The 72,089-nt window shown below is 42.4% G+C and overlaps 2 protein-coding genes across 4 annotated transcripts; both read right to left on the bottom strand.

Moving 5' to 3' along the window:
• Positions 1–11,903: 11,903 nt before the first annotated feature.
• polr2m (RNA polymerase II subunit M) lies at positions 11,904–23,446 on the bottom strand. Of its 2 annotated transcripts, none has more exons than XM_083759525.1 (5): positions 23,139–23,446; positions 20,610–20,841; positions 19,514–19,881; positions 16,656–16,899; positions 11,904–12,963 (listed from the first exon to the last, which is right to left on the bottom strand). In XM_083759525.1, the coding sequence occupies exons 1-5, from the start codon at positions 23,246–23,248 to the stop codon at positions 12,805–12,807; spliced, it is 1,113 nt and encodes a 370-aa protein (XP_083615651.1). In that variant the 5' UTR covers positions 23,249–23,446; the 3' UTR covers positions 11,904–12,804. The 2 variants fall into 2 exon arrangements, with proteins under 2 accessions (XP_083615651.1, XP_083615652.1); XM_083759526.1 differs by having other exon boundaries at positions 19,514–19,886; positions 20,621–20,841.
• Positions 23,447–34,137: 10,691 nt separating this feature from the next.
• Positions 34,138–71,717, bottom strand: myzap (myocardial zonula adherens protein). 2 transcript variants are annotated; one of them, XM_083759521.1, is made up of 14 exons: positions 71,603–71,717; positions 68,965–69,054; positions 53,702–53,794; positions 49,883–50,077; positions 49,013–49,105; positions 48,402–48,515; positions 46,830–46,982; positions 45,747–45,872; positions 44,498–44,626; positions 41,486–41,580; positions 40,568–40,673; positions 39,957–40,040; positions 36,931–37,034; positions 34,138–34,720 (listed from the first exon to the last, which is right to left on the bottom strand). In XM_083759521.1, the coding sequence occupies exons 1-14, from the start codon at positions 71,672–71,674 to the stop codon at positions 34,243–34,245; spliced, it is 1,932 nt and encodes a 643-aa protein (XP_083615647.1). In that variant the 5' UTR covers positions 71,675–71,717; the 3' UTR covers positions 34,138–34,242. The 2 variants fall into 2 exon arrangements, with proteins under 2 accessions (XP_083615647.1, XP_083615648.1); XM_083759522.1 differs by having other exon boundaries at positions 36,931–36,989.
• Between the last annotated feature and the right edge of the window lie 372 nt (positions 71,718–72,089).

The following is a 72,089-nucleotide window of genomic DNA, read 5'->3' as shown; positions in this document are numbered from 1 at the left end:
TTGACTCGAGTGGGAGGGGAATCCCGATCATAGACTGTAACGGTAGCCACGCCTCTCAGAACATACGCGATGGTTTTTTTTCTTTATGGTCATTTTTTTAATTAATGGGACCATAATTTTCCAAAAAGAATATTATGACATTAGAAATGAGACTTTAAACTAGTGACTGGAAGAAGAAAGTATTCATGACCATGTTTATTAAGGTAATACAGTCTAGGTGAAGTTGGGCCAAAATACATGGGCCTCTATGGAGCTATGGGGCTTTTTGGGTCCGGTCCAGCGCCACAACAGGCCATTATATGAACTACCGATTTCAAATGAGGCTTCACGAAATATCTGGCTGACTGCCCCCCTGGAGGGTACCTACCCTAGGGGACACGGGGAGAACATGCAAACTAGAAAGGCCCTTTCGCCAACCCCACCTTGGGTATGGGCACTGATGACGCGGAGGAGAGAACACGCCCCCAGCGCCCACAGCGTCCCCAGCGGGAATCGAACCCAGGATCTTCTAGCTGTGAGGCGACAGCACTACCGACTGTGTCACCGTGCCCCCCATGAATCCTTTTCTTGATCAGTTCTCTCCCGTGGGCCGGCACCACTACAAGGACTTTGGTGTGCGTTAGCATCTTTGTACAATAGTGACAATAGGACTATAGGGGCCCGCTGGCCTAGCGGTCTAGGCGCATACCACATAGGCACATGCCTGACAGCGTGTCACGGGTTCGAGTCCCGAGCCTGACGACCTTTGCTGTGTGTCATTCCCAGTCTCTCTCCACTGTGTCAATAAAGGCAGAAATGCCCCAAAAATATAAACAAATATAGCTATAGCTCATCTACAAGCTCACCTTGCGAAGTTATTTTTGCCAAATGCTTGCTCCATTTCTCCCTAAATATGACATTCGAGAACAGGGACGCTAGTAAGGGTATGGTTCATGTGGTTATGGGAGGGTTAAGTGATATGATTTTAGTTAGAATAAGTGTTAAATAGTGCTATATTAGCCTACTCGTTGCTATAGATTATTTGTTCAGAAACCAATCTCCATGTCTCTCCATCATTTTAAACACATTTTCAGGGTGGGGTACCAATTTTATACAAAGAGAGAGCACTCACACAGGACAGGATAGAGATTGCGATGATCTTCAATTTTCTGCCCTCAGTAGCTTTTTATCCTCAATAGACTTCAATGAAATCATCTCAATTCCATGCTCAGTCAATCGAATCATCGCTATGATTCACACAAACACACAAAGCTGCATGCATGGCGTTTTGTTTTAACAAAATCATTTTACTTACCCTACCATTAAGCAGTCACACCTGGACTGAATTAAAATAAACAGAGCTGGAAGCTGGGTGGGAGCTGGGTGACCGACCAGACACTAGTCTGTCAATTGCCACGATCTTGAGCTTGCAGATCCTATTGTCGCTGAATGGCGAACATGTTCGCTTATTTTCACCAATATGCTAGTCTAGTCGCCAATGTTTGTGAATTGTTGCCATACTATGACAATAATGACAGACATGGTCAGGATAGGGAACGTAGAGTTCCATTTGCTTAAGCAGAAACCTGGGCTGAGTTAAACTAATTACTCTGCCTGGGTGTGACTACTGAATACACACCTGTTGTGCATCAGGCTATCAGCTCTCTCCCTCTCTCAAAAAAGAGCCTCATAGTCAGGCAGACAGCAGGTTTTTTTGTTCAAAGCGGTACATTCAGTATAGGTTTTTTACTTTTTTTATTGGCCCAAAATATTGTCTATCTCTAGTCTACACACATTCATGAATCCACCTGCTGACCGGCTGTCATCTTTCAGCAATATCTTTTATTTCATGATTCTGAATCCATTCCAAACATTAGTTTTGCATGAAAAACACTCCTTGCCTTGGGCTAAATCCGGCCATAGCCACTTTCCCAAATGTGCCCAAATGTGATGACCTCATGGCTATGGCCGTTTTTAGCCCAAAAGTGCATTTGACACACCACATGCGACTTAAAGCACAATGAAATTTAGATATTTGTTTTGCCTCACATACAGTTACACACAGTATCATTGAGTTTTAGTAAACTAACTAATTGATCATATATACTACAAAAGTCACTCAAAAGTAGCAAATCCACAAGCTCAAAGCTTTGGCGCCTTTTGGCTTTGGAATATGAGGTTTCCACCCCACAGAGACAATATTTGTTATGTAGGCACTAGGCAGTCTATGGCAACCCAGTACAATTGCATATGACCACCGCGCTCTGACTTTAGGTGCGTTACCCGTTCAAAACATATCAAATAAATAACGGTAGTGGGTCGCACATACAAAGACTTCAGTTCAAAAATGTATTCTTGCATTTTGAACAGGAGACAATACAAACGTTTCGGCTCCAGCCTTCATCAGTGTGGAGAGTGACTGAAGGAGTGGTGACATAGTGCAGGTGCACAAAATCACTGCTAATCACCTCACACCACACCCGGTGGGTGATCACAGATTGGAACTGTGCAATAAGGTGCACATTTTGTGCACCTGCACTATGTCACCACCACTCCTTTAAAAGGAACTTACATTCAGTCACTCTCCACACTGATGGAAGGCTGGATAGCCGAAATGTTTGTCTCCTGTTCAAAATGCAAGAATAATGTTTTGAACTACAGTCTTGGTGTCTGCGACCCACTGCCATTATTACCCAGTATAATTGAACATAATGCCACACATACCATGCCAAGAAAAATACACAGTTATGTACTGTACTTAAGTAATGTAAAGAAAAATGTAAAAAGAGAAAAACAATTCCAATAACGTTGGCAGTAATACGATATTATGCAATAAAAATAACCCATAATAGGTCTACCATGTTGTGTAGCTTTAATGCCTACTAATCCTGAGTGCTAAATTAACACAGGATATTGCTGGGACATAAAAAGAGAGATATAGACCATAGTATAGGCTACTATCTATGTTGTCAAAGTAAATAGGCCATACTATATGCCATATTGTTATCTCATAATAGAGCCTTACAATATATAGGCCTACTACCTACATGCCCGTCAAATGCCTTTTGACGGGCAATTTACTGAAGGAAAACCTAACCACGTCCCCATTGTTTATACAAATTTACACAAAAGCTACTGTGTATGCATATCACACCCTTCACTCTTGACAGTATAAAATAAATGAGTTTATTTCTCCTCGCTAGCGTTTTCTTGGGAATAGTTATTTGGCAGAAATATAGTAATATCAGTAGCTGACAGGAAATAATTATACCCAAGCAGTCCAGGACCCTAGCAACACAATTCTACTGAAAAGGTCAATGTCATTATTTAAAGAAATATATATATATTTACCGGTACTGTCCTAAAGATAACATGCTGTATTACATCACCAATGAAGTGACTATACTATAGTCCTAGAACAATGGCATGTGTAAAAACAACGCCATACTACTGTCGTAAAAAAATAAAAATAAAAAATACAATTGTAGTACATTGTCAAAACATTACATTATATAGCCTATACAATGTCATGATAAAAAAAGTTATATTGTCCAAAAAGCATAGTGATATAGCATTCAACATACAGCATACAATATTATACAGGGAACAGAAAATGCCCAAAGTATATTTGTAAAAAGACCCACCATGCTATGTTATAGAAAGCAATGCCATGCTCATGCGATCAGACAAACAAATCACTGGCACTGCTGAAAAACTGCTTCATCTACGCTAATATCAAATTCCAGTCAGTTTAACGTAAATCTTAATAATCATGTGGAATCGTTTTATTTTTGTTTGTTTGTCTTTACCCGTCTAATACTTTTCGTCCTGTCCATTCCAAAGACTCGCTCGCAAGAATCAAAGATGAGCTTTAGGTTCACACACACACACACACACACACACACACAACCGCGGACGCATGCGCGCTCTCACACACACAAACACACACACACACACACACACACACACAATGATCGCCATTTGACTTTAGTCTGAAAATATGTTACTGATAAACAGAGGGGCGGGGGTGGAAAAAAAAAGTCATTGAAGACATTTTGGCGAGTCTTTTCGTTCTGTTCATTATGCGCTTTAAGAGAGGTTGGGAACCTGTTGTTTTGTTTGGTAACTTTCAGGGTATTAATTGTGGGTATGGAGTGCCAGAGATGTGGGGCCTCAACGTTGGCCCTTTGCCCAGGGGCCTCCCAATCATTCAGTCCCACCGCTGAGCAAATAGGATGCTTCTAAACATGACACCCAGTTCACCTGACTGCAGTCAAAAGAAACCAACCCATCCACCCACTCAAACTGAGCATCTATCAGATGAAATATTTATATGTATATCAACATTTTTTTAGAAGGCTTGTTTTCAGTAGTAGTAGTTCATTTACAATGAATCTTTAGGGTATTTTTAGTGGTGTAAAGCAACTAATGTACTCAGTGTGGTAAGTGAGGTATTTCTCTTTTACTCCACTGTAATTAATCATATGAAATTGAAAACATTAGTTACTAGTTACTTCTACATTACATTATTTTGAAATTATTGTTGTTTTTAGTACTAGTATTTTGAACTTGTGGAATGGAGCATTCTGCACAACAAGTACCGTACTTCTACTATTGGTGCGCTACGAACTTGTAGAACTGCTTTTTTTTATCGTGAAAATGTGGCGCAAATCTTTGAATATATATTCTTTCAGAGCAAACGTTTTTAACTAAAATCCTTGGTTCTGGGGGGTCCCTGGAACAACATATTTTCAGATGGGGGTCGGCTGCCAATTACATATATTTTTGGAGTCCTTGACATGAAAATGTTTGAGAACAACTGACATATAAACATGGGGTTTTTCAGAAAACGGTCAGGATTTAGAAGACATTTGTAGAATCCTCCTCAGGTCTAAATGAGTTTTTTCAAAAAAAAAGAAAGAAAGAAAAAAAAAAAAGGGCCTTTGTTGTATGTAACTTGGAATGCTCATACTGTATGTCATAAATATGTTATATACATTTTTTTAAATCAGACTTGACCAGCTAAATCCGCCCCCACATTTCCCATACTATATTCAAGGCTGTGACATCAGATGTGGAAAAAGTCCAAACCTGGCAAACTCATACACGCTCCCTATAAACAAGCACAAGGATATACTTTTATATCATCGATATACATGTATGTAATGTCATATTTGACGACATAGGAAAGCCTACAAACACAAGCATGGGTTTGAACGCAAGACATTTACAATGTACATTTATACAGTAGACCAACATAGACCAACATTATACTTGGTCTACTTATATGGATAATAAGTACATAAAATACATAATATGTGCATAATAGATATACAAGTGGTAATTTAACTTTCTCTGTTTGTGACGTCAAGATTCTTCAATTCAATTCCGGCTGCCTGTTTTGAAACCTCTCTCATTTTATTTTAAGTAAATTCTAAAAAAGCTATTGATGTTGTCATCTCATAAGGCGTAGTATGTAAATGTCAAGAGGTCCGTCATTTTGCCCTATACCTAAATGAAGACCTGAGGACGATTCTACAAATGTCTTCTAAATCCTGACAGTTTTCTGAAAAACCCATGTTTCTATGTGTCAGTCGTTCTCAATCATTTTCATGTCAAGGACCCCCCAAAAAAGTATGTAATTCGCACCCGACCACCCTCTGAAAATATGCTGTTTCAGGGAGCTCCCAGAAGCATAGATTTGAGTTTAAAAAAACGTTCGCTCTGAAAGAATATATATTAAAAGATTTGTGCCACATTTGTGCTATTTTTCAATAGATAAAGTATGCCATAATGCTTAAAACACCAAAATGGGGTTCCCGTCCAGAATGGGTTTTTAACAGAGTGCAGCTTGTGTATACATAACTCAAATATCAGAGAGCCATATGGGAACGATTGATTGGAAACAACCAAAGGGTCATTCTGTCTGTGGGACCTTAATTGTGCTGTCCAGGACACAAATTTTACCAAAGAAATGCAATTTGGGCATTGTTGATTGTATTTATACTCATGTGAGATGTACGTTTTTCTAAATTAATAAAGTGTGTAGGCTGCATACTGCAGACTACATGTTCACACACAGCTGCAGCCACGCGACGTCATTGCTTCCTCGGCTGTAACATAAACAGAGCTACGTTACCTTTTTATTAGTCTCAAGCTCTCGACGACAAGTTTCTCACAGTCAGAAATGTCCGAAAAATATGAGTTTTTTTACTGTCAACTGCAGTATTCTATAGGGAGCTGCGGAGTCACACAAGCCGTTTGTTTCACATTCAGACAATAATAATGGCATTTGCATATGAAACATTGGCAACCTCAACTTGTCATGCTTGAGATCATTTTAATAGTTTCAAATGTGTGTGTGCTCGCTCCCGCCATGGCTTGAACATATAGGATATGTATTAACATATGAAAGCTCGGCAGTACACAGTGACTCTTGTTAAAACCTATTCCAAATCATCCACGCCTCAAGATTTGTTACCAAAACAGAACCCCCTGGTGAGTGAGTGCCCATAGTTGACGGCTCTGCTTTGTGAAATGAAAAAAATATATATATTTGATGTGTACAATTTATAAAGAGGGCACATTTCAAAATACACCCCCCCCCCCACACACACACACACACACACACCCACAAAAAGGAGGGGGGACGGGACAAAAAAACCTGGAACTCATAATTCAATTCCAGGCCTAGTATGAAGAGAGCTGGTTCTAATTGGGACGAGAGGAGATAAACGGTAACCTTATCTTCAGAAAGCTGCTGACTATACGGCATTATTTCATATCCTTGTGTGCCTTGAAAAAAAATAAGACCCAAAACATCAGATGGAAGAGAGGCTGGGAAAAAATATGACCTCAGCCTTTGCAACCTGGCAGACATAACGCACTCACTCTGCCCGAGAGACTAAATTGTTGCTTAATGCCAGTCTATACATCATATATTTAATGTAAGGCTGCACTGACTTGTCTTTGAAGAAGGCAGTTTAAAAAAAAAAACAGCATACCATTTTCTCCTCCCATAGACCAAATTACTGTTGCCGCTCCCCTGAGATGTGTGATTTCGGACTTTTCGAGTTGGCGCAAATCGCTTGCAGACTATAGCTTCATGAGGACGCTTGTTAATCAGTGATGAGTGAGAGGGGTGTGGGATCCACCAAGTTCAAGTATAAACAACCTCCTCCTCCTCTCAGTGAACAACACACAAAGCGCAGTGTGGGCCTGCAGAATGCATGGCTTGGGTTCTACGTCAGCCATATCAACGACAGATAGCGTGGGTCAGAAAAATCTACAGGGGGAGAAGAAAAAAAAAAGTGCCCCTTAATTGGTAACAGTCTTTGAATTTATGTTGGGAAGGTATAAGACCCTAATTATTCCCATGCAGTACAAGGAAGATCCTCTACTAGAGCAGAGCTCATATATTTATTATTGGAAGTCAAAGCTCGGGCCTTTCTGGAGTCCATCAGCCTCGATGTCTAAACACACAGCAGCCAGATGGGGTTTCTTTGTTTCTCTCCTCATGGCGAGTAGTATCTCCTAGCAATGCCATCATGGCAGCAATTATCAAAGGTTATCAAGGAGCATCTATACCAGCAAGTCTTTATTTAATTATCAAAGGTTATCAAGGAGCATCTGTACCAGCGAGTCAATTATAAAAGGTTATCAAGGAGCAGATCTATACCAGCGAGTCAATTATCAAAGGTTATCAAGGAGCATCTGTACCAGCGAGTCAATTATAAAAGGTTATCAAGGAGCAGATCTATACCAGCGAGTCAATTATCAAAGGTTATCAAGGAGCATCTGTACCAGCGAGTCGGTGGAACCTCATTCAATCACGTCCTTGCATTCTCATTAAAATTCCTCAATCATGAGCTGAGCACTCTGCGGGGAAAGTCGTATCTGAGAAGAGTGGAATAGAAAGCGATGTGAATGGTTGTTACTTGTTAAAATAGAAAGCGATGCGAATGGTTGTTACTTGTTAAAATAGAAAGCGATGCGAATGGTTGTTACTTGTTAAAATAGAAAGCGATGCGAATGGTTGTTATTTGTTAAAATAGAAAGCGATGCCAATGGTTGTTACTTGTTAAAATAGAAAGCGATGCCAATGGTTGTTACTTGTTAAAATAGAAAGCGATGCGAATGGTTGTTATTTGTTAAAATAGAAAGCGATGCCAATGGTTGTTACTTGTTAAAATAGAAAGCGATGCGAATGGTTGTTACTTGTTAAAAAAAAGCTAAACAAAGACCAGTGTCCCTATTCTGGGGGATGTCAATATAGAATATAGACAATATAAACATTCTGTGATTTATTTTTGTACCTACAGGTCCACTTGGTTCCATGTTGTACTCCTTTCTGATTGAAATGATTGCAATGAGCATTTTACTGTGCGCAGTGTGGGGAATGTGATTCAAATAGGTGAAGTAAACAAATCAAATTTGTCGACTTTTGTCAATAGGCAAACATTTGGCAAAAAATATGCAAACATTCTGTGATTTATTTTTGAGGGGCGCTAGCCTCTCCCTATATTCAGCTATTAAGTGTAGATATTTTCTCTTACACAAATTTGGACAAGCACATCGGTATTGTTTGTCTTACAAAAACATTAGATTCCCATTGACAATGAATGTCGTGATGTACGATGATAAGAGCGCGCCTCACTTGACACAGGTGTGATTTTTACTTTTAGATTTGATATGTTATATATAGCTCTTTATTCATTGCTATAGAGTTTGGGCTGTTATTGAACAAACACTCTATGGCAATTAACATATAAGAATATAAAGCATTAACCGTTAAACAATTATCATAAGAATATAGCTTTAACTTTTTAAACAAAATAAAACTATTACTTTACATCACCTCTAATGTAATGCAGCCCGACATCTCTCTTATCTACTGTAGATTAGCAGCACACGCTGGAGAAATGGTGTTTTTACAATGTCACATATACGCCTCATGCCAGCCCATCTCCTGCCATTACCCAGCAACAATAACACCATCCCAAATGCGATCCAGATGGAAGCAGCTAGCAGCCATCACGCTCCCATATTTCACTGCTGCCTCTATTAATCTTATCAAGTCTGCCACAGATTTCCCCATTGATAACATCACACAGACATCTTACAGACAGCAGTTATTATTATTGCCCTGGTATCGACCACAGCACCGCAGCACCGGGTGTTAGCAAAACATTCTAAAGGATATGTCTGCTTTGATGCCTGGATATGGAATATGGAGTCCTATTATAATAATATGTCTTCTTACACCTCAACAAATATGCAGTTATATTACAAATATAACTTTTATGCCATAGTTATTTTGTGTTCATCAATACAAATCAGCGGTTATACAACAGAAAGGATCTGGCAACATATCAGGAATATATAGTATCAGAAATCAAATCAATTTATTCAAGTTCACACACAACAGCAGCATCATCACATCTCTTTTTTTGGGGGAAATGGTTGTAGACGGTCACTAGCTGTGTTCTTTGGGGGAAATGGTTGTAGACGGTCACTAGCTGTGTCAAATGTTTGTAGACGGTCACTAGCTGTGTCAAATGGTTGTAGACGGTCACTAGCTGTGTCAAATGGTTGTAGACGGTCACTAGCTGTGTCAAATGGTTGTAGACGGTCACTAGCTGTGTCAAATGGTTGTAGACGGTCACTAGCTGTGTCAAATGGTTGTAGACGGTCACTAGCTGTGTTCTTTGGGGGAAATGGTTGTAGACGGTCACTAGCTGTGTGTTCTTTGGGGGAAATGGTTGTAGACGGTCACTAGCTGTGTTTTTGGGGGGAAATGGTTGTAGACGGTCACTAGCTGTGTCAAATGGTTGTAGACGGTCACTAGCTGTGTCAAATGGTTGTAGACGGTCACTAGCTGTGTCAAATGGTTGTAGACGGTCACTAGCTGTGTCAAATGGTTGTAGACGGTCACTAGCTGTGTTTTTTGGGGGAAATGGTTGTAGACGGTCACTAGCTGTGTCAAATGGTTGTAGACGGTCACTAGCTGTGTCAAATGGTTGTAGACGGTCACTAGCTGTGTTTTTGGGGGGAAATGGTTGTAGACGGTCACTAGCTGTGTTTTTTGGGGGAAATGGTTGTAGACGGTCACTAGCTGTGTTTTTTGGGGGAAATGGTTGTAGACGGTCACTAGCTGTGTTTTTTGGGGGGAAATGGTTGTAGACGGTCACTAGCTGTGTTTTTTGGGGGAAATGGTTGTAGACGGTCACTAGCTGTGTCAAAAATACTCAGCTTTACCACTGGCTGTTCTCTGGCTTTGGTTAGAGCTGTGTCAAATGGTTGTAGACGGTCACTAGCTGTGTTTTTTGGGGGAAATGGTTGTAGACGGTCACTAGCTGTGTTTTTTGGGGGAAATGGTTGTAGACGGTCACTAGCTGTGTCAAATGGTTGTAGACGGTCACTAGCTGTGTGTTTTTGGGGGGAAATGGTTGTAGACGGTCACTAGCTGTGTTTTTTGGGGGGAAATGGTTGTAGACGGTCACTAGCTGTGTTTTTTGGGGGAAATGGTTGTAGACGGTCACTAGCTGTGTCAAAAATACTCAGCTTTACCACTGGCTGTTCTCTGGCTTTGGTTAGAGCGTCACAGTCCCGCCCCCTCGAGAGACCCGGAAAATAATTCCCCGTTCTTTTTCCTCATAGACTTTTCAAAAGATATTTATTTAAAGACGTTTACGCCGCGGACAAAGCCAACTCGAGCTGATCAACACTTTTTTTGTTGTTTTTCTTCTTTGTAATTATTTGTTTGTTGTCATGATTTGTCACAACTTGAGTTGGCTTTGTACAAGGCTTAAAAGGTCTTTAAATAAATACTTTTTGAAATGTCTATGAGGAAAAATGCATTGGGAATTATTTCCTGGGCCAGTCATCGTCATGAAAGGCATTGGAATGCGACGCTCTATACATCTAAACACCCCATCTTGTAATCTACCATATTCTTTCCAACCGTTTGCGGTTTTTCTGTAATTGAACGTCCTAGTTGATCATACACAGTCACACAAAAGCATCAAAAGTAGCAGATCTGCAGGCTCGTTTTGAGCTTGTAGATCTGCTATTTTATTTAATTAACATGTTTTGGACATGAGGTTCTTGAACGCTAACCTGACTCCGCCAGATGGTGGCGGTAGTGAGTTCCTCCTCCTGCCTCCATCTGGACTCTCCCGGGCAGAGACGATGTACCCCCGAACGAACCAGCGGATTTCGGACCAATCAGCGGCAGCTAGAGGCGGGATCAAGGCGAGACTGATGACCAGTGTTGTTTTTGGCAGCAAATTTAGATTTTAGTTTTAGTCAGTCTCTTGAATAGTTTGTCACCTGGAATGTTTTAGTGTTAGTCTAGTTTTAATCGACTAAATATCACAAGATGTTAATCGACAAAATCTACAGGTGATCGACTGAATTGTGTTTTGGCGGGCCTTGATGCCATCGCAATGATTGTTTTTACACTTGCTGAAAATAGCTGATCTACAAGCCCACAACGGTTCACGCGAGCTTGTAGATCAGCTATTTTCAGCATGCAATTAATTGTAAAATGACTTAAGTGGATCTCTTGTCCACTAGTCCCTTCTTAACATTTTTATTTGTTGACGAAATTGTCAATATATTTAGTCTTAGTTTTAGTCGTCATAGCTTAGTTTTTATTTAGTTTCCATTTAGTTTTTGTCAGTGGAAAAAGGTAGTCGACGGACATTTTTTGTCTTAGTTATAGTCGACGAAATCAACACTGCAGATGACGTATTGAAGCTGTGCCACAGCACACATGTAAACACAACCTAACAAGACTACAACTCCAAATTATTATGGCGTTATCAGATTTTTTGAGAGAGACCAGATTGAGGTAGGAGGAGGGAACATGTGAACTCAATACTGCTGCAATCTGTCAGGTTAAGTCAGGTTAACTGAAAATAATGCACCATTGTATACTGCACTGTGCAGTGCATACAAACATGATTAGTATGCTATATTCAAGCCATAATAGTGCAGCCAAATGTTTGAATGAACAAAACAAATTGTTTGATATTTTATAGCTGGTGAATATTTACCATGAAACATTAGGATGATAAACACACAAGTGCGTTCTGTGTAGAAAACCGAGAGCGAAATTATTCTATTAAAAGCAATTCCACATTCAACGTCACAATAAACCCATGAACACAAACAGCAGGTACAGTAGCTATACATTCATCCCAGAGTATCCATGGCAGACATTTTGGACACAACGTAAGAGAAAGGGTACTTTACTATTCCTGCAGGACTGTCAACGACTTAACCACTCGAGCCGCATAGCATCCGTATCGGGGGGGCCTGTCATAAATGGGCAAACATTCAACCAAAACAGGCTCGTCGTGGCACACTGTGAGCTTGCCTTGAACATCGGCTATTTTCCGCGAAGATATATGATGTGGAGAGGGAGGGAGGGAGGGCGGAGACAAGAAGGAGGGGGCCGTTTATAGACCCCTGGGGGGGAGGGGGGGGGGGACCCCAGGCAGTCAACAACGTATATAGGGCTGGTTAATGCAAACGTTTGCCTGGATGACATCTCAATACGCTCAGTTCAACCACCCACCATTCAACCTCCCCGAGTTGAGTGGGAGTCTGGGCGATATAGACACCGGCCTACGGCTTTACAATGCCCCCCAATGCACAGGGCCCATGCCATATGGATATACCCCTTTATATATAAAAACACTTCGCTCCATAGGGCTCCCCCCATGGCAGGGCCCAAAGCCTGTTGTCCCCCCGGGGCCGTAAAGGTTATGCTCAGCACCCCCCCCACCCACCCACCACCACCACCTCTCGGGGGGGGGATTAGTCCTCCTCTGAGGAGCGTTGGGCTCCATCATCGTCGTGGTCGTGAACCTCTTCTCTGTAGGCGGACGTGGGGCCACCATCGGGGTGGAAGCTCCCCATAGTGCTGCTCCTCAGCCCCTCAGACAGTTTCTGGGCTGCCTGTTTGGCCTGCAACTCCTGAGATTAACACAACACAGCGGAGGAGGGAGGGAAGGGAAGGGAAGGAGGAGGAGGAAAAAAAAGCTGACATGAAAAGGTTTGTAAACACTGGAGGCTGAGGCGGCGTATTATAAAAAACGCCCGTCACGCCACTTTAACCCATTTAAGACCCGAGAAGAACTGATCCTACACAAAAATGTCTTCTAAAATCATGACAGTTTTCAGGAGAAAAAAAAAACTATTTTTCTAATATCAGTGGTTCTTAAACTATATCATGTCAAGGACCCCCCAGGAATTATATGTAATTGCCCCGCCCGGACCCCAATCTCAAAATATGTTGCTCCAGGGACCCCCCCTAGAAGCAAAGATTTTAGTTAAAAAGTGTTCACTGGGAAAGAATATATATATTCAAAGATTTGCACACATTTTAACGATTTTTCTAAAAGAATAGCAATTCTACAAGCTCGTAGCGCGGCACTCCAGCTAAAATTTTAAAAGAATGGTTTAAAAGGTGGCTTAATAAGCTAAGGCGACACAGACACGTTCCCGTCCAATGTGGGTTAAAGGCATCAACGAAAGTGGAATGGCTAATAAGCCATACAGTGAGCTCCATAAAAGTGTTTGGACAAGGACGTAGTGTTTTGCGCTTATGGTCCCTTCCAATGTAAGGGATAAAAGCGTCTTTGTCAAGGTTAGGTTACATGAAATAAAAATTTACAATTTCATTATTGAAATTGATTAAAAAGAAAAGCTCCCTTTCTTCCCATTTACTCATTTTCCATTGTGAATTTAGTTTGTAGTTTGTGGTTTTTAAATATGATTCAGGTGTTCTGGGTTTAACTTTAAAATAGATTTGTTTTTAATTCTACAATTAATTTACTTCACATTTTTAACCACAACGCCAGTATAAGCCACTCTGTCGGTCGGTCGGACGTTGTCTAAAACATTCAAGTTCAAAACAAGAGCTGGCCACGGTTTATCATGAATTACATGCTTGTTTAGCATCCCATTGTTGCGTATTTAAAATCTTAACTACGAATGAAACAATCACAAAATGACAATTTATTTGTCCTAGATCAAAGATTTGAGAACAAAAATGTGTAATAACAAACAAATGCTTCCCCCCCCCATTATATGAAATCATCACTTTAGTATACCGTTACTGTACCGGACTATTGATTTTGTACGGTTTGTGCGCGAGTGTGTTTTTGCACGTTGTAATCCCCCAAACCTCCAAGAAATGTACAAAACAATACAGTACTGTGTACAGTAGCATTCTTTTGTAGAGAAATCCATTCAATCTCACTACCACCCTCTGTGCCTCCGTTGATGTTCTCATGTGGACGTTTTTCATCCACATGAAACCTTTAGAAAGTCTATTCTGGGGGATGCGAAAATGCACAACAACGCAATGGCTCTTTTTGGCAAAGAGAGTTGGTTTAGAGGGTGAAAAAAAGAGGGGATCCCGGTCAAAGGCATATATATATACTGTGTATATATATATATATATATATATATATATATATATATATATATATATATATATATATAGGATTTAATTGGTTTTCATGGATTAAAAAAAAAAAAAAATAGGCCAAGTCCGACTCCTAATGTTTGATGTGTGAATCATGCCCTTATGTTTCATAAGGGCATGATTCACACATCAAACATTAGGATTATGTTTCATAAACAATTATCACAATATGTAAAATTATGATGTTTTGGTAGCCATACTACATCAGCCAACCAGTTGAAGAAATTGCAGTGACAAAAAGTCATTTTGTATTTTAAAACAAAATGTCGGATGCCAGAATTAAATTATCTGAGATCAGGATTGATCTGGAAGATTTGTTTGTCCACTTCAAATAACACAAAATAGGCCATCTACAAGTTAAAAGATGTCGCAACGTGGCCTGTTATTAACCATTATTCTATGCTTTAGCTATTGAAAAATATCAGATCTACAAGCTCATAGCGTGCTATGAGCTTGTAGATCTTCTCTTTTTTTATCGTTAAAATGTGGAGCAAATCTTTGAATATGTATGTATTCAGAGCGAACATTTTTATTCAAATCTTTGCTTGGAAAAACATATTTTCAGATGGGGGTCGGCGGCCAATTACAAAAACAATTTGGGGTCCTTGACATGAAATAGTTTGAGCACCACTGACAGAAAACTGTTAGGATTTAGAATACTTTCTTTTCCTTTCTTTTAATCGTCCTCAGGTCTAAATGGGTTCATCTAAAATAACAAATAACCTGAAAGTAGGCCATCTTAACAAGCTAAAAGACGTCGCAGCATATGTATGGAATCCAAATGAGTGAAATCAGTGGTGGTGACTGAATACTAGTTCCCAAAGTTACTTTAGCCCGTAATCCAAAAGAGAAATCCCAAAGTCTTCCCCGGGACCCAAACTAGTGAAAATAGCAGATCTACAAGCTTGAAGATCCGGCTATTTTCACTACTTCTTAAACATTTTGTTGTATGTATGGAAATTGTTAGATTTTTCTTTGATGACTGGAGGAGGGGGAATCATGGAATTGTTTTTAATTCATGAGAAGCGAAGCAAAACTTTAACAAAAAAGTACGGCAATGGCGATTAATGCCATTTCGCAAACGTTTCTGCAGTCTCCTAAAGCTGTTGTATGCATCTTTGAAACATTTCACCGACACTCAAGTGACCGAGCAGTAGGGCTGGGTGCAATAACCGCAATACCGCCGGTATGTAACGCATACCGCGGTATCGGGTTCATTACCGCGGTTTAAAAAAGAATATATATATATATATGAAATGATTTTTATTTATTTTTATGAAATGAAAAGTCTATCATAATAAACAGTGACGCTCAGTCAGTCTAATCATGCCAGCAACACAACAACACCAGAGGGAGTTCAAAAAACCATGTGCAACCCAGAGTCGGCACAAACAAGGATTGATTGATTGATTGATTGATTGATTGATTGATTGATTGATTAAAATATTTATTAACAGTTTGCAGAATTACACTACATTTCAAGCACAACTCAATACAAAGACTGTTAACTGTGAGTGGACACTTGTTTACAAGAGGGTCCAGCCAAATTAATTTCACTCCTATGCCACAAAAATGTGGAACGCCCTACCAACTGTCATTAAGATGTAAATCCCTTGACTCCACCCACCCCTTTCCCCCCTCACTGTATACGTTTTCCCCCTTTTTACCTTAGTGCATATTGTACAAAATGATATGATGAATTGAAAATGGTGGACCCTCTTGTAAACAAGTGTAATGCTTTATGGCAGGGGTATTCAATTAGATTAGGCCTCCTATGTGACACAGACCGAGTAGAAAAAAACGTGCCATTTTATCATGATTATTAGTGAGGACCTATTATATGAAGATAGGTTCAAAAGTGGTCCTTTAATGATTACCGTCATTATGTTAATCTCACAATTAATATCGCACACACCATACCTGTAACTTTTATTAGCCCTCTTATTATTATTGGGGGGGGGGTAATAACCGCGGTAATAAAAATCCCATACCGCCCCAGCCCTACCGAGCAGGTCTCCGTGAACAGACAGTGGGTAAATCTGCGTCCTATGGAGGGTGGAAAAACCTACGAGGGACCCTAGGGTCCCGCTGTCCAAAATTCAGTAAAGTTAACCAAGGGTCCCGAAAGCGGTTAAGGTAAACAGTGCGTTTAAATCCATAGGTTCCACAAACAAACCTGCTGTTTCCTGGTCTGGGCCCTGAGGAGCTCCGCAGACTCCTCCATGGACAGGAGCCGAGCGGGCTGGTAGTGGAGGAGAGGAAGCCTGGCCGCCGTGATGTCATCCAAGTGCTTCCTGTCGCGCTCCTTCCTGGCCTGTGCCGAGAGGACCGGCGACGGCGACAGCAGACCGCCGTCTCCAGGTGACGATCGGCCAGGTGACAAGGACCCTCCCGAGGGAGAGCCTCCTCTGGGGCCCAACCTGGAAATGACAAGATGGCGGATGATAAAGTTTTCAACTGGTTGAGATGAAGTCGTTTCCCCCCACATCAATTATATCGTTATTAACCACTTGAGCCTCATATCGTTGCTGTCGGGGCAGGAAATCCCTTATCTCCATATTCTAACTTTTTGCAGGGTTTTTTGGTAAATGAATACCCTACTTGAACTTGATCATACGACAGTGTCACGCGAAAGCATCGAAAGCAGCACTAAACGTGGCGCCGCAAAGCAACGCGTTTTTGAACTTGTAGATCTGCTGCTTTTGAATTTGAATCCTTTAAAAGTCAACAGTTTTGGACAGTTTCCACCCGACATCAACGATATACTTAACACAATGATGGCCTTGACGTGTATACACGTCTGTTATATCAAAACCATGGGGTGCCTTGGACGTGTATAGGCGTCTTTACGTCTTTTTATTGATGTATATATTTTTTGGTTGACCTCTCCTTCTGCACCGTACTCCGTTGATTTGCACATGCGCACTGCCATTTACTTCCTTGTTTGCGGCTCAAAAAGAATGGCTCGTATCTCCTAATCTATAGGGAACTCTCCATGGTTTTGACCAGATGGGCAATGTTCTGTCTTCATTTCTGACTTCAGCATGCATCTCGTTTGGAATATTAACGCTTCTAGAGAGACTTTTGCGTGACAAGCGCGAGGTAAGAATGGAAGCCTCCCGGTTTTGGGGAGGAATTGCTTACCTACAAGCCGACAGCATATTTCACACGATGCATAATGAGCTTGTAGATCTAAGGTCACATTCTCACCTAATACTTCGGTAGACTCAGATCCGTATGGGCGGGGAATTGGGATTCTTGCATTTTTTATTGGCTGGGGTTTGCCTTCACACTGTCATTCGCAGCAATTGGAAACGCAGCAGGGGGGACCTTTATCAATGTGTTCCATTCATAAACTAAAGCCTACACAGTGAAATCTATGGTGATAAAATTACACTCATAACGTGCATGTGTCGTGCCGTCTGGGACCCCCCCCCCTCTCTCTCTCTCTCTCTACGCACGCAGCCGCCACACACTGTTCTTTTGGGCATGCAGCACAGCGCTGCATGAGCGCACTGATATAACTCCCCAGGTCCCACACAGTGACAGCACCGATCCATGTTTACGGCACGCACGCACAGACAGACAGACAGACAGACAGAATATTATGTAGGCTAATACACTGCAGTGTGTTTATGTGTTTTCTTAAGCAATTGATTAATGTACACGTCCTCATTTCGATCAGGGCTTCAGTCTCCTTATTCGACCACGTCTATCCACAGTAACGGGACATCTTTGCGCTGCGTAAAATATGCCTTCTCCGTCTCCAACTGTGTTCAGCTCCTCACCCGCCACATTATGTTTGCTTCATTTCCTTTATTTACTGCGGATTGCATTCACACCTGCACCGAATCGTAGTCAAGTGCGATTCGAAGCGAAGCGAAACCCACGTTTTTGGGCGGAGTAAAATGCGGTTATTTGCTGCGCATTAGGATTCGAATGAGCCTTCACACCTGCCAAACGAAGCGCACTTTCTGACAATGCGCAGCAGGATTCGTTTTAATCGCAGCAAAGCTCTCTGGTATGAATGTGACCTAAGATCTTTTCCCCGAACATTCACATATTAATTACAGCATGCCCAGAATATGGACACTAAGGAATTAAGTCGTTAAGAGTTAGTTTATGTACAAAGTTACCAACCCTGCCAAACCCCTTGTAGCTACAGACATTTGGCCCGACTATATTATGATAATAATTTCTGCTCAAATTTCTGTTCAAAAACACAAATATTAATTATATTGGTTTTATGAATTCACAAGAAAGCGTTGTGCACAATGACATGATTCTGAGTTGCTAAGATTGTGAACTTAAAAAAAAAAAGAAATTTATCCCACGATTTTGTAACCCAGTTTATCTTTTTCACCCAGTGCCAATTATCTAATGTAATCCTGGGCGCTACACTTCCTCTGCCAACCTGGGGGGGCAGCGGACTGACCTCATGCCTCCTTCTATGCATGAGGAGTCCAAGCTGCTTCTTTTCACCTGACAGAGGGGAATTTCCACGGCCGGACGTAGCGTGTGGAAAGGACACGTTATTCCGACCAGTTCCTTTCCCCTCCATCAGGCGCCCCGGCTGGCCAGGGGGAGGTAGTTTTAGAGAGTTTTTGTGAGGGTATCTACCCTAGGGGACACGGGGAGAACATGCAAAGATTGTGAACTTCTAATCGAACTGTTTCTGTGCTGAATATTTCCCCCCGAGAATATGGATAGTTCACGTGCTTAAATTTGATAATGGGCACAGGGGCTATTAACACCTAAACCAGGGGTTCTCAATGTTTTTGGCTGGGGACCTCCAGGAATGCTTTGGCCCCTGCCGTGCCCCCCCTCCCCACCCCCAATACAAATTGACACATAATGAATAAATACTGAAATCAGATATACCGGTAATCATTAAGGAAAGTTCATGCATGTACTGTGTACTATGTAAACTCTTAATTTCAAATGATTTAAAAATAATTGAGAACCACTGACCTAAACGACATGCCCTTTTTTCTAATGAATACTAAGTAGATACAAAAATGTCAAATGACTAACTGGTTAGGTTTGAACTTCTGTCTCAGGGGGATGATGGGATTGCGCTCGTTTCTGGCCAGAACCTCCATGAAGTGCGCCTTCTGTGGATGTTTTCCAAGAAAGTAATTGTTCATGACGTCGGTGGCGTTGGCGGTGTCTTCTTTGGGCTCTCCGGCAGCGGAAGCAGAACCAGTGCTACTGCTGCTGCTGCGGCCGGTGGAGACTGGGGAGGTGGTGGTGGTGGTGTGAGACAGGCTGACCCGATCCAACGCCTCCGCCAGCTCGCTCTCTACTGTCCCGTCAGAGAGCAGGAGAGAGCCACCGGCGGTCACCGGCGTTGTCTCCATGATCTGTCCATCACAAGCAGCCTCCTCCTCCTTCTCCTCCTCCTCACCTGCAGTGTTGATTTTGACAGCAAACTTTGATTTTAGTTTTATAGTCAGTCTTTTGAATAGTTTTCGTTTAGTTTTTTAGTCACATTTTAGTCACCCGGAATGTTTTAGCGTTAGTCTAGTTTAGTCGACTAAATATCACAAGATTTTAGTCGACTAAATCTACAGTTGATTTAGTCGACTAAAATTAATTTTGGCAGGCCGTCGTAAATAATGGCTGATTTTACGCTTGCTGAAAAAAGCCGTTCTACAAGCTCACAACTTTGAGCTTGTAGAACGGCTATTTTCAGCATGCAACCAAGTGTGAAATGACTTGTGTCTTTTACTTATAGAGGGTATGCGCATGACATCATCATCATACCCGGAAGTTATGCGGGAACGCCTACTGAGTGGTAAAAAATAACTACTTTCTGTGCTTGAAAGTCCATACATCCAAACAGAACAGTCCTATCCGATTGCATTAAATTACTTTAAACAACATTAAATTCACTTTGTCACTCACTTTGCCACTCGATCTGCAATTCACTTTATGCATGCGCATACCCTCTGTACTGGATCTCTGGGTCCACTAGTCCCTTCCTAACATTTTAGTGCAGTTTTTATTTGTTGACAAAATTGTCAAGTATATTTAGTCTTAGTTTTAGTCATCATGGATTGGTTTCAGTGGGGGGGAAAAAGGTAGTCGACGAACATTTTTCGTCATAGTATTAGTCGACGAAATCGACACTGTGCTCACCGTCTCCGTTGTAGTTGGCAGCGGGGTGATGGTTGTGGACGACAGCGGTGCCTCGTTGCTGCTGGGAAGAGAAGGCCTGCTGGTATTTGGACTGGAACTCCGTGAAGGACGACATGTCCTTCTTCCTCTCTTGCTCTTCATGGCGGGCGATGGCGAGACGCACTCGCTCTGCAAACTCTGATATCTTCTTCCCTTTGTCCGGGAGTCTCTGTATGAACCTCCTGCACAATGACACAGTCTCTGTATGAACCTCCTGCACAATGACACAGTCTCTGTATGAACCTCCTGCACAATGACACAGTCTCTGTATGAACCTCCTGCACAATGACACAGTCTCTGTATGAACCTCCTGCACAATGACACAGTCTCTGTATGAACCTCCTGCACAATGACACAGTCTCTGTATGAACCTCCTGCACAATGACACAGTCTCTGTATGAACCTCCTGCACAATGACACAGTCTCTGTATGAACCTCCTGCACAATGACACAGTCTCTGTATGAACCTCCTGCACAATGACACAGTCTCTGTATGAACCTCCTGCACAATGACACAGTCTCTGTATGAACCTCCTGCACAATGACACAGTCTCTGTATGAACCTCCGGCACAATGACACAGTCTCTGTATGAACCTCCTGCACAATGACACAGTCTCTGTATGAACCTCCTGCACAATGACACAGTCTCTGTATGAACCTCCGGCACAATGACACAGTCTCTGTATGAACCTCCTGCACAATGACACAGTCTCTGTATGAACCTCCTGCACAATGACACAGTCTCTGTATGAACCTCCTGCACAATGACACAGTCTCTGTATGAACCTCCTGCACAATGACACAGTCTCTGTATGAACCTCCTGCACAATGACACAGTCTCTGTATGAACCTCCTGCACAATGACACAGTCTCTGTATGAACCTCCTGCACAATGACACAGTCTCTGTATGAACCTCCGGCACAATGACACAGTGATCCATTTGACATGATATATACATATCAATATTGCAGGCTAGGGATGCACCGAAAGGGAAATTCTTGGCCGAAACCGAATACTGAATATAGGAAACAGTTGGCCGAAAACCGAATACCGAATATGATTAATATTATCTTCTTTCCTACCATTGCTGTCATGGCCGTACCTTAAAGCTACCTGATTTATGGCTAAATAAATGGTTATGGCAAAACTTAACATAAATAATAATCACTATTATGGGTCCATAAAACATTTATTCAGCTCTTTTGAATGCATTAATTGCACACTATTCGGTGATATATTTTCTCCCTATTCAGGCCGAAACAGAGTATTTAGACATTTGCTTAATGTATTATTATTATTATTATTATTATTAGCAATAGGACTATGAAGATTACACCAGACATGACTAATAGCGGAACACTGACTCACACAAATCTACATAAAAACAGAAACGGTTTCAAGGGTGCTTGCTTTGTGATCCCAAAACATGATAACACACTCACTGATGTAAATAGATTTTCAATGTAATGAGTCCCACTCCCGGGAAGCAGGGATGGTCTTTTAGAAATGAGTCCCAGGGACATTTTATGAGTCCCACTTCAACTACGTCATATTTTGCCATTTTTACAAATTGCAGCATAATTTAACTCCCATTTCATTTTATATGGTTATAATGTGGTTATATTAATGTAGAAAACAGAAGAACTATAAACTGCATTTTGGGATGCACGACTCTGTTAATAAATACTGTTAATAAATATTTCAATCAATCAATACATGGCTATAACAGCAGCATGGTGGTATATATGTATATCCTAAGATTTTAGACTCTCATATATAGATCATGTATTTATCGATTCTGACAGTTTTAATCTGTCAGAATCGATAAATACATCTACGAGTCTAAATCTTAGGTTAGTATATTATGTACTGTATTGACTGATTGATTGATTGAAATATGTATTATGTTTGCAAAATTACAGTACATTTCAAGCACAAACTCAATACAAAGACTTAACTGTGAGTGGACGACCCAATAAAGCATTACAAATCATGCTTTGTTCAAATCATCAAAACATTTAGAGACGTACAAATAGACACTTATATATAGCCAAAGAACAGAACAGGAATTCATCATAAAGGAGGTAAAAAGGGAAAAGAAACATATACAGTGAGGGGAAAGAGGGGTGGTTGGTGGGGGGGGTTCAGATTTTACGGGGGCCAGTTTCAAATTGCAGCCGTCCGTATAGGTGCCCTTTGAGAGCAGTTTTGAAGGAGTCAAGGTAGGGCGTTCCACATTTTGGTGGCATAGGAGCGAAAAGTACATATTGAAATATGTATTAACCGTTTGCAAGATTACAGTACATTTCAACTAAGCACAACTCAATACAAAGACTGTTAACTGTGAGTGGACGACCCAATAAAGCATTACACTTATTGTTTACCTCAATTGTTCAATTCATCAAAACATTTAGAGACGTACAAATAGACACTTCTATATATATATAGATAGCCAAAGAACATAACAGAACACTTACTTGTTGGCCAGCATGTGGTCCTGCCGCAGCAGCATATCACACAGCTCCTCTTTGCTCTTACATGTCAGGTCTCCCACTTGTCCCTGTCGCTCTGTCCACGACGACGACATTATCACATTATTATTATTGTTTATTAACGTATATTGTTATTAATGTCTAACATCTCTGACCACCTATGGACGTTACTGAACACGGAGCTGTCACCGAAGGCTCGTCTCGAAGGGATAAAAGCCGTGTAAACATCATGTAACAACACGCACAGTGATGTAAACACAGCAAATATACTACTTTCTTCAAACTAGAATTATCATGCCTCTTGTTTTTCTTCTTCTCTGGCGGAAACCACATCCCATGGTGTTAAGATGTGGTTGTACCGCCACCTACAGTACCGGTGTGTGTAGTGGCAGTGCACATGCTAAATGATGGAGAGTTGGTAACCCTAACCAAATGGACCCTTATTATTAGACAATAAGAGTGCAATTTTCTTCATTTGCTGCTTTCTTTCGTTTTAGGGATTTTAGCTGTTTTTGACTGGGGGGCGGGGGCATTCGAACAAGGGGCTAAATATGTATTTTTTAAATATGTATCTTTTGAGGCCAGGCAGAGGCTCTGAGCCACTCTGCTAGTCATGGGCAGAGGAGAAGCTGGTTGACTTCCTTCTGGAGCTGTATTGAACATCCAGTAGGCCTATACTGTGTGTAACAGCTTGTCATAGCAATGCAAGATGCTATCACATAACATGGGCATTGCACTGGTTGTCACTGTGTGATTCAAGGAGTTTTATAGTGTGTATTCTGCTTCCAGAGCTCATGGCCCAATGTTAGCACAAAGAAAATACTATAATATCAAATTAAATGTATACAGAGATTTATTTATATTTTCTGGCACACAGATCTGGATGCTTTATTAATTAGGTGCCTAAAACTACCTGTTATCACCATGTTAAACCTTGTTGACTGTCATTGATCTTAGTCTATGAAAGAGCATTAATTCATTTCAGTGTTTCTCTCCCGACATGGATACATCATTTGCATGAATGTATATGTAGGCTTATACTGCATGTATATAATTATGTTGTATGTTTTTTTTTAATCCTGTCACTGTCCTACAGTAGCCTAGTATGCAGTGCAAGCCATTAACTACTTTGTTTGAAAAATAAGTCTAGTTGATAGTCACAGATTAAATATATTGCAATATTTCTTGGGTGGAATCAGTAATTTGCTGTACAATGAATGTGAACCGCTACTTTCCAGGCCCCTCCCTGGAAACCGGTGTAGACAAAACACTTTCTAGTCCCCATTTGCAGCACCACTGACTGCCATAGTGCATGTTTTTATGTGTATGAGGCTTAGTGATGTTTATCAGGTTACTAAATTAAATCTTATGTAGCTACTTGTACCCATTAACAAATAATGAGACATACAATGGATGCCCTCTGCTGGAATAAGACATCAAGCCCCGGTAAGCTGTAGGCCTATATGTGGTTTCAATAAGGAATGTTTTTTTTCTCCAAATAACAGCTTTTATTAAAACAAACTCAAAATTTCTATAAAACTCAGTTAACAGTAATAGAAACCTATATAAACATAAAAACAAATATAGCTGCAAGCAGTGATAAGGCGGGACCAAGGAGAGGGAGAGAGAGAGAGAGAGAGGGGGGTGGAGAGAGAGAGACAGAGAGAGAGAGAGGGGGGTGGAGAGAGAGACAGAGAGAGGGGGGTGGAGAGAGAGAGAGAAGACAGAATACACTTATTACACTATTACACCTTTTACACTATTGCACTTATTACACTATTACACTTATTACACTATTACACTTATTACACTATGACACTACTATTACACTATTACACTATTAGACTTATTACAATAATACACTATTACACCTATATTACACTATTACACTACTATTACACTAAATACACTTATTACACTATTACAAATTTAGACGTAATACACAATTTCACTATTACACTATTGCACTACTTTTACACTATTACACTTATTACACTATTACACTACTATTACACTACTACACTATTACACTTATTACACTATTACACTAATACACTAAATACACTTATTACACTATTAGACTTATTACACTATTACAGTTACTAGTATCTCTATTATTGTGATGTCATGTACTAGTGATAGAGAGGGGGAGAGAGAAAGAGAGAGACAGAGGGGGGGAGAGAGACAGAGGGGGAGAGAGAGAAAGAGAGAGAGAGAGAGAGAGAGAGAGAGAGAGAGAGAGAGAGAGAGAGAGAGAGAGAGAGAGAGAGAGAGAGAACAATATGCACAAATAAGAATCACATTTGTCGCTACCCGGTTTTGAACCAGTGACCCTGTGGTCCAAAGGTGAGAGATATACCGACTGAGCTAAGCAGACACTGTCAGTTGACTCATTCTATACAGTAACATAATGCAGTATTCATATTAGCTCTACCAACCGTATTTGGTAGACGTATTAGGTGCATGAGAGGTTTCACAAAACAGCTAATAGTTTTTGGCTCATAAAAACTTCATTTTTTCACTTAAAATAAATCTGTTACGATTATTTGTCCGTATAAGTTCAAAGTTCAAGTGTAAACGTTTTTGTGCATTTTGATCAAAGATTCTGGGAGAAGATACATTTTAACTGTTTTTCATATATTTCAAAATGGTGGGTAATCTAAAGGTCAGAGGTCAGAATATGGAAGTTGTTCGGCATGAGGAGACAAATATGTGTATCAAAGTGTCATTGCCAACGGTCAAACGGTTCATGAGATATGCACATTAAAAGTTTGCATTTCAACTTAATTTTCAATTTTCAGTGCTATAGCGCCACCATTTGGCCAATGGTCATGGGCTTCACATAGTCACCGTTTGGCATGGCCCTCTACCAGATTACCGAGTTTCACGAAAAGTGACTGCAAGTTCAGTCAGAACAGCTATTTTTGGCGGAAGAAGGAGAAGAAGAAAAATAAACACAAAAACAAGAAGTGACCAAAGTCACTGCGTGTCTTCTTGGTCCCTTAAGACCAAAGTCACTGCGTGTCTTCTTGGTCCCTTAATTAACACAGATCTTTGATATGGCAGCATCAATCACATTGAAACCAGACACTATCTGGTCTCTAAACTGCCTCCCCCTGGCCAGCTGGGGCATCTGATGGAGGGGAAAGGAATTGGTTGAAATAACGTGTTCCTTCAGATTCAGATATTTGCCATTGCACACACACAGGAATTTGCTTTGACATTAACATGAGTGCATTCAATTATTTTTTCACAAATACCAACAGACACAAGACAACACCGTGCAGGGAAATAAATAAAGTGCAGGGTTATAGTTCATAGTGCATCAATATTGCCAGTGGTACCGGTGTCACAAGGGGGTGCGGGTGGAAGGGAAGCCAGAGTCATTGAGCAGCCTGGCAGCTGAGGGGAAAAAAACAAAACACGTTGCAGGCTTTCGTAGCCTTCGGCAGCCGCAGTCTTCTCCCAGAGGGGAGCAGGCCGTGGCCAGGGTGCTCTCTTCAGCTCTCTTCAGCGCCCTGGAGTCATGCAGGGACTTGAGGGAGGGCAGAGGATGAGCGAGCAGAGAGAATCACCCGCTGCAGCTTGGTGAGATCTTTAGCAGCTGCAGCAGGGAACCAGGTGATGACAGAGTGTGTGAGGATGGACTCCACAATGGCTGTGCAGAACTGAGCAATCATGAGCCTCAGCAGCCTGAATTTCTTCAGCTGCCGGAGGAAGTACAGCCTCAGTTGGGCCTTCTTCAGGAGGGCCATGATGTTAAGCTCCCACTTCAGGTCCCGAGAGATTGTCATGCCCAGGAACCGGCATGACGCCACTGAGGACACTGGGGTGTCTCCTAGCATGATGGGAGGGGGCGGGGCTGCGTTCCTACGGAAGTCGACCACCACACTTTACACAATCACACCATCATCCACACTTTACGTCCAACCAGGGAAACTCCCCCCTGTCAGGTGTAAAGGATTTGCAGGACATGAAGGAAGCATGAGTTAAAGTCCATTGCTCTCCCCAGGTTGGCGGAGGGTGTGTAGAGCCCAGGATCACATTAGATCATTTGCTGTGATTTGAGTTGACACCGAAATAAAATCGAAGACTAGTTGGGCTGTAGGAGTGGCGAGTGCATCTCTCAACAGAAAGTATCCTGTCGGCATGTCTGTTAGGAATGAATGCTGGGTCATTGTGCTGGATGCTGGCCAATATTGCGGGACAGGTCTCTTTTTATAACATGCATGCAAAATATGCATCCAACTCTCAGGTGAGGCTCCAGATGCATCTCACAGCAAGAAATTAGGCATACTAGACAAGACACAACAGCTATGTCCTTCGTCGCAGAACAGACGTCATAAAGAATGTCATGATCAGATTGGTTTTCTAGAACTTGAGCCCACTTCTTACTGTATGTCCTATAGCCAACTCTGTAATGCAAGGTTTCCAACCAGACCTCAAATGCAAGTCAATACAGTCTTGTCACAGAGGACACTGGTCACAGACACTGCCAGAAAGAAATGGATCAAGCCTTTGCGTTGGTGGTAAGTTAAGAGCCGATTTCATTCTCATTGCCACCGTTCATGTATTACTTTTAGTGTCACATTAATGTCTTGAGTATGAAATAATTAGATTAATTAAATTCAGACATACACTGATTCTAACAATAGAGTATATTTATTCAACAGGATGCTGATCTCATCGTGTCTCCAGACGGGAGTTTTACTTTGCGGTCCAGGTAAAGGGGAAGACTGCCATCATAGATTACACCACTATACTATATCCTAATATTCTCATACATTATATATTATTATTCTCCGACAACATTGCTGATGGATACTTTTTCCCACCATATGTTTTTAAGACTATAAAAGGACTGTATAAAATTAGTTACTATAAATAGCTTCGACAGCAGAGCTATGATACTGGGAACTGAGAGCTCCGAAACATCGGAACTCTGGAAATACTTTTAGAAGTAATCGAGTTACAATATATACTTAACTTTAACCAGGATACTTTAAGTAAATAGCCAATATAAATAATGTTACTCTAGGAGAATTACCTTTTACATACCAAAATGTTTACCTTGAGTCCACCACAGAGGAGATGTCCATTCAGAGTGAGGGTTTTAGTCATATTTTATATTGATTCAGAGAGACAGAACAAGATCCACATATTCAGCATAATAATAATTTACAATCAGATTAGACAGACCTCACAGGGCCGGTCCAACGTGGTCTCTCAATGCCGTTCCAAAATGGCATTGAGTATTTATACTTCTTTACTCAAAATGGAGAATGGTACAAAATAGACATGGCAATACAGAGTAGCCTCCTAACCAGTGTATGGGATATGTAGTTTTGAATGACTTGTAGTTTATAATTCAAGTATAGTCCAGGAAAGCCCAGAGGCTGGGCCGGTGGCTATGGCAACGAGCTGATAACGGAGCGCCCGGCCTTCAAGGTCAGTTACATGCAGGGCAGGCTCGCAGAGCGAGACAGACAGTGCAATAATAATTCTTACTAACTAGACGCTGAGACAGCGTGAAGTAATAATATCTACATATGAGTGGAGCACAGGGCAACCAGATTAAAAGGTCAAAGGAGTCACTGACCATCCACCCACAAAATACAACCAAAATAGATAGAAAATACCTATCAATTGCTATACCATATTATTTTACACCATTTCATTATTTATATTATCCTACACCATTTCATTCATTATTGTTACTACTTGTACCTCTTTCCCTGTCTATCCCTCTTCTATTCTCTATGATGTTAAGCTCCCAAGAAGCATAAGTTAAAGTCCGTTGCTCTCCCCAGGTTGGCGGAGGGTGTGTAGAGCCCAGGATCACATTAGATCATTTGCTGTGATTTGAGTCGACACCGGAATAAAATCGAAGACTAGTTGGGCTGTAGGAGTGGCGAGTGCATCTCTCAACAGAAAGTATCCTGTCGGCATGTCTGTTAGGAATGAATCCTGGGTCATTGTGCTGGATGCTGGCCAATATCACGGGACAGGTCTCTTTTTATAACATGGATGCAAAAAATGCATCCAACTCTCAGGTGAGGCTCCAGGTGCATCTCACAGCAAGAAATTAGGCATACTAGACAAGACACAACAGCTATGTCCTTCGTCGCAGAACAGACGTCATAAAGAATGTCATGATCAGATTGGTTTTCTAGAACTTGAGCCCACTTCTTACTGTATGTCCTATAGCCAACTCTGTAATGCAAGGTTTCCAACCAGACCTCAAATGCAAGTCAATACGGTCTTGTCACAGAGGACACTGGTAAATGACCCTGGTGTCCCAGTAGTGTTGAATACACGCCTTGCAGAAGTTGTGGCCACATGGTGTGGTGACTGGTTCAGTGACCACATCCAGACAGAGGGCACAGATCAAGTGCTCATCGGTACGAAGAAACCTGGCAGCTGCCATATCTGGATAGAGAAAAATATATAATTTATTATATGAATCTTAAGCCATTTCAGTTGGATACATTTAGCGTCCCCATTCCAGGGCTAACAGTCAGTGAAAATCTACAAATTCACATAGTTACAACAGCAACAATATTTAGTGTATAGCTGCAATTTGCAACTCATTTCTTTTAAATAATGGGATGAATCTAGTGTTGCAATACCCTCCATTGACTCCCCACTCAGCCACTTTGCGTTTGCGATCTCCTTGTATTAAACAATGTTAAACTCACCAAGATTGCAGCACTAGGCCAAGCTTGAATTATCCTCTTTCAAATCTGCCGAGCTTTTGTTAAATCCACCGTAGACATGTTATGAGACATGTTATGCTTCCAAACTCCAACACTTAGAAAAAAGAATCACCTACACAGCATTTCTTGACAGAAAGTAGCTCATAACATGTCTCCGGTGGATTTTTATGAAACAAAAGCTCAGCAGATTGAAAGAGGATAATTCAAGCTTGGCCTAGAGCTGCAATGTTGGTGAGTTTAATATTGTTTAATACAAGCAGAACGCAAACGCAATTTGGATGAGTAGGGATCGAGTCAATGCTATACACTAGCCGCAATTTGAAACTAGATTTTTTTATAATGGGATGAATCTATAGAGTTGCAAATTGCAGCTAGTGTATAGCAAAAGCAGGCAGCCAATTCAATACTGTACTTAAGTACAAAGTTGAGTTATTTCTCTTCTTTTTTAACTTCAATGGGCATTTCCAAAAAATGCTCCACTACTACTACTCCACTACACCTCAGAGGCAAATATTGTAGTTTTACTCCACTACAAACATTAAACAACCAGGTGCTCCTGGATCAAAGGGGATGAAACTGATCGATGAGGACCGTGATAGATCAATGTTGATTTAAGTATTTCCCCCTTCTTTTTTTTTACTCCAGAGTGCCCGGATCCCCCCCCCCTATACATTTAACCGCTTCAGCCCTATACATTTAACAGTTAAATGTATAGGGTTGAAGCGGTTAAATTTTAACCGCTTCAGCCCTATACATTTTGGCCATTTGAAAATGGCAGATAGCTCACTGTGACGTATTGTGAGCTTGTAGATTTGCCATTTTCAAAACATTGTTAATACATTTGAAAACTTGTGAAATGGGGGTTTCTGCATAAGTACTTAAAGTGCATTTGATACCAATAGTATTATAGGCCTACTTTAATGTGATTTTACTCAAGTACATTTAACGAGTTTGTTCTTGAAATATTTCTACATTGCAGTATTGATATTTTTACTTTTTCCACCACATCCCCATGGCCTGGAAATTAAGCCTGCAGGTGATGAGGTTAATTAGGGCTAGTATTTCGGCATATACAGTATAGCCTATCTTATGTGCACTAAACAAACATCTTTGTTAAAAATGGCAGTTGATCTTGTAGATCTGCTAGTTGCAGAATGTTTGCCCCCAGATGAGACTATAAGCTTAAGTGGTGAATCTAAAAAGAGGCAATGAGTATTTATTATATTGGGTTAACAAGAATCTGACATTTGATTTAATTAATAACTTTTCTTCTTACCTCGAACTGTGGTGCAATTAAGTTTCAACATAAAATATAGAGCAATTAATATATGTGTGGGTTCAAGCAGGGTGGCTGTTGACACTGTGCAAAGTTGAGCGTTTTTGACTAGTGAGCAGCTGAAAGGAATCACGTTAATTGTGGGTGTGTTTCATTTTAGGTTTTAATCTGTGGCGGAAAGTAACTAAGTACTCAATGTACTCAAGTAGCTACTGTACTGTACTTCAATAAAATGTTTAGGTCTTTGTAGTTTACTTGAGTATTTCCAATACTTTTACTTCAGAGTCAAATATTGACAATTATTTGAAAACTTCACTTCATGTATAGGCCCTCATTTTGGCCATTTGAAAATAGCTGATCCACAAGCTCACAATGCGTCGCAGCAATGCATCGCATTGTGAGCTTGTAGATTTGCTATTTTCAAAAGATTTTTCTACATTTGAAAACCTTAAATGGGACATTTTGCATAATGAGTACGTACTTTTACTCTTAGTACAAATTGCAAGTACTTTTCAGCCACTGCAAATTAGTTATGAATTGTAATGTCGGTTAATTGTCAACAAACAATAGTGCTTGCTTTCTCATTGTTCTCAAAGGAAGATAGCTTATATATTTAATTTAAAATAAAATAAACTGTCAGAAACATGATGAGAAAAATTATATGTAAATACAATTAATAATGAATAATATTACTTATTATAGGCTATTGAAGTATGTAATACTTATAGCAATAGATTACTATCAGAATATAGAGCTGTTTAACACTTATTTTACTAATGTCCCTTCTTTTTACAAAAGCTTTCAAAAAACACCACAATAGAAAAAAATAAAACATCTCTACAAGCTGCACAATGGACCACGATGTAACCCGTGAGTTTGTAGATCGGCTATTCAATGGCTGAGCATAGTATTTAATGTGTATGGTTCACAAATAATTAATAAAATCATAAATGGGGTTAAATGTGTCCATGGTTCATAATGAAATAATCAAAGCATGTGTAATAGTCTTTATTCCAAATATATTTCCAAATATATATACACTTTTGTCATTAGTGGCAATTTGATATGTATCATTAAGGAAAAGGCACATCATAATTCATAAATATGTTTCTTCTTCAGAGATAGATCTGGCAGTGCAGATATAACATTTTGCCACTGGCTCAGGAATGGCAGTTACTTCTACAAAGCAGTGGTTCTCAAACCTTCCAAATAATATCATATCAAGGACCTCCCCCATAAAGCCTTATTCATAGTTTGATTTATCGGTGGTGAGGTGCAACCACCGCAACATGTCACAGAGCCACGGTGAAGAGCAAACCACCGCTCTCCCCAGCCCTTCGCTCTGTTTTTACTATCCGGTGGTCACCTCACCACCGGAGCGGTGGACGGTGGTCACCTCACCACCGAAAATCCAGACTATGAGTATGAATAGGTCTTAACTCTGACGGTGTACAAATGGAACCAATGGACTCATAAGGGTCCATTTGGTTCCATTTGTACACCGTCAGAGTTACAGACCTGTGTAAGCTAAGTTACCTGTGTGACGTAGGTTACAGACCTGTGAGGGTCCATTTAGAACCTCTATAAATAAAGTTGGATTGGACCTCGAGGGTCCCTGGTCCCCCTACCCCCCCCCCCCCCCCCCCTCCCCTCTGAGAACCACTGCTATAAAGTCACATTTAATATTGTTAGCATATATTTGCGCAGAGTTTACCCAGTGGCCAATTTAAAGAGAATACCGCCTATCAGATTCCCCTGGTTTCCTTCCATCACCGACATAACAGGTTGTTCACAAAGGCACAAAGCATATTAATAAATATTTTGTACATAATTTGTGACGAGTAACAAAATAATACTTTTTATCTCGTTTATACAGGGCAAATATAAAACGGGTAATATATTACACACACACACACACACCATAAAAACCTTCATACAAGATAAGTGTGCTACAGTAAAAATCCACAAAAGCAGGCTATATACATTCATTGTAAACAAAACAAAAATACAATCCTTCAATAATATCACTGATAGATAGTATTGAACGATTGAACGATGAATGAATAATATATTATATTATTTACATGTGATTTACAGAGCGATATAAACTTATGTACACCCTTCAGGACGAGAAATGCATTTATTCTGCCGATAACTTCACAAATTTGATTTGTTTACTTCACTTATTTGAATCATATTCACCACACTGCGCACAGTAAAATCCTTTAGTGTTAATTTCAATCAGAAAGGAGTACAACATGGAACCAAGTGGACCTAGGCTGTAGGTAGGTACAAATAGTCAGGGTGTACAAAATGGAACCAAATGGACCCTCACAGGCATAGGCGCCGGAGGGGGGGTCATTTGGGTATTCTTTCCCCGACCGGCGCTGGTGTCTAGCACCATTTCCATTTAGCTGCGCAATAGTCGCGGTGTATTGGCTGCTAGCCTGGGCACCATTCCATTTCGGGTTTATGATCCGGTTGGGAGCAGATGATATCGCTACATCATGTTGTAGTATTGTTTTGTAGTCATCAATCTTCCGGAACTTCCTTTTCCTGGTATTCCTAAAGTAACCTAAGTAAATGATGCTTAAACGGTTAACCCTAAACTTATTTCTAACCTTATTCTTAGTAAAACAAAATAAAGAATACAAGAACCGCTGCACCGAGTGGTCGGCGTGAGGTCGGCGGGAAAAATAATCGAGGGCGAGATGGATTAGGGGGCGACCGTACCTGATACCACTGCAGTTGCTCTTAGTCTCAACTCGACCAAGGTGTCCAGACCACCCCCTCCCCCCTCACACACACACAAATAATGTCCCTGCACGTTTTTACATGACGGACGCCGCTGACAACAGGTCCATTTAGTTCCAATTTTTGTACGCCCTTCTGAGTTAAATTAAAACTGTGTATTTTACCGTATGTGACAGACACACAGTATCCTGTTTGTGTCAAAACAATTAAAGAAAGAAAGAAAGAAAGAAAGAAAGAAAGAAAGAAAGAAAGAAAGAAAGAAAGAAAGAAAGAAAGAAAACACACATGACTTTTAAGACTTTATCCGATTTAGAAAACACTATACAAAAATAAATACTAAAGACTAAAGAGAGTCGTCCGTCAGCGAGTCGCTGATGTTAATGTTCGCCGTGATCTCCATGAGTCTCATGAATGGAGTGTAGATTTGCGACGGGCTTGATCTGGCTCGAGGAGAATAGGACGCCGGAGGCGGGGGAGGGGGGTCCGGAGCAGAAGAACCCTCTGGACCTGAGGAGGCCGTGTCCGAGTCTGCTGCTGCGCTGCTGGTGGTGTTGGTGGTGGAGGACCAGGACGGGTTATTGGCCTGCAGAGAGCGGCTGTACTGGAGCGGGCTGTACCTCAGGAGACTGGAATCCAGTCTGCTGGGGGGCGGTGGGGGGGGACCCCCCGACCTGGGGGTTCTTGCTTGGGGCGGCGTGGACAGGTGGTAGGCTGCTGGACTCGGCACCGCCGGCGGGGGGGGCTGGTGGTGGAGGTACTGAAAGGAGGGGAGTGGCGACTCTGACTGGAAGGATGGCTCGTCGTGCCTCGGTGCTTCAGGCCTGCGGATTGGATGGATGGGGGGGACGCACGGTCAGAAAGTGGTGATTTCGTCAACTAAAACTAAGACAAAAAATGTTTGTCGACTGTATACCTTTTTTCACTGACGAAAACTAAATAAAAAACTAAGCTATGATGACTAAAACGAAGATGTAGGGCTCCATTTCCGTCACCGCTAAACCCCTTATCCCTAAACTTCTTTGCCTTTTTTTACTATTTTGAAAAAACATTTTTTAATAGTTCAACTAGCCAATTTACATTGACTTGTATTGAGCTTGTAGACTGGCCATTTTAACTATTCAAATTTTAAGGGGTTTAGCGGTGACGAAAATGGAGCCCTATTTATACTGACAATTTCGTCAACAAATAAAAACTAGACTAAAATGTTAGGAAGGGACTACTGGACAAGAGATCCACTACCACTATAAGTCATTTTACAATTGGTTGCATGCTGAAAATAGCCGATCCACAAGCTCACAACGTGTCGCACTGCAACGCGTTGTGAACTTGTAGATCGGCTACCGGCATCAAGGCCCGCCAAAATACAGTTTAGTCGACTAAATCAACTGTAGATTTAGTCGACTAAAATCTTATGATATTTAGTCGACTAAAACTAGACTAAACACATTCCAGGTGACTAAAATGTGACTAAAACTAAATTAAAACTATTCAAGAGACTATGACTAAAACTAAAACTGCCAAAAACAACACTGCGATCAGATCACAATCAAAGGAAAAGAAGGAAAGAAGGCCTGTTGAGCGGTAACCTCGGGTCACCAGGCTTTCCAACTCGGAGGAAAGCCTGGTCTGTGTTCCAAAATCGTTGTGTGAACCGGTCTAGAGCGGATGATTAAAATATGTCATGTTGTAGTCACTGATTTGTAGTCATCAGGCAGGAAACCACAAGGTGGAATAAGATCGTACCCATTCATAGCTACTGATTCTGCCTTGTGGTTTCCTGCCAGAGGACTACAAATCATTGACTACAATATGACAAAAGTTACCATCCGCTCCCGACCGGATCATGAACCTGAAATGGAACGCTGTCCCACTGTGTCCCAGGCTAGTTGAGCGATGGTGGAAAGTACTGTACTGTACTTAAGTACAATTCCGGACATTTTTCAATTGTTTATACTTTGACTTTTAATCCACTATATTTAATTCCCAATGTATTTTTCCCATAGACATTTAAAAAAGTATTTATTTAAAGACGGTTACGCCGCGGACAAAGCCAACTCGAGTTGTGACAAATCATGACAATAAACACAATATTTTGGACCAAACAAATAATTACAAAGAAGAAAAATAACAAAAAGTGTTGTAACCTGCCGTTTTTTTCTTCTTTCTAATTCTTTGTTCGGCCCAAAATGTTTTGTTTGTTGTCATGATTTGTCATAACTGGAGTTGGCTTTGTACGAGTCTTTAAATAAATACTTTTTGAAAAGTCTATGAGGAAAATGAACGGGGGAATCATTTCCTGAGCCCTGGTAGGAGGCGGGACTGTGACGCTCTATATGCTAAATCAGTTTTAAATATTAAGTTGTTATACTATCATTAATTGAAAGTACTGCGCCAGTATGCCAGGCCTTTTCTGTGTTGTCGCCGGGCAGATTCATTTCCGTGTTACCGGCATGGAGAACGATCGGCTATTCATAATTAGCGTTAGCTCACGCTGTTTATCTTTCGGCAGAAACATTAACATGTTGGGAGCGATGCGGTACAAAATCACATCCCAACCTCGGATGAATCGTTAAAACCATGCACAGCGCTCGTATTTTCAGAGATACGAGGCATTGCAAATCCTACTTTGACTGGAGGTTAATGGGGGCCATGTGCAAAGATCCTCCTGGGGGTGACGGAAGCGTTGCCTAGCAACCGGACCAATGTTAGAACCTGATTTTCGGCTATACCGCTTCATTATATGGTGTAAAGGGGGGAATTAAATGTTTTAATTTTAAATCCTAGTGTTTGCCAATGATTTGCGGGGGCTTGACTTACCCTCGCAGGCTCATTGTGCTAAATGGAGCTTACCGTTTCACTATAGCTAGATCCAACCCCCATTGACTTACATTATAAAATAAAATATATAAAAAAAAAAGTGGAGGTACTTTCTTGGCCTACTGGAAAGTGTGTACATTGAAGCATTTAGTTCTGATCAGTCCAGCGGTTTATGAGATTAGCCCCGCCCCCCTTCCCAGGTGATTCTTCTCACCTGGGTTGCAGGTCACAGCCCACTCCGATCTCCCTGGTGTGCACAACATCCCGTGTGTTCTGTACAGACATAAAATACTTGAGCTTGTCTTCAAACTCATTATTCTGGGAAAAAGGAAACAGACAGAGAAGAAGGGGCGTCAGGTTCGGTCACATGCGAGACAAGAGGCTGCATCTCTTCAGCTGCAAGAGGGAAGTGAACTGACAGGTGATTACAGTGGTGGACAGTAAAGTATATCTACGCATGTACAGTACAGTACCTAAAGTGACATTCACTTTTAAACATGTTTTTGGGACTCCATTCAAGGTCTACTTTTGGCTTTTGTGAGCACCCGAGATCGTTTTCAAGTTGCTCGGTTCACTATTTAGTATTTAGATATTTGATATTCATTTTATCAGACTATTCACCCTTCCTATACAGTATAAACCCATTGTAACTTAAAACTTAATTTGAACCATTTATTGAAAACATCTGCCATTGGTCCTGGTGACTGATTATTGGCCGTCTAATATGTGAGGGGGCTTTTCAATTACGCTTTCAATCATTAGGATGAGTTTTTGGGAAAAATAAAAAAAAATACAATAAAGAAATATATGTAATAATTTGAAAAACACGGCCCCTCACGTATTAGAAGCACAATATAAGTCACCAGAACCAAGGGACGTGTGCTTTCGATTAATCAATTATGGTTAGAACAATGGGTTTGAAAAATGTCTGAAAAAATGTATATCAAATATCTAAATACTGAATCAAGCAACTAAAAACTGTCTGGTGTGTTCACAAAAGCCTGAGTGGACTAAAATGACATGTTTGAAAGTGAAATAGAAATACTGTGGCTTACTTTTGAGTCTTACTATACATTCTAGGATGGGACTCTTGGGACCGAAACGTACAAAAAAGCTCACAATGTACGTGTCATTCTGAGATGTGTTGTGAGTTTGTAGATCTGCTACTTTCACAATTTATTTATTTTTAATTTCCTGACAACTTCCAAAAGCGTACTTTGTCATTTGTACGTTTGAACACTTTTGGTGTTTTAGGCATTATGTTATACTATAGCTATTTTTGAAAAATCATGAAAATGTGGCGCAAATATTTGAATTACATATATTATTTTATCAATATATATTTTTTATCCCACGATTTTGTAAACCATTTTTCACCCCTGTGTCAATCATCTAATGTGATCCTGGGCTCTACACACCCTCCACCAACCTAGTCCCCATATATGAGGGACAAGGGGAGAGCAACGGACTTGAACTCGTGCTTCCTTCATGCCTGAGTGTCCAAGTTGCTCCTTTACACCTGACAGGGGGGAGTTTCCCTGGTTGGACGTAGCGCGTGGATGGAACACGTTATTCCAACCAGTTCCTTTCCCCTCCATCAGGCGCCCCGGCTGGCCAGGGGGAGGCAGTTTAGTGACCAGGATTACTGCATGTTTTTTGTGAGGGTACCTACCCTAGGGGACACGGGGAGAACATGCAAACTCCACACAGAAAGGCCCTTTCGCCAACCCCGCCTTCGGGTATATATATATATATATATATATATTATTTTAGAGCGAATGTTTTTAACTCAAGTCTTTGCTTCAGGGAGGGTCCCTGGAACAACATATTTTCAGAATCCATATATTTTTGGGGTCCTTGACATGAAATTGTTTGAGAATGACTGACATAGAAACATGGGTTTTTCAGAAAACTGTCAGGATTTAGAAGACAATTGTAGAATCGTCCTCAGGTCTAATGCCATATTTTACTTGAGTATATACTTTGTCCACCACTGCATATGAAAGAGACACTCAACGCACCACCACACAACAGAAACACACGAGGACATGTGTTGTCTTATCTATGGAGAATCACACACAACAGAAGGACATGTGTTGTCTTATCTATGGAGAACTACACACAACAGAAGGACATGTGTTGTCTTATCTATGGAGAACTACACACAACAGAAGGACATGTGTTGTCTTATCTATGGAGAATCACACACAACAGAAGGACATGTGTTGTCTTATCTATGGAGAATCACACACAACAGAAGGACATGTGTTGTCTTATCTATGGAGAATCACACACAACAGAAGGACATGTGTTGTCTTATCTATGGAGAATCACACACAACAGAAGGACACATGAGGACATGTGTTGTCTTATCTATGGAGAATCACACACAACAGAAGGACATGAAGACATGTGTTGTCTTATCTATGGAGAATCACACACAGCAGAAGGACATGTGTTGTCTTATCTATGGAGAATCACACACAACAGAAGGACATGTGTTGTCTTATCTATGGAGAATCACACACAACAGAAGGACATGTGTTGTCTTATCTATGGAGAATCACACACAACAGAAGGACACATGAGGACATGTGTTGTCTTATCTATGGAGAATCACACACAGCAGAAGGACATGAAGACATGTGTTGTCTTATCTATGGAGAATCACACACAGCAGAAGGACACATTGAGGACATGTGTTGTCTCATCTTCGGAGAATCACACACAGCAGAAGGACACATTGAGGACATGTGATGTCTCATCTACGGAGAATCACACACAGCACCACCATCATATTCTATGATATTCTTATCACACAGCGGTTTTCAACCAGTGGTCCGGGGACTACCAGTGGTCCTTGAGTGAGAGGGATCCAGGTGGTCCCTAGCTAAAATGATGGAGAGTTGGTAACCAAATGGACCCTTAGAGATCTTTAACTTTTACGCTCTCAAAAATTACAGAATGTAGAACAATTGTTATTTTTGATCTACGTTTGTCTGCTGTCTCTCCTAATGGTACGATGCCAATACGGCATGGAATTGTGGACAAAATCGACAAAAAAAAAAAACGACATCATGCTTGTGTCTGAGAGGCTGAATCAATCAAATGGTGGTTCCGTGGCTCAAATGCATACGAATAAAAAATGGACCTTGATATGAAAAAGGTTGAAAACCACTGTTCTAACACCCTATAAGTATAACACCAGGGGAGGATCCGTCTGTCTGTCCATCGTCTCACCTCACACTCCACTATAGCGATCCTGTCCAGCAGCTCTGAGATGAACATGTCCTTCTGGGCAACTTGAGCTCGGAGAGACTGAACCTAGTTTTTCAAAACAACACAATGTTATTCCTGTTTCGACAAATTATTACACTTTTGTAGTGTATAAACGCAACCAAATGGGCCAACGATACAGGAGCATCATAACACCAGACTATTGAACCGTTTATTTTATCTAGCAGCAATTAGAGATTAAGAGCTATGCCTGATTCGGCTGCACAGACTGAATAAGTCAAGTGAACTGTGACTCCCTTTTATTTACTGTACATCCACGACTCTTATATATTATGCACTTTAGTCAAATAGGAGGCATTCCATTAATTTAGTACTCAGATCATATATTATGCAGTTTATGACTCATCTTCTCCTCTTGTCTGATCTGAAGCTATATCTTGTAACTGCAATGATGGGCCTGCAACAACGAAGAAGTTCACCCACCTTACTTGTGATGTGACAAAAAAGCCTACCCTAACCCATTCATACACACCACATGGTTGCATTTATACACTCTTATGAACACTGAGGCTTTGACTGTGTCCTCAAAGACAGACGAATAAAGTGATCCTGACCTCCTCGATCATGGCCTTGACCTTCCTCTGCTGGCAGAACACCATGTCGTTGAGGTGTTTGATTCTCTCGCGCAGGTCTGAGGCTTCCCCTTCCAGCTGTTTAGACCTGCAGGGCAACGACAGAGTGAACACTTCTTAACCCACATTGTATAGTACGTCTCAGTCATAGAGTATAAAGAAGGATAGAGACTGAACCGGCGCGATAGCCCCGCCACCCCATTATTCATGTCAGTGGAAGTTGCTCAGTGGCGTTTTGAAGCACCCGGAAGAACCGTCTACTTCCGCATTTTTTCGATTTGGGCACCACAATTTGGTGCCCAAAATGCGGAAGTGCAAACACGCTCAACGTTAAAGCCCAGCTGCACGGGGGTCCGCCTGCAGTCCCTCCTCTAACCACTAGGGCCGAGCGCCTCAACTTTGGAGAGCCTCACTGGGGCCTTGGTCTCAGTTAGTACGCTTCTATACATGCTGTATAGTAGGCTACACCATGAAGTTCTCAATGTGAGGTCCAGGGACCCCCAGGGCACCGTGTGGTTCCAGGGGGTCCCAAGTAGTTTGTCACAATCATTTTAACCACTTTATCCATTCATATGTTGGCTATAAATACATTTGCAGATCTACAAGCTCTTGTACATCTGCTTGAAGATTTAAAAATAATATAGAAAATAGATTTCTTTTTTTGCCATATTGGTTGTTGATGGTAACAACTTTCAGCAGCTGTCAAAAATGGTGGTGGTTGAATAGCAACCAGTGTGGGATATGTTAGTAGACACCTTTACAAACACACTGGTGAAGAACATTCTTGGTAACAAATGTATTCCCAGATTGTATTAATATCCCCTGACTATAATGTGTGAGCTGTACTGAAGTGGGTGTGCTCCTGATAGGATAATGTGGACATCATGCAGTTCAGTATACCTGGTGGCGGCGGTTGAATCCGACCTATCGGTGAGCTCCATCAACCTCAGGCGCTGTTCACACTCCTGTAGTTTATTGTGAAGGTGACTCTTTTCCTACAGCAAGAAAGAAAGAATGCACGTCTTTCATACCAGAAACATACACAGTACAACACAGTACAGTATTATTCACATCTCATGCCGTTGTTCTGTCTGTCAGTAAAAAGGTGGGTGAAATTAGTTTTTGTGCATACTCCCATCGTGTTATTTTTTCCAAGAAAACAAAGGGAAGAAGAGAGGGGGGAGGATAAAGACAGGAAAGAAAATATGTAAGCACGTGGGGTCCCCGGACCCCACTTTGGGAACCACTGTCATAGAGCAGTTACTGAATCCAGAGCCCAGACCAGAGGCAAAATTAATACACATGGAAACAAACAGCAGAGGGCACTGTTTTCCCCTTTTCTTTTACTGTAACTATTCAGCAAAAACATGAAATCTGTGTGAAACAAGTGGATAGAGCAGGTTTAAACCGGAAACATTTATTATTATGGATATAAAGTGAACAACACAGTGTGTTCTCTGGTACATGGACTTTATACTTGAACACATTATGGACAAACCTGCACCTTGACAAGAACACAGAGAATACACACATTTAAGTGTCACAATATAGAATGGAAAAGTAACTAAACCTCTCTTTGTCTCCACCAGGCCGAAGGCATGTGGGGAGAGTATGTTTTGCACTCCGTCCGTCCGTCCGTGTGTCCGTGAACAGCTAATCTCGGCCACCGTTAACCCGGTCGATGCCAAATTTTGCACACACACTCCCTGGATGCCAACGATGAACCTCTGCCCCAAACTTTCCAGAACGGCCTGTTATAGCGCCACCAGGAGGCCGCTTTGTGCAAAACAACCCGGTCGATGCCAAATTTTGCACACACACTCCCTGGATGCCAACGATGAACCTCTGCCCCAAACTTTCCAGAACGGCCTGTTATAGCGCCACCAGGAGGCCGCTTTGTGCAAAACACGTTTTTGCACAGTACACCTACAGATTTTGTCCAAACATCACGCAAATTGGTACACAGTCTCTCTAGAGCCATTCAACGAAACCGGTCTTTCAGATTTCTCACACTCCATCCTGATTGGTTAAGATTGGCTTCCAAAGTTCACAGGAGTGCTGTACAAATCGCCACAACTCCTCAACGCAGCGTCCGATTGCGATGAAACTGTGCACGCATATTCCCACTAGGCTGAGGAAGAAATCCTGGTGGAGACCTGTGCCCAGAAGGGCACTTTTTTTCCTTCTTAAAATTGCTAGGACAAGTGCTTAGTATTGATACAATTGATTATTTGCATTTCAAAATGATACGATACAAAGTCAAACAATACAATACATCATTATGTTGAGTTTCGATTTTGATATACTTCGATTCTTGAAATTAAAATGGATTTTTCGATGCAGTTACTATATCGTTGGACATTATAGTTCCCAGATTGTAGATGACTAGACAGACATCACAGACCGTCTACATCAGTGGTTCCTAAATCTTTTCATGTCAAGGACCCTTACATTGAGACTAATTAGCCCGCGGACCCCCATTTAAAAAGATATGCCAAGGACCCCCATAAGAGAAGTCTCTAGCAGTGATTCTCAACCCGTTGAATTTCAAGGACCCCCCCATGGGTCCATGTCCAACTGCAGTTGGACATGCATTAGTCTACGAACCCCCATTTAATGGCATTTCTATCTCGCTGACCCCCAATTTATATTGCAAAATCAATGTAACTCTGAGAGTGTACAAATGGAACCATTCCATGTTTACACTCTCAGGTGCTATTTACACGAGGATGGTGTTCATAGAAAAAGGCAAAATAAAGTACCGTTTGCTGTGGTTGTTTAGACGAGAACCGTGTTCTCATGAGGTGAAAACGCAACAAAGTGAAACCACCTTCCAGAGTGGAAATCTTTGAGAACGCCGTTTTATCCCTTCTCCGTGTAAACAGGCAAAACGGTGAATCCGCAAAACTTATGACATCATGGCTCACGTTGGCTCACAGCGCATATGTTTATTACATTGATGCAGAGCCATATAATTATGATATAATGGAGTTCCTGAAAAAGCCTCCCTCCTCGCCTACAAAGTGCTGCTCATCAGCGATGGTGAATGTAAAACCATGATGTAAATAAAAAGCCTTGTGATAGGCGGCAGCCACGGCAGCAGCGTTTATGTAGCCTAATGTATTATAAAATATATACCATCCCGTGGTGCGCTTTGCCTGTCAGTGTCAGCCCAGAGCAGTGTTGCGCCGCTTGCACTGTTTTTTGGCAAATCTAAGCTAGCAAATTTAAGACCATCTCTTCAAAATAAGAGTATCCTCTAGAGTATTGAAAAAAAGTTTAATTTGCACATTAAAACTACAAATTAAGCATTTAAATGATGCTATAAGACACACATTATGTTTCTGTGTTATTTAATTACTTATTTTACACAGAAACATAATGTGTGTCTTTACAATAGCTGTAATGTAATAATAATACTAATAATGTAATGTAATCATTATTTAATGAACTACACTTTTATTCTGAAAGCAACCGGATGTCTTAAATTTGCTAGCTCTCAAACAGGAAGTTCTAGATTTGCCAAAAAGACGGAGCCGTGTTGCGCAGGCTTGCGTGAAGGGGTTCTTCTTCTTGTACGTGGGTGACCTGTCTATTTGGCAGCCCGTTATCGCCACCTAGCGACATTATAGCATAATAGCACATTATAGCATAATGTGTGCGTTCTCGTGTAAAGGGTAAGAAAAAAAATGAGAACGCAACGGGACTTTGCCATTTTCTATGAACACCATCCTCGTGTAAATAGCACCTCAGAGTTACACGGACGGTCCATTTGGTTCCAAACTATCACTAGCATTTAGCTGGAACTCCCTCAAGGACCCCTGGGGGTCCCCGGACCCACTTCTACATGCAGTCTGCATGGTCCACTGGGTTCCCATGATGTGAATCCTGAGAGAGATCCACATGTCTCACCTGTGTCATACAGTCCAAAAGACGCTCCACTTCGCTGATCCTCTGGTCTCGCTCAGCGATCTTGGCATCTGCGATCTTAATATTCCTCTCCGCTTCTTCCAGACGCCTGACGTACTCATCGATTTGAGCCTGAGCCAAGAGTAAAACACATTTTGGGTTGAGATATGGTACGGCACTCGTTTCCAAACAGTCCCTTAATATTGTTTTGGTTTGCTACATTATATTTCCCAACATTTCAACAAACATTCCCTAAAAAAGCAAAAGTTTTCTTGAATAAATACCAAATTAAATTATTTTATTTAGTAAGTAATTTCTTGAATAAATAAAATAAAAATCTAAGTAATTCCATAAATTTGAAAACAAATATTTAAGAAGTATTGACATTTTTCACTAGTTTGGGTTCCCGGGGAAATATCAATTTTTTCTATGGGTCACGGTCTAAAAGGTTTAGGAAGCACTGCAGTATGGGAGTCACCCACACCCCCAGGTGGCTTTCTTTCAATTACATCGTTTTTACACTAGGGGGAGGTGATGTCATTGTCATTCTTTTAACGTGTGTGACAAATCATATGATTCTTTTTATCAGTTCACTCATGAATTAGTTATCAGTGGTTCTCAAAGTGGGGTTCACTAGAGGGGGTTCCAAAATGGACCCTTTACATGACTGTAGGTACAAATGGAACCAAATGGACCTGTAAGGTTCCATTTGTACTTTTGAGAACAGAGTTATATTATCTGTCTTAAGTTACCATTTTGGCCCGAGGCTGATTCTCAAAACAGTTTTCTACCAAAAACAAACCCTGTTCAGGAGTGTTAATGTTAAAGAAATGGTTTCTCAGCCTCTCGTAGCAGATGGAAGCATGAAATGACACGGATGCTTTTCCTCGGGATTGAAAGGTGGTTCCCAAAGTGGGGTCCTTGAGGGAGTTCCCCCAGCTAAATGATAGTTAGGAACAAAATGGACCCTTATGGGTCTGTAACTCTGAGAGTGTACAAATGGAACCAAATGGACCCGTTTTACAATATGCATTGGGGTCTCAGAGATAGAAATGGGGGTCCGTAGCCTAATTTGGGTCCTTGAACTGAAAATGGTTGAGAATCACTGCTAGAGTCATGAAAGCATCTTCTCTTATGGCGGTTCCTGGCATATCTTTTGAAAGGGGGGGGGGGGTTCCGCGTGCTAATGAGAGGAGGTCCTTGACACGTTAAAGTTTGGGGAACCACTGGTATCTCTAGGTTCCGACCAGACCTGCAGGTGTTCGATCTCCACTCGGTGTTTCTGCTGTTCCTCCAACAGCTTCTCTTCATACTGCCTCTGGAGCGTCACGGTCACCTCCTGGACCACCTGACCTCTGGCCTCTGAGGAGCAGTCCACCTGGACAACACACACACACACACACACACACACACACACACACACACACACACACACACACACACACACTTAGTTACATGCAATACATTTTGAAAACATAATTAACTATATGAATTATAAAACATGACATAGCAAGATTTCAGGATTGAAAATTCACGCTTGTGTAACCGTTTAAACTTGGATTTTCTTGGCCGATCATACATTTGAATTAGTGTAAAACTATTTTGGCCCTTCACTTTTTGGATTCATTGTGCAGAAAAGGGTAAGAAGCGTTCCTTGTGGAAACATGCGCCGTTTCTGAACCGCGGTGGGAGGGGCCCAGGGTGTGACCTCATCTCGGAGCTACAGAATGGGCGTAGTGCTGAGGGAACATACTGGGGCTAATAGTATATGTGTATAGTAACAGTCCCAGTTTGTATAAAGTAATATCCCATAGCAGTGCTCAAGTAGACACCATATCTATGGTATATCTGTTTCCACGCTATGCATTGTAACAGATATCTATAATCTATGCCTCTCTGTACTGGAATTGTTACTATTTTAGTCCTATGGGTTATTTCTGAACACTCTTGATTATTTATCAATAAACACTTTTGTTGTGAAGAAAATATATATTTTTTCTAAATGAAACATTTAGTTGAGGCAATTCAGACATCGGAGGCACCGCATAATATCGTCACTATCGGGCAGAAACCTCTATTTTAACATTTTGTGTTTTTTTCCCCTAAATTAATGCCCTGCTTGATCATACTACAGCTTCACACAAAAGCATCAAAAGTAACAGATCTGCCAAGCTGGAGACGCGATGCGGTGTAGGCTCCTCACTGGGAGGAGAGCCAGTAGGATACAACAGTACGTCCTCCCGGTGGGCGCTCCTCACTGGCAGGTGAGTCAGTATAGGATACAACAGTGCATGCATGCGTGCGTGCGTGCATGCATGCGTGCGTGCGTGCATACCTGTAGTTTCAGCGTGTGGTTCTCCTGCCTGGCGGCAGCCAGCTCTCTCTCCTTCTCCCTCAGCCTCTCCTCAGTCTTCTCACAGGAGGAGCGGAGCCTCTTCACCTCGTCTCTGGTGTCCACTCGGGTCTGACAGTTCTCCAGGAGAGATTTCTGACAAAGGAGACACAGTTGTTATTTCAGCCTTTAAAATTCCTCTCCAGACCAGTGGTTTTCAACGCTTTTCATATCAAGGCCCATTATTCTAGAATCTATTCTATTCTATCACTGCGCAAAAAGCATGGAATATGGATGTGTATATTACAGGAAACTCCCGTTAAACTTTCCAACAAACTCCGGTAAACTCCCGAATTGTACCATCACACCTCTATATTACCGTATATTACTGTATATGCCCGCTAAACTTGAGGTTTACGGGCAAATCTAGTGCCCATAATTGCCTGTTAACTCCTCTTTTCACACAGTGTATTCTATTCTATTCTATCATTCTGGAACCACCTTACCGAGATACCGAACCGGTAACAGGCAAACAATCAAAAATAACAATTCTTCTACATTCTCTAATTTTGTAGAGAACTTCTTGAAAATAAACTTAAATGCAGATGTTTAACAATAATTTAACCGAGTGTGTAAAAAATTAATGAAACCAAATGAACCAAAAAGGTTCTTATACAATAGATCTATAGGGGTCCATTTGGTTACCAACTCGCCACCATTTAGCTGGGGACCACCTGGAACCCCCCTCAAGGACCACTGGTTGAAAACCACTGCTCCAGACGGTGGGGGCTCCATGCAAACACACCGAAACTCACATGCAGCTGCTGCATGTGAGATGGGTGTGTTTGCATTTGAGTGGTGCAACCACTCCAAGGAACAGCGATGTCCGTGTTCACCCGCCTATGTGTTGGTTCATCCACCCACCCACCCATGCACCTATGTGACTGTGAGCACCAGTATGACTATTAGTACCAGTAGGGGCGCTGTTGTGCCAGAAACAGAGAGAGATATAGTGCTGCACTGTTGCCTGCTAATGAGAGAGAGAGAGAGAGGAGGGGGTGGGGGGGAGAGGGGAGTTGCACCAATCAGTTCACACGGGTGTGAGTTATTATTAAAAAAATCACACCAGTGTGAACCGAGTGGTGCAACTCCCGTCTATTGGTTCTCTGTATCATTCCAATTTGTATCGTCCAATTTCTTCTCTGTATCGTTCTAATTTCTTCTCTGTATCGTTCCAATTTCTTCTCTGTATCTCTGGTGCCCCCTACTGGTATAAATATGTAACATACTCGTGCTCACTTATACAGGTACACACACAGGTACACGGACATTGCTGGATGTAGGAGTGGTTGCACCACTCAAAAATCCATGAACCTGTGTACTGGCACCCTCTACTGAAAGTGATGTCAGACTTCGATGCTCTATATAAATGTTGCCCAAAAGCATCGTTGGTCCCTGCAGGGTTAAGTACAGCACTTATAAGTAAATGTACTTAGTTACTTTCCACCACTCCCCATGCCCCCGTCCCCCCCGTCCCCCCCGTCCCCCAGAAACCGAGAGCTTGATTTGTGTTACCTGCAGGCCGATGTTGGCAGAGATGAGGGAGCTGTTCATCTGATCAAAGCTGTCCATGGCTGCCGTTCGAACCCTCACCTCCGCCTCCAGAGAGCTGCGCTGGGAGTTGGCAGTCTGTACGGGAACACATGGCACGTTTATTCATGATTCATTGCACTGGAGGAGGATGAAGCTCTGAGAAAAGTGCAAGATTTGAGATTCAAGAACTAAATTGTTCCCCTTGTGGGATCGACAAAAAAAATATCTGTCTATTCATCCATCCATCCTATTTTTTTTATTTAAATACTGTTTTTATGACACGCGCAGGTCGTCGGGATCGGGACTCGAACCCATGACACGCTGCGATTACGTTTATGATTTTCCTTAAAAAAAATTAATCCGGATATCTATATAGCAAAGTAAGCTACAGATCTACACACTCAAAATGTGTCGTTTGGCAGCGCGTTTCGAGCTTGTAGATCTGCTACTTTGGATGCTTCTGTGTCACGTTGTACGTAGTGTGATCAGGTAGCGTTGAATTACGAAAAAACACAAAAAGTTAAAATATGGAGACGATATGTAAGTGCGTAAAGTATATTCCCGCGTGTGCGTGCGACGTGTGCGTGCGTTACCCTGATCTCCCGAGAGAGTTGCTGCATGGACTGCTGCATCCCTCCAAACTGTCCGTACATCCTCTCTCTGACCTTCTCCAGTGAGTCTCTGACCTTTACCACACACACACACACACACACACACACACACACACACACACACACACACACACACACACACACACACACACACACACACACACACACACACACACACACACACACACACACACACACACACACACACACACACACACACACACATAAACATTAGGCATCCATACTGTACATATCCATTATATCTTCCATGTTTCATGATAACATTTCTCAGTTACATTAAAGTCGTAAAAACTTAAATGTTTGGTTGTTGTTTATTCCGATAATAATCATTTGTATTTGTTCAGTAACAGCATCTCCATGTCTCTCCAACTCTTTAGTTTAGTAAACCAACGTTCAGATCGGTGTACCACTTTCATCCAGTCAGGAAAGGGAACCCCAGTACTCACACATCTTTTTTCAGCTTCAATTGTATAGTGTTCCAGTTCAAATTGTGTCTGCAAATACAGCAACATAACAACAAACTATACAATATTAAGTGCCCCCTTAACCCCAGCATCGGTATCTTGGAGAAAGCTTCTTGCAGAAAATAAGCAGATCGACAAGCTTTCCGCCACCAAAATATACAGAGAAATACAGAAAGGACACTAGCACAAAGCCTTGAGGTTCTCCGTGGTTAAACTCTCACCGAGGCACGTCGTTTTTAGTTGAAGACACAAAGTAGACCTGGAGGCAGGAGGCCATCCTGCTGCTGGTCTCGTTTGGCTTCAGTCCTTTTAAATTGGCCTCGCCTGCCCCCCCTCTCTAGTCCTCCGCCACCACTCACTCACTCACCTCCCGGATGTAGCGCATCTCGTCCTGCAGGTGACTGACGGACCACTCGCGCGCCATCACTTCCTGCTGCCTGTCGGCGCCCGTGGTCGTCTGCACCACGCCGTACACCTTCGGCCCGTGGCGCTGCTGCTGCGGCGGCGAGCCTTCCGCCGGCTCCCCATTGGTCACGGCTCCCGATGCCACCGATCCCGAGTGCTTCAGGGGGAGAGAGAGAGAGAGAGAGAGAGAGAGAGAGAAAGGATCACGGGCCGGCAGCGGGGTCAGGTTTCTGTACAGCCACACAATATACACACTCCACTGGTTTCTCTCTGTGTGTGTGTGTGTGTGTGTGTGTGTGTGTGTGGTGTGTGTGTGCGCGTGCGTGCAGGTGTGAAAGCATATACAGCATATTATGTGTTTGTGTGCGCAGTTTGTGCACATTGTTTGTTGTCTATGTGCTTTTGGTATATATATATTCCCAGCAATGCTGCTGCTGCTGCTGCATGCTGAGCACTTGAAACTCTGGGAGGTTGGTTGGTAGCCAGCAACTAAAAAAATAAAAGTGCAGTAAAGGGTGTCATGTTTCTGCAACCGTGTACAAGAGCTGCTGCTGCTGTCGTCTCTTCTGCCCCCATTGTACTGCCTGTCTGTCAACCACCCCATGGCCCTCCCCACGCCACCACCCACCCCATGCCCTCCCCTCCCCACGCCACCAGCCTGTCTGTCTGTCAACCACCCCATGGCCGTCCCCACGCCACCACCCACCCCATGCCCCTCCCCACGCCACCACCCACCCCATGGCCCTCCACACGCCACCACCCACCCCATGGCCCTCCCCACACCACCACCCACCCCATGCCCCTCCCCACGCCACCACCCACCCCATGCCCCTCCCCACGCCACCACCCACCCCTTGGCCCTCCCCACGCCACCACCCACCCCATGGCCCTCCCTCCCCACGCCACCACCCACCCCATGGCCCTCCCTCCCCACGCCACCACCCACCCCATGGCCCTCCCTCCCCACGCCACCACCCACCCCATGGCCCTCCCCACGCCACCACCCACCCCATGGCCCTCCCCACGCCACCACCCACCCCATGGCCCTCCCTCCCCACGCCACCACCCACCCCATGGCCCTCCCTCCCCACGCCACCACCCACCCCATGCCCCTCCCTCCCCACGCCACCACCCACCCCATGCCCCTCCACACGCCACCAACCACCACATGCCCCTCCCCACGCCACCACCCACCCCATGGCCCTCCCCACGCCACCACCCACCCCATGGCCCTCCCCACGCCACCACCAGCCTGTCTGTCAACCACCCCATGGCCCTCCCTCCCCACGCCACCACCCACCCCATGGCCCTCCCTCCCCACGCCACCACCCACCCCATGCCCCTCCCCACGCCACCACCCACCCCATGGCCCTCCCTCCACACGCCACCAGCCTGTCTGTCAACCACCCCATGCCCCTCCCCACGCCACCACCCACCCCATGCCCCTCCCCACGCCACCACCCACCCCATGCCCCTCCCCACGCCACCACCCACCCCATGCCCCTCCCCACGCCACCACCCACCCCATGCCCCTCCCCACGCCACCACCCACCCCATGGCCCTCCCTCCCCACGCCACCACCCACCCCATGCCCCTCCCCACGCCACCACCCACCCCATGCCCCTCCCCACGCCACCACCCACCCCATGGCCCTCCCTCCACACGCCACCACCCACCCCATGCCCCTCCCCACGCCACCACCCACCCCATGCCCCTCCACACGCCACCACCCACCCCATGCCCCTCCCCACGCCACCACCCACCCCATGGCCCTCCCTCCACACGCCACCAGCCTGTCTGTCAACCACCCCATGGCCCTCCCCACGCCACCAGCCAATGACGTTGGTAGCACTTAAAATCCAGTGTTGATTTTGTCGCCTAAAACTAAGACGTAAAATGACCGTCGACTACCTTTTTTCACTGACGAAGACTAAATGGAAACTAAATGAAAACTAAGCTACTGTATGATGACTAAACTAAGACTAAATATATTGACAATTTCGTCAATCAAAATGTGCTGCCAAGGCCTGGGCCATGGCTCAGCGGTCCAGGCACCTTGGCTGGTAATCCAGTCAGGCAATGTGTGCCGCGGGTTCGACTCCCGATCCCGACGGTCTTTACTGCATGTCTTCCCCCCATCTCTCTCCCCATTTCCTGTCAGCCTACTGTCTGTCCCTCCATAAAAAAATATAAAATAAAGGCGAAAGCCACAAAAAAAACATACAAAAAAAAAGTGCTGCCAAAAACAATACACGTCATGTAAGGGTGGTATTCGTTGCCTATACATGCTACTTTTTTTTAATGCTATGGGACATCATGTGTTATATAGAGTTACACAAGATACATATAGTGGAGCTTTATGTGGTTAAAATAACAATATCTACATATTTTACAGTGTCACGTAAAGATGACTCACGGTGCTAACAACGTATAGAGGGTATGCACATGCTTAAAGTGAATGGCCCATCGAGTGGCAAATCGAGTGGCAAAGCAACATGCAAAGTGAGTTTAACATTGTTTAACGTTGGGCCTGGGCCATGGCTCAGCAGTCCAGGCACCTTGGCTAGTAATCCAGTCTGGCAGTGTGCCGCGGATTCGACTTCCGATCCCGACGACCCTTACTGCATGTCACTCCCCCATCTCTCTCCCCAGCCTACTGTCTGTCCCTCCATAAAAATGCATAAAAACCCCCATTGTTTAACGTTGTTTAATGCAATCAGATAGGACTTTTCTGTTTGGATGTATGGGCTCTCAAGGCCAGAAAGTAGTTTTTTGCCACTCAGTAGGCATTCCTGCATAACTTCCGGGTTTGGTGATGATGTCACACACATACCCTCTATAGCGTGCCAGCTTGTTATTATGATCAAACCGAGGGAGGGCTTAAAAGTAACAATATCTCAAACATCTTCCAATATTACAAAAAGCGGATACTTAAGTTTGTATGGGGAGCCAGCACATCCTCTCATTTTCAAACAACTCAATACTTCCTGAGTCCTTTGTCACTGCTGCGGAATCACAGGAGGGAATCTATAGAGGCACAAGACTATTTCACAGCCAAGTGCATGGATCTGATTTCGTATTTTTCATTCATAATTGTGCAATGCGCATGAATAAGTGGAGAGGTTTGTGTGCTCTTTGCAGTGCATACTGTATTTCCACGTGGGTTCTAAAACTAAAAGTGACAGCCTCACATTTAGAACCAACCCTAACCCAACCCCCGCCAGTGGGGGGCGCTGATAGTTCAGCAACCGCCACCGTTCACCACCATTCTATTTGGCTGTAGAAGAAGACGGCCTCCTTGTGGTCACCCTAAATCGAACAAATCACTGGCTAAGGCACATAAACTCTAACTCTCTCTCTCTCTCTCTGAGCAGGCAACAGTGCAACGCTATCTCTCTCTCTCCGTTTCTGGCACAACAGTGCCACTTTTGCCCCTATTGGTACACTAACATAGGGACATAGGGATGGACATATGGACATAGGTGTATGGACATATGGACATAGGTGTTCCTTGGGAGTGGTTGCACAACTCAAAAGAGCTGTAACGCCGTTTCTCTATACAATGCATTTCATATCTGCTTTTGCTCAAGTATTAATTTTGAATTCCGGACTTGTAACGGAGCATTTCTATATTGCAGTAGGCCTATTGATACTTTTACCTATATAAGTAACTAAATGTAGTACTTTTTCCCCTGCACCACTGGCAGAAAGTGTGCTTGCTGTGCATGTGACGGCGACACAGCTATCAGTCATGATAATGCTGTTGTTGTTGGTTGTGTACCTGATCAGGTGCCTCGCTGCCAGCTGGCCGCTCTCTCTGGATCAGCCCATTCTTCTTCTTCCACGCCCCGTTGACAACCTTCGCCTGCTCCTCCTGCGCCAGAAGAAAAGGCGATAATATTATAGGCCTACCGAAGAATGCTTTTGTGGATGTCGTTTCTGTTTTCATAGCTTCAGCTCTGAGAGTCACATCAAACGGTAAAGGAGGGGTTAATGAAAGGGGAGACTTTATAAAATAATCAGCTATCCCTTTTGTTCAAACATTCCACGGCATCCAAAGGTTATCATTAAAGTAGCTACTTTTTTGTACGGAATGTATTTTCATTCAACTCTGTTTTTGCCCCTTGTACTTAAGTCGTACAGTACATGCAGTATTTGCCCCGTGTTTACAATGTCCTTTAAAGATATGCCTGAGCGTATAATGAAATCAGTATTGCCTGTAAATCATCATTACAATATGCCTGCTTCACCGAGAAGCAGGATTTTAAATGTTTTGGTTTTGTAATCTATAATATAGATTACAAACCAAAAAAATATGTGCCTCTTGCACCTAAACTACAGTATCAGCAAAATGCTACACTTAAATACGGCAACACTCCACTTCACACAGTCTTTCAAATATACTGTACATCTGTTCATACACAACGCAGACATCACAAAATGTATCCCTGCATTAAAACACGGAGTCAATTTAATCCAACACTGATGCCGCTCAAAAATATCTCCGTTTGGATTCACAGATGACATCACATTTCAGTGCTTGCTACTAGGTATAGTTCCGGAATCCTGGCAGCAATCTGCCTTCTCAGTCAAGGGGGCAAAACCTTTGGAACTCCTTGCCTACGGGTCTAAAACTAGAGACGGATGGGGATGTGTTCTACAGAGGCCTCAAATGGTTGAAATCAAATCAACTGTGCTCACATGTACTGTATAGTGTCTGACTGCTTACCTGAGTGATTATGTCTACTTTGTTTTATAGGTCAATGTAATGGGTATTGTACGTCTCTTGTAAAATATTAGTATAGTATATTATTAGATTATGCATCGGCATGTATTTTTTTGTAAACAATTGTTTTTTTAGTATAGGTAGTTCAAATTTGTATAGAAGTGCAACTTTGTATAGAAGTTGTATAGGTAGTTCAAATTTGTATATAGAAAGGCCTAACCAGGGACTGGGGTTGAAATTAGCCTTGTCTATAAACCCTATGTACAAAGCAATGGTTTCATGTTTTTACAACTTGATACATTGTTTTTTGTACTGTCCCTGATTATTTTCACAACCAATAAACAAGCTTAACACTCATTTAACCAAAACACTAAAGGCCTTTACTACTGTATATAGTGCTAACTGTATTTATAGCCTATGATTTATATAGGTCCACGTGACGTCACTAAATTTGTACCTTGTGTATTTAACTATACCACTGCAGTGAACGTATATGGAACTAACCGCGGCTCAACCACACGTCTCCACACCTGACACCGCACTTCCTTGAGGACTCACACAGAAACACCTGCCAAGTGTGAAGTCAAGTCGATCGGACGAACAGATATGCGTATAGGACAGACAGACAGACAACACCCATTCTGTATATATGTTTTTTTATTGGTCCATCCTTTAGTTTATGTGAATGAATTGCTTAGCATTTTTTCCCAGAATGCAGTGGTTCTGTTATCAGCTGTTAAATATTTTGTTCAGGGATTTGGATTGGATAGAATTGCATATAATTCACACGCAGGCACAGGCACGCACACACGCACGCACACAAAGCTCACCCTGGTGAGTGGTATGTATACTGAAATAAAGAATTGTAGCGTAGAATAGAATATTGCATGTTGTGCATTTATTTTTGTACCACTTGCATATTATATTAATAATTATAATTTAACTTATGTAATATTAATTGTAGGCCTATTATTTATTATACATATTTAACCAATGGAACCAAAGTGAATAATGCCTTTAACCCATTCATGCCGGGAACCCCTTTTGGTGTTTTAAGCATTATATTTAAGTTAAGGGGGGGGGGGACATTTGTAGAATCGAACTTCGGCCTAAATGGGGTAAAAAAATAGAGCGTTCCTGCCACATACACATAATAACAACTATAGTGGTACTGTGTCCCCCAGCCAGGACCTCTAGCCTAGAGAGCAGAGGGAGAAAGACGTTCACACCCAGCACAGATAAGACTAGGGAAAAAGGAAAAAGACCTCTAGAACAATGACGCCAGTGTTGCTTCATGGACAGAAAAGAGAACACGGACTGCTGCAACATTTAACTCCACCACGTAATCTACACAGAAAGAGAACATGTTGCCGGTCGAGACAGCAGCTTCTCTCGTAGGCGGATGTCAATTCCAACACATGGATGGAGACAAGCATGGCCGTCACAATGCCTAACAACAGCTCGAAAGGCCTAATGCTTAACCCATTTAGACCGGAGGACAATTCTACAAAAAAATTGCTTCAAAATCCTACCAGTTTTCTATGTCAGTGGTTCTCAAACTATTTCACGTCAAGGACCCCCAGAAATTATACTGTGTTGGACCTCCATCTGAAAATATGTATAGTTCCAGGGACCCCCCAGAAGCAAAGATTTGCGTTAAAACCGTTCGCTCTGAAATAATATATATTCAAAGATTTGCGCTACATTGTCACGATAAAAAGAAAATAGCAGATCTACAAGCTCGTAGCGCGGCACGTGAGCTTGTAGATCTGCAATTCTTCCATAGCTAAAGTATAACATAATGCTTAAAACACCAAATGGTGTTACCGCCCAGATTGGGTTAATATAGCCGTTTATATGCTGTGCACATACAGTATTAGCAACTTGGCAAGTCCTCTTTGCATGTGCAACTGAAACTACAAATCAATGTGGTCGATAAGGGGTTACGTGTGGGTTGTAAGGCTGACACATGGAGGAAAGAATCTGGCAGCCCTATAAACCAAAAACTTTGGATTGGAGTTTAATTGATTGATTGATTACTTTTTTAAAAGGTTTCTTGAAATTAATTTTCATTTATCTTTCATTTTTATTTTAGGTTTCATGACCTCAAAACAATAAAAGATTAATAAGAAAGTACGGTAACGTACGGTACAGTTATACAATATTGCTAAAAGTTCGGATGGTTTAATGCAAAAAGAATTGCTGTTCAAACTTGATTCCAATCTGTTCAATCTGGATAGTTGGGGAATATAGAACATAGCCTTAGTTGCATACTGTCTCGCACCTAAAATAGACGATCTACGAGCATATTGAGCTCGTACCAGTGTTGTTTTCGTCGACTATTAATAAGACGGAAATTGTTCGTCGACTACCTTTTCCCACTGATGAAAACTACATGGAAACTAAATGACAACTAAGCTATGATGACTAAAACTAAGACTAAATATATTGACAATTTCGTCAACAAATAAAAACTAGACTAAAATGTTGGGAAGGAACTAGTGGACAAGTGATCCAGTAATAATGCTAATCCATTAGCTAAAAAGTGCGCCCCGAAAATAGCTGATCTACAAGCTCTCAACGCGTCGCAGCGCGACGCATTGTAGATCTGCTAGTTTTGGTCAAAAGTGCCCTCTTACGGGATTTCAGCCCCTGCCCCTCTAACACTCTGTGCACATCCCTGCTGCTGCACAGTGTTTTTATCTGGTTGTGTTGTAAGGCCCTCCCTGGAACCTGTGGTCAGAGAGGCCACTGCCACGTCCACTTACATAAGAATCACACAGAATCAGATGAAAACAAGACGCTATCTATCAACGTTATGTCAAATATTTAACCGTCATTCCAAGAGTCACTGTCCACTTATTAACGTGGCATGGGCTTATTTGCTCTCGTCTTCGCACGCACGCACGCACGCACACACGCACGCACGCACACACGCACACACGCACGCGCGCACCATGACACATTGTGTCCCTCACTGAAGACAGCAGATCTACAAGCTCACAATGGGTTTCTGCGACTAGTATAAATCAAGTCATAACTAGTCTAAGCCCAATCTGAGAACCCATCGTCAAAAAATAAAGGAAAAACAGCACCCCCTCCTGTCAGGTGCTATTTACACGAGGATGGTGTTCATAAAAAACGGCAAAATAAAGTACCGTTTAGCGCTGTCATTTAGACGAGAACGGTGTTCTCAGGAGGTGAAAACGCATCGAAGTGAAAACGCCTCCCAGAGTGCAAATCTTTGAGAACACCGTTTCCTATGGTCTCCATATAAACAGGCAAAACGGTGAATCCGCAAAACTTATGACATCATGGCTCACGTTAATTGGCTCACAGCGGCAGCGCATAGCCTATGTTTATTACATTGATGCAGAGCAATATCATTATGATATAATGGAGTTCCTGAACAAGCCTCCCTCCTCGCCTACAAAGTGCTGCTCATCAGCGATGTTGAATGTAAAACCATGATGTAAATAAAAAGCCTTGTGAAGTTGTGATAGACGGCAGCCGCGGCAGCAACGTTTATTTAATAAATATATATCATCCCGTGGCGCGCCCAGAGCAGTGTTGCGCCGCTTGCGTCTTCTTCTTGTACGTGGGTGACCTGTCTATTTGGCAGCCCGTTATCGCCACCTAGCGACAGTATAGCATAATAGCACATTATATCATAACTTGTGCGTTCTCGTGTAAAGGGTAAGAAAAAATGAGAACGCAACGGGACTTTGACGTGTTATATGGAGATGGTCCCCGTCTAAAAGAGGCCTCAGAGACTAGTCTAAGACCAACCCCTAAACCTAATGCATACAGAGACACACACAGACACAGAGGGCTGTATTTTGCGTGTCTTAAGTACCAGGTCGTATTACCTAACTTGAGTAAACTAAAGACCTGGAGGCGTGATCAATGCCATTTGGCTATTCTGAGTGGCCAAAGAGCATTGATCACGCCTCCAGGTCTTTAGTTTACTCAAGTTAGGTAATAAGACCTGGTACTTAAGACACGCAAAATACAGCCCATAGTCTATAGCCTGGGGTCCACCTATGCTTTGTATGGCATAGGCAGCTCCCGGCAGGATCCGTCAGGAGAATCTAGACGCAGCTGCACGACATGAGACTAATTCATTAGAGCGACTGAGAGAGAGAGAGGAGTGTGTGTGTGTGTGTGTGTGTGTGTGTGTGTGTGTGTGTGTGTGTACGTGTATCTCTCTTGCAGCCCATTTGACTGAATCCATTTGACCGACTTTGAAGAGACCCTCCTTTTGACTGGATGCATTGTGATGATGAAACTTAATGCTGCATTCAAGTAAACTACACACTGTGTGTGCCATATAGTTCCCAGGGGTGGAAAGTCACAAAGTACATTTACTTAAGTACTATAGGGATGTCCCGATCAATTTTCTTTGCCCCCGATCCGATTCTGATCATTTGATTTTGAGTATCTGCCGATACCAATTATTTTATTTATATTTTTCTAGAACACTTATGCTATATCACAATAGTGATATAGCATAAGTGTGACTCTGCAGTGATGCAATACGTTGAATCCAGGCCATAGTTCCGTTCCAGCTCTGTGACGCTGCGGTGATGCAATACGTTGAATCCAGGCCATAGTTCCGTTCCAGCTCTGTGACGCTGCAGTGATGCATTACGTTGAATCCAGGCCATAGTTCTGTTCCAGCTCTGTGACGCTGCGGTGATGCATTACGTTGAATCCAGGCCATAGTTCCGTTCCAGCTCTGTGACGCTGCGGTGATGCATTACGTTGAATCCAGGCCATAGTTCCGTTCCAGCTCTGTGACGCTGCGGTGATGCATTATGTTGAATCCAGGCCATAGTTCCGTTCCAGCTCTGTGACGCTGCGGTGATGCATTACGTTGAATCCAGGCCATAGTTCCGTTCCAGCTCTGTGACGCTGCGGTGATGCATTACGTTGAATCCAGGCCATAGTTCTGTTCCAGCTCTGTGACGCTGCGGTGATGCATTACGTTGAATCCAGGCCATAGTTCCGTTCCAGCTCTGTGACGCTGCGGTGATGCATTACGTTGAATCCAGGCCATAGTAACCGATAGGATTCTCTCTCTCTCTCTCTCTCTCGCATGGCGTCGGGTTACCAGACACGCCTTTTAATTTTAACTTTATGGTGGTTAGACACTTTGCCACTGAAACCCAATATCTGGAACGGTTTAGGTATTTCCTTCCTCATTCATTAAGTACTTTGTTCTTCCTTTTTTCCTGTTGTCCCCATCTTCTTTCTTTTTTTTTTTAATCACAAAGCTTGTTTTGTTTTTGTCTCTCTCCAACCGAAACCTCCTGTCGGCGAAAATTACCTACTGTTTCAAAATGTTGCTCGAGAGGCATGTGATATGACATTCCTCTCTGAAACATAAATTTACATTTATTAAAGCAGCTCTATGTAACTTTTTAACACTGAATGCAATGTACTTTTGTCCAATCTGTAAGGTAGTCAGAGTATGTTAACAATATTTTTGGGCAAAAAGGGTGAACTGTCCCGGTCCCCAAACATTGGGTCGGGACCCATTAGTGGGTCGCAGCAGACACATTGTTATATGGGTCCCCTTCGTTTTTGTTTCCTAAATTTGGTTTTTAATTATTATTATTATTATTTCAAAACATTTTCATTCCCCCAAAAAATGCTAAACCTTTCATGAATTCAACCAAAATTCAATGATTTCTTTTCCATAAATTAGAAGAAAAGAGGATAGTGAAAATAGTCGATCTGCAAGCCCACAACGCGGCATGGGAGAAGGTCTAATTTCTGTTTTGGGTCACAGGCTGAAAAGTTTGTGAACCCCTGATACTATGTCCACTCCTTTTGTCCCTCATCAACACCAAATCGATTCGCTGAAAGTAGCCCATGTACTGTACAAGTTCACAATTACAGATGTCCCGATACTGTATCGGTATCGGAAAAGTATCCTTATTTGTCATATCGGTACCTGCGAATATATGCCAGTCTAACCACTGATCCGACACAGGGGTAAGGGGTTGACACTAATATGGTAGGTAAATAAAATGTTGGGACATGTGGAGTTTGCTTTGGAGTTGGCCAAACTGCAAGTGCACATTTGAGTGATGAGTCTGCTATAAACACAACACGAGATATATAGCTAGATAGCTATAAACACAACACGATATCACAACACTGGTATCGGAATATCGGCCAAAACAGAAATTGTGGTATTGGGATCGGATCGGAAACAAAATAAGTTGTATCGGGACATCCCTCACAATGCACCGCAATGTGACATGTGAGCTCGTAGATGAGTCATTTATGGAAATAAATCAGTTATATTAGTTACAGTAGTAGAAGTCACATATAGGTGTACAGGTGACAGCGCATATTATTGGCAGATCATTTATCTCAAGTGGTTTAATATGCGATCATTTATCTCAAGTGGTTTATTATGCTATGGTTATAGCTCTCTTTAATTTGCTAATAGCCTCTACAATAACACAGCAGAAGCTGTCATACAGACAGGTTTTCTTTTTCCTTCATGACCTTTCAGGATGCATAATTCTGTAGGAATTAATGTCCTACAGTATGCAAGGTGCCTTTGTCACTATAGTCCAGAATGCTTCTTCTTGTTAAGTGGGTTCCCTCTGTATGCAGATGTCTGCCCTCTGCTAACAAACACATTGGCATCCTCCATAAACCACTGGTTCATGTCAAGGACCCCCAAATTCATATGTATTTGGCCGCGGACCCCCATTTGAAAAGGCTTTGTGCCAGAAGGGACCCCCAGAAGAGAAGATTTATGTTAAAATAAATTCTAAATGAATCAACAATTTTCAAACCCTTTCGCTATTTTTTTTTAAATTATTTTAAAAAATAGCAGATGTAGATCTGCTACTTTAACACTTTTTTAGATCATCGGCTATTTTTGAATACCCGTAGCCAGTAGGGCTGGGTGCAATAACCGCAATATCGCCATACCGCCGGTATGTAACGCATACCGCGGTATCGGGTTCATTACCGCGTTTTAAAAAAACAAAAAAACAAAAAAACAGTGACGCTCAGTCAGTCTAATCATGCCAGCAACACAACAACACCAGAGGGAGTTAAAAAAACCATGTGCAACCCAGATTCGGCACAAACAAGGATTGATTGATTGATTTAAATATTTATTAACATTTTGCAGAATTACACTACATTTCAAGCACAACTCAATACAAAGACTGCGAGTGGACACTTGTTTACAAGAGGGTCCACCTAAATTCATTTCACTCCTATGCCACAAAAATGCAGTTCCCCAGGGAAATGATGGTTTGGAACCAAATGGACCCTTATGGGTCTGTAACTCTGAGAGTGTACAAATGGAACCAAATGGACCCTAACAGGGTTTATTATCGTGAGAATGATGGCTTCCATTTTCGCATTGCAACTTTTCAGGACTAGAAAGCCTGCAGTTTCTATTAGCTTGGATTCTCCATTGATGTCACTGTTGGGTGGGTTTCTGAACTGCCCACAGCCCTCCTATGTAACACAGACCGAGTAGAAAAAAACGTGCCATTTTATCATGATTATTAGTGAGGACCTATTATATGAAGATAGGTTGAAAAGTGGTCCTTTAATGATTACCGTCATTATGGTAATCTCACAATTAATATCGCACACACCATACCAGTAACTTTTATTAGCCCTCTGTGTGGATTCAGAATCGGCAAACACATGAATCATGTGCCTCCTGCTACCTGAAAGGTGTTTATGTATCCAGTTAGTTGCTGTTGGGCAGAAACCTCTTATCTCCAGATTCTAACTTGTGTTTTTTTTATTCATTTTTTATATGAATTAACGTCACACAAAAGCATTAAAAGTAGCAGATCTACATTCTATTTTTGAACTACAACCCTGAAAAGATTTCTTTGGTCATGGAACGACCTGAAGTTTCTTTGAGAAGTTTCAATACACTCCTTGGGAGGAAAACAGCCATAGCCGTCATCACAAAATGTGATGAGGTCAGCACATTTGGCCGAATTTAGCCCAATGAGTGTTTCTTTGTGCAAAACTAATGCTTGGAATGGATTCAGAATAATGCAAACCCCCTAGTTTCATATGTCACATCATGCTAGTTTATAGAATGATGAAATTTTGACCTTTTTTGGCCTTATATAGGATGTTAATGGTATGGTCACATATTATGCAAATAACTCAAATTTCCCACGGGAGTTGAATTTCAAACTTTTAGTACATTATTATTAGACACCTTTAGAAACACATTGGTGGAGAGATTTCTTGGTAACGATTTAGTTCCCAGATTGATCAAATACCTGATAAAATGCCCTTACTACAAGGGGATCATCTCTGATGTACAGTCCAACATCTGTGTAGTAGCCTTCATATTTATTATTCCTGTTAATGTTGTACTTGTATTATATTTTATGGATACTTTATTGTCTCCACCAGGCCGAAGGCATGGGGGGAGAGTATGTTTTGCACTCCGTCCGTCCGTCCGTGTGTCCATCCGTGTGTGTGTCCGTGAGCAGCTAATCTCGGCCACCCTTTACCCCGGTCGATGCCAAATTTTGCACACACACTCCCTGGATGCCAACGATGAACCTCTGCCCCAAACTTTCCACAACGGCCTGTTATAGCGCCACCAGGAGGCCGCTTTATGCAAAACAAGTTTTTGCACAGTAAACCTACAGATTTTGTCCAAACATTGCGCAAATTGGTACACAGTCTCTCTAGAGCCATTCAACGAAACCGGTCTTTCAGATTTCTCAGACTCCATCCTGATTGGTTAAGATTGGCTTCCAAAGTTCACAGGAGTGCTCAGTTTCAAACAAAATGCTGCAAATCATGAACACATCGCGTGATTTCCGTGAAATTGTGCACGCACATTCCCACTAGGCCGAGGACGAAATGCCACATGAACAATTTCAACTCAGCCTCAAGGTGGCGCTATAACTGGCCGAAAAGTGTTTTTACCTCTAACTGCACGGATCTGTGGATAATTTACTTTTGTTGCCCTTTTATCCAACCACCAGATGAAGGCAAGCTGCAATGTCCTACATTCCTATCCTGGTGGAGACCTGTGCCCAGAAGGGCACTTTTTCTAGTATTTATATTATTATATGGGGTATCATGGATGTATTACTGGCTGTTCTGTAATCGACATGTATACGATGTAGCTTTGAAGTGTAATAATTTCTGCCTCTTGGCCAGTTCCCACTTGAAAAAGAGACTGTCTCAATGTGTTTTTACTGGTTAAATAAAGGTTAAAAAAAGAAAGGAGGAAAAAAAAGTATTTCCTCCCGACAGAGACGATATAATATAAATGAATAGCAAGAAATCCACAACATTGTGTGCACACAAAGCGTTGTGTGGTTCTGGCGTGCACACAGCGTGCACACACACAGCGTTGTGTAGTTGTGGCGTGCACACAGCGTGCACACACAGTGTTGTGTGGTTGTGGCGTGCACACAGCATGCACACACACAGCGTTGTGTAGTTGTGGCGTGCACACAGCGTGCACACAGCGTGCACACACACAGCGTTGTGTAGTTGTGGCGTGCACACAGCGTGCACACACAGTGTTGTGTGGTTGTGGCGTGCACACAGCATGCACACACACAGCGTTGTGTAGTTGTGGCGTGCACACAGCGTGCACACAGCGTGCACACACAGCGTTGTGTAGTTGTGGCGTGCACACAGCGTGCACACAGCGTGCACACACACAGTGTTGTGTGGTTGTGGCGTGCACACAGCATGCACACAGCGTGCACACACACAGCGTTGTGTGGTGTGCACACATCGTGCACACAGCGTGCACACACAGCGTTGTGTGGTTGTGGTGTGCACACACACACAACATTGTGAGGTTGTGCCACACAACCTAAGGTCTCTCCAGTGACTAATGTGTTGAAGTCACTGCACTCAGCGCTTAAGTGCTTTAACCCTTGAGCTGACTGTCTTGTTATCAACTCAACAATAGCCATGCAGCAGGACAGTCACACCCTCCGAAAACGGAAGCGTGTGATGTTCAGTTTATTATTACAACATTCAGCCAGCTTGGAGCCAGTTCAACTGTGTAGAAATTCCTTTTTTTCCAGTCCAAAGCTGTTACTTTTCAGGGTTTAAATTCAAAAGCATCAAAACAAGTAGCAGATCGACAAGCTCGAACTTGCAGATCTGCTACTTTTGATCTGAAAGTATGTAAATATATGGAGATAAGAGGTTTGTGCCCGACAACAGCGATATATTCCATCTGCAGTGGTTGGAGTAGGGAGACCACTATACTCCCTTCTCTTCCATATTGACATATTGTGACCCTGCTGTCGGGAATGGTGACGCGGAGCATTCCATCTAACGCATTGTTCTCCCGCGTGGGAGACGTATATAGCTGCGGCTTCCAAATCCACCAAGGACATAAATCTTGCAGCTTTTACGCATCGAGGCTGCAGTTAGCAATTAGGTGCAAAGTTGGTACATAGTACATGTATGGTATACTCCAGACCAGACCAAGGTACGTGTTACATACTATACGTCAACTCCTGCACTTCATCTGAAGGTGTGCAGAACATGTTACGTAACATAATGACATGATAACATAACATGTTTCTGTTAAAAAACAAAAAATAACAAACGTGCACTCATTGGAGGAGCTAACTCAAAGCCTTCCCATGCAGGCGTTTACTTAAAAAGAGCAGTGGTGGAAAGTAACTGAGTACATTTTACTCAAGAAGTACTGAACTTAAGTACAATTTTGTTGCATTTGTACTTTGCCGGAGTATTTCCAAACTCCTCTGAGAGATTGTACTTTTACTACACGCTAGAATTATTTGAAAACTTGAAGTTTTGTAAATTTGTATTATTATTAGAAAATATACAGTAACCACTTCAGCCCTATACTGTATACATTTCAGCCATTTGAAAATAGCAGATCTACAAACTCACAATGCGTTGCGATATGACGCATTGTGAGCTTGTAGATCTGCTATTTTCAAAATATTTGTAAACTTTGAAAACGTGAAATGGGACATTCTGCATGATGACTATACTTTTTACTTTTGTTACTTCAAGTGCATTTAGTATGCCAATACTTTTGTACTTTTACTCAAGTACATTTTGAATTCCGAACGTAATATTCTACATTGCAGTATTTTACACTTTTACTTAAGTAAAAACAATCGAGTATTATTCCACTACTGTTAATTAAAGGGACACAAGTTCACAACTCTCCTCTCACGCTCTCGACACTTACATCTGATCTCCCTTAAGGCCTATACGAATCCCCCTCAGTACAAACAGAGCCAGGATCTGAACCACCTCCTATAGCAAACAACACAGTATAGGCCCTGCAGCGTGCCTGTTCAAAACCATACATCACATGACGTGCTCAGCATGTCAAAAAACAAACCCGAGGTTAATGTACCGACTGTGCACAATGTGTATTCTCAAAGTCAACAGACTTGAGAATATAATACATAACAAGCTATAGACGCCTTATCAGACGATGTCACTCTGATAAGCACCAGCATGTGCACGCAGGCCAGCAGCACAAGAACCCTGCCTCTCATAAGATGCAATGGAACGGTTCTAACTGCACTCACGTGTAATAAATGACCCATCAAACTTTCAGATGCTGTTTTTTCTCCCAGTGTGGAGGAAGAATGATTAGGATTTTATTGTATTCTCTCACTCTTGTATCCATTGGTTTCTGTTGTGTGTGTGTGAACAATAATAGCAATTCAAAGCAGTTGTCCTCAAAACCACACCTCCAGTCGCTGTCATAAGAACGGGAAGTGCGCTCATGATCACAGCAGCATGTCCGCATGTACGTCCGAGCTGCAATACGGTAACTCTGTCACTTCTTGACCGTCTGATATTAACCTGAGGGCCACATTAAGTAAAGGTGGGCCCCGGGCCGCCAGTTGCCCATGTAATGCACCACCAGTGGGCCTTGAGGGGGTTCCAGGGGGTCCCCAGCTAAATGATAGTTTGGAACCAAATGGATCTTAACATTGATTTTCCCAGAGATAGAAATGTCATAAAATGGGTGGTCCGTAGCGTAGACTAATGCATGTCAAACTGGGGGGGTCCTTGAAATTAAACGGGTTGAGAATCACTGCTGGAGCCGTGAAAATCTTCTCTTATGGGGGTTCCTGGAATATCTCTTCAAATGGGGGTCCGTGGGCTCATTGGTGTCAATTTGGGGGTCCTTGACATGGAAAAAGTTTGGGAAACTTTGCTTTTACGCCACCACAAACCACCAGCTCACTGATACAAAGATATTTCCACAGTTTGCTGTGTGACTATCGCACTGAAGATAATTAATAACAGCTGAGTATGCAATACATTATTACTGTATATGTACAGTATGTGCCCACACCCTTCATTGTTGACATTGCATTGAACTCTAGACTACGCAAAGTAGATAAGAAACAAAAACACAGCAGTAAATGTGACAGTGAGCATAATGTTAGTTCACTTGTGTTGCGACGCATTGTGAGCTTGTAGATATATAAATATATAGGGTTGAAGTGGTTAATGTATTTTTTCTAATCAAAATTTAAATCGCCAAAGTTTTCAAATAATTGTAGTGAAGTTAAAGTACAAATGTTGGCTCTGAGATGTAGTGGAGTAGAAGTAAAAGTATTGAAAATTGGAAATACTCAAGCAAAGTACAAATACCTCAAAATAGAACTTAAGTACATTACTTAAGTAAAAGTACTTAGTTACATTACAGCACTGCTGTGTACCATAATGGCACACACACACACTTGACAGTAAAAACAGCACTATATAAGTGGCTGCTTGGCTTGCAACCTCTTTTGGTGCAACAGTATCTTAAAAGCACCTTTGTCAAATGCTGCTAAATATAGAACTTAGAGAGGTGTATAAAGTAAGCTAGAGAAACAGTAGAGGACATCTAAAGCAGTGGTTGATTATGGTTTTCAACCTTTGTCATATCAAGGCCCATTATTTACTTCGGCATTTGAGCCACGGAACCACCATTTGATGACATTTAGCCTCTCAGACATTTTTCAGAAATAGCAGATCTACAAGCTTGTAGTGTAGCACTCGGTGCCGCGCTATGAGCGTGTAGATCTGCTATTTTTCAATAGCTAAAGTATAACACAATGCTTAAAACACCAAAAGGGGTTCCCGCTGTAATTGGTAATTATGAAGATGACAATACTAAACTGTCTTGACTACATTCACATGAATCATCACAGCTAGCGTCCCTTTTGTTACCTCACAGTATACTGGGAAGCAAGGCTTCCACCTGTTGGTTGTCTGGCAGATGACCTATTCTTACATAATACCCATGTTTGACCATGTCCACTGACCACTGACCACACCTCCAATGTATTCTCTGCTCTGTCACTGTGTATAAGAGAGAGAAATGTGAAGAGCTCGGGAGCCTTGCATTCGTGCTTCCTCCCTGGGCGGGTACAGACCGGTCTTTGTTTCAGTCCACTCTCTACCTTTATTATTTCTTAAAGATTCTGATGTGAGTTCTGAATAATCCACCGTCCAGAATGGGTTAAACACATATGCTATTTAAATATTCTTGAGAAAATAAATGCTACTATTTGTCACAAAGTGACTGCAAAAGAAATGCTGCTATTTGTTTCAAAAAAGTATAACATGAAGTTCTATATATGATGCAATGTGACATAGCTCTGTTTACAAAATGCTGTACCCCATCCAACTGTATATACTTTCCCCATTTCCAACAGTTTTCATTGTATTTTGACACTTGCTTTGGCAATGTAAACATTTGTTTTCTCATGCCAATAAAGCTCCTTTGAATTTAATTGACTAATAGTAACTCTTATTAAGTCTTGGCATCTACTGGAGCTGAAAAATAGTGCCTGCAGGTGTTTGCAAAGGGTGGAATAATTGCATATAATTTATTTTGTTCTGCCTATTACAGTCTGACGATGTTATGGCAATAGTGTCTGATAGGGTACAAATGGACCCTTACTTACAGGTACAAATGGACCCTTACAGGTCAGTGCTACAGTATATACAGCACCTCAACCATCCCAAAGAACCGACGAAGAATAACCACCATTTGTGTGTGTGTGTGTGTGTGTGTGTGTGTCTGCGTGCGTGTGTCCGTCCGTCCGTGCATGCGTGTCTGTGTGTGTGTCCGTGTGCGTGTGTGCATGCGCATGCGTGTGCACGTGCGTGTTTGTGCACCTGCCACGTATTAGTGAGGGTGATTTAGGGTGTGTCTAGGAACATCAGAGGAGAGGAGCACAGCTTGAAGCGGTTTGCAGAACGGACGGACTGCCATGAACCCTCTCTCTCCGACGGTACAGAGGGAAGGCTTTGAAACGTACCGTGTCTGATGATCTGCCACTGTTTGGTTGCTTTGTTCCATTCTCTCCTCCTACAGGGTGTAGCGTGAGTCTGAGACGTCGGATTCTCCTCTGAGGACAAAAACAACACAAACATGCAACAAAACTTAATTTTTTTATTAGATTCCAATCCCCGCCCAAAAACAACAGATTGTACTGTATATTGTTGGGGCAGAAACCTCTTATCTCCAATATTCATAACACAGAGGTGGGGAAAATAGCCTTTTGTTTTAGTGCCCCAACGACGTGGAATGACCTACAGCTTAAATTAAAGACCTGTATAGTCAGTGATTTCACTTTATTCAAATATCACTTCTTTTTTGTTTTGTTGTGATAATCCTCCCTACTATAGAGTGTGCTGACCACATAAGGAGTTCCTCCCTGTCCCCAGTCAAAAAAACGTAGGTTTCGTTTTTGGCTATAGGTGGCCCAGCCTTCATCCAATCAGATATTAGGTAGTGCTGTCGCCTCACAGCTAGAAGGTCCTGGGTTCGATTCCCGCTCGGGACGCTGTGGGTGCTGGCGGCGTGTTTCCTCATCAGTGCCCATACCTGAGGCGGGGTTGGCAAAAGGGCCTTTCTGTGTGGAGTTTGCATGTTCTCCCCGTGTCCCCTAGGGTAGGTTAAAAACATGCAGTAATCCTGGAGACCAGTCTCTAAACTGCCTCCCCCTGGCCAGCCGGGGCGCTTGATGGAGGGGAAAGGAACTGGTTGGAATAACGTGTTCCTTCCACATGCTACGTCCAACCAGGGAAACTCCCCCCTGTCAGGTGTAAAGGAGCAACTTGGACACTCAGGCATGAAGGAAGCATGTTCAAGTTCAAGTTCAAGTCCGTTGCTCTCCCCATATATGGGGACTAGGTTGGCAGAGGGTGTGTAGAGCCCAGGATCACATTAGATAATTGACACAGGGGTGAAAAATGGGTAAAAATATATATATATAATAATTCAGCAAACTCAGTGGCTAGGCTAGGTAGTTTATTGGGACATTTGTGGTCGTAGTGACTACATCTGTCATTAAAGAAATATGTTTTTTCAGTTATTTTCTTAGTTTTAAGGGTAACTGTTGTATAATTGCAATTACACGAGAGGGGTGGTTTAACGTCATTAATGCACGCCTGCGATGCGCCAGGAACGAGCCCGCAGGGCGAGTTCCGAAAGCAACGCAGAAGTTAAACCACCCCCTCTCGTGTAATATTGCTTAAATATACTGTAAACAGGTGACATTACGGGACCTCGCTAGAAGGTGAGAAGAAAGTGAGAAATGTGAACAGCACAGTGGTGGTACAGTAAGAAATTAAATAAAAAACTATAAGTCCTGGGGAACTCCTTTCTGTTGTGGTCCTATGTATTCAATTAAAATGTACTGTAAGTGTTCAGTAACAGAGTCTCCCTGTCTCTCCAGCTCTTTAATAAACAGAAAATACATTTTCCAGGTGGGTGACAAACAACATTTCAGCCAATCAGGAGAGAGTAGCTATTCATGAGCTTAATTGTTTATAGTGTTTCAGTTCCAAATTTGTCTGCTCATTTATTTGTGCCATCACTTAAAATTCCACTTGTTTAATCTGTATCCTGACTGCGTTCTCTATCCTGATTGGATAACATCGGTATCCCTGTTTCAGTTTCACAAAATGCATTTTCTGTTTAATAAAAAGCTGTAGAGACATGGAGACTCCTGTTACTGCTTTTTAACACTTATTTTAAGTACTGTACCAAAGAAAGACACACACTAAGATTAACACAATAATACATGTCATCAACAAATACACTACTGTATATGTACAAAAGTAATACAATAAATGTACCCCCCCCCCCTTGATAACATCTACAACCCAATCTTTGACATTACTGTGATACTAGGGTTGTCAATAATAGAGTTCAATCCAACTACACTGAGTTTATCACACTTCCGTGCGGGGTAGTGATAGTTTAGGTAGTGAGTGAGGACTGTTTTGTTTGTCAGACAGAGAGAGAGAGAGAGAGAGCGAGAGAGAGAGAGAGAGAGAGAGAGCTGATCAAATAACCATGAATTGAAAGCCCTGCCTCTTGAACTTGGATCTCATTACACTCTCTTGCAAAGTGAATGCATCTCACAGGCCATAATGTACACGTATGCATGTATGTATGTATGTATGTATGTATGTATGTACGCCGTGTCAGTGTGACGACAAGTCTTCCCATCTTGACTCTTGTTGTGTCTCACAGCGACTACTCAGCCAAAGATAGGTGACACGATAATGCTTTGTTTTGACATGAAACTGCACTTGCAGGGGAAGCAGTCAGCATGCATGGAGTGCGGAGAGCAAACAAGGGCATGCACACGCACACACACATTAAGTGTTGAAAGTTCACCGAAAATAAAACCAGAGGGAAAAGGCAAACATACAGATATATAGAGAATGATTGCTGAAAGAGCATAAATCATGAAGTGTAGAAAAACAACAAGTGGAGTATACGTGGAGAGTGGGTGGAGAAATAAGGAGAGGCTTGTGTGTGTGTGTGTGTGTGTGTGTATACAGTACATGCGTGCGTGCTCAGTACATGCATGCGTGTGTGCGTATACAGTACATCATGCGTGCGTGTGTGTTCCTTGTGTCTCATGTATACGGTCGTCTTACCTCTCCGTTAAAGTCTGGACTGTCTTCAGTAGTGGTGGTGCTGACCCGTCCTGGCGAGCCGTAGCGACGCATGTCTCCCCTTCTGTCCACTCCTCCTCTGTTCCTCCGCTCTCTCTCTCTCTCTCTCTCTCTCGTCCCGTCCCTCCCACTCCCCTTCCTCTCACTTCTCCCTTCCTGAGTCTCTGCTCAAGCTCCAAGTGCGACCACCACCACCACCTGCCCCCCCACCCTGCTCCACCACCACCCACTCCACCTCCTGGCCTTTCCCACTTCTTCCCACTAGTACCGACCGCAGTTCAGGGACAAGGAGGGAAATTCCACATGCCTGTATGTCACTGCGTTGGAATCCTAATATCCTAACGCAACAACAAGGCGCTCCCCAAGATATTCCGCTTTTTCTGTCAGTGAAAGAAAAAAGAAAGTGAGGCTAGTATTAGTCCATGCAGCAGTACGTACTCCAGTTTCCACAGAGAAGACAACGTCTCTA

The sequence above is a fragment of the Protomyctophum parallelum genome (assembly GCF_964188405.1).
Source record: "Protomyctophum parallelum genome assembly, chromosome: 2".
NCBI classification, from domain to species: Eukaryota; Metazoa; Chordata; class Actinopteri; order Myctophiformes; family Myctophidae; genus Protomyctophum; species Protomyctophum parallelum.
This window is presented reverse-complemented; position numbering and strand designations above follow the sequence as displayed.

Coding starts and splice junctions, on each gene's coding strand:
- myzap (XM_083759521.1), bottom strand. CDS start 71,674: ATGCGTCGCTACGGCTCGCCAGGACGGGTCAGCACCACCACTACTGAA. Junction 69,055..71,602: donor GTCCAGACTTTAACGGAGAG/GTAAGACGACCG, acceptor TTTTGTCCTCAG/AGGAGAATCCGACGTCTCAG. Junction 53,795..68,964: donor GTGGCAGATCATCAGACACG/GTACGTTTCAAA, acceptor CTTCTGGCGCAG/GAGGAGCAGGCGAAGGTTGT.
- polr2m (XM_083759525.1), bottom strand. CDS start 23,248: ATGTCGTCGTCGTGGACAGAGCGACAGGGACAAGTGGGAGACCTGACA. Junction 20,842..23,138: donor GACCACATGCTGGCCAACAA/GTAAGTGTTCTG, acceptor GTCATTGTGCAG/GAGGTTCATACAGAGACTCC. Junction 12,964..16,655: donor CCCAGACCAGGAAACAGCAG/GTTTGTTTGTGG, acceptor TGTTAATCTCAG/GAGTTGCAGGCCAAACAGGC.